Source organism: Diabrotica virgifera, chromosome 7, assembly GCF_917563875.1.
Source record: "Diabrotica virgifera virgifera chromosome 7, PGI_DIABVI_V3a".
Lineage (NCBI taxonomy): Eukaryota > Metazoa > Arthropoda > Insecta > Coleoptera > Chrysomelidae > Diabrotica > Diabrotica virgifera.
In genome coordinates this window covers 235,781,360-235,853,448 of record NC_065449.1, presented here as the reverse complement: position 1 = coordinate 235,853,448, position 72,089 = coordinate 235,781,360, and the positions used below count along the sequence as shown (strand labels likewise).

General features: G+C 33.1%; 2 protein-coding genes across 2 annotated transcripts; both read left to right on the top strand.

Moving 5' to 3' along the window:
* The first annotated feature begins 18,795 nt into the window (after window positions 1-18,795).
* Window positions 18,796-29,427, top strand: LOC114325725 (endocuticle structural glycoprotein ABD-4). Its single transcript, XM_028273855.2, has 3 exons — window positions 18,796-18,959; window positions 24,137-24,306; window positions 28,620-29,427. The coding sequence occupies exons 1-3, from the start codon at window positions 18,951-18,953 to the stop codon at window positions 28,924-28,926; spliced, it is 486 nt and encodes a 161-aa protein (XP_028129656.2). The 5' UTR covers window positions 18,796-18,950; the 3' UTR covers window positions 28,927-29,427.
* A 4,902-nt stretch (window positions 29,428-34,329) lies between these two features.
* Window positions 34,330-56,082, top strand: LOC126888724 (cuticle protein 3-like). The gene is made up of 4 exons (XM_050657111.1): window positions 34,330-34,335; window positions 35,518-35,666; window positions 39,181-39,424; window positions 55,822-56,082. Exons 1-4 carry the CDS (start codon window positions 34,330-34,332, stop codon window positions 56,080-56,082), a joined length of 660 nt encoding a protein of 219 aa, XP_050513068.1.
* Window positions 56,083-72,089: the final 16,007 nt, after the last annotated feature.

The window sequence follows — 72,089 nt, the reverse complement described above, 5'->3', positions numbered from 1 at the left end:
ATTTATATTTTTTAATGGAGAAGTTAAGAAGATTTCGAATATAAAATAAAATATAGGGTGTTTCATTTAAAAAAACATAATTTTGATCTGACACTATGTTATCGAACACCCTGTAACATTCTAACTCATTTTGTAATATGAAGTTTAAAGTTGGCTACAATTTTTGTTATTAACTTTTATCGCTATCCATTACTATAACGGATCTACGGTTTTACCCCACTAATCAATCACCCTGTATAATAGCAGTTAAATATTGCATTGTTAGCTAGTTCTAAGCTATGCTGAAAATTTCAGGTACCTAGGTAGCCTAGAACTATTTTTAAAATGGATTACAAAATTTGCGGAGACCGTGACAACAACCAAGCCAAGTATATAAAAACGTTTTAAAAATATTCAATACCTACGTGAATAAAAGTTAACCAACACTGGCAATCTAAGCGTATGAAAATATGTGTATATTTTAATTAATATGTTTGCTAGGGTTATAGTTATTTAACGTATAGACTAAGAGCCGCTATAGGTGAAATTTTTAATCATTTTAGGCACGACGGGACCCTATAACTTAAATAGTAGAACCTAAAAGAAAACGTTTGAGCACTGTGCCGTCACTTTTCAGTGGCACATGCGTCTACAATGGCGCGTCAAACTTTCCACTTATGGACGGGATACATAAATTAAAAAATACCCCCCCTTATTAACAGAATTTAATTTTTTTAATTTTTTTAAGTTCTATGTGATTAAGACATAATATTCATCGTAATTTTAACCCACCACCCCTTCTCCCTGCCCCCACCATCAAAAACTTTATTTTTCGATTTTATTTTTTTTTTGATGGGATGCAATCAATTTTAAAATTTCAAAAAATTCACAAGCATAGTTAAGGCTTTTATAAAAGACGTCTATTTTTTATAGACCTGTAGGTTGAGTTTACATAACCTCAAAAAAATTTTAAAATTTTTCTTTTGGAAAAAAGTATATAACTTTTTTTTGGGGATAGCTGCAGACCTAATTTTTTCTTAGTCTTGTGTATTTTATCAAGCACTATATTCATAATTTTTTTCAGATTTTTCTGTAACGCTGGCCACCTTTAAAAATCCAAAAAAACTGTTTTTTAAGGGGGTTTTGGGGGGTTTGAACGTGTTTTTCTGATTTTTAAATATTCTAAAGGACTCAGTTACTTCAAGTTACATATAGCCTATAAAAACAAAATTGATTTGATATATTATGAAGTCTATAAAATAAGGAAAATCCCCCAAAACCCCCCAAAAAACAGTTTTTCGCATTTTTGAAGGTGGGGAGCCTTAAAAAAAACCGAAAAAAGATTAAAAATATAGTGTTTGATAAAACACATAAGATTAAGAAAAAATTAGACCTGCAGCTATTCCTCAAAAAAAGTTATACGCTTTTATGAAAAAAAAAAAATTTCTTTTAATTTTTTGAGGTTATGTACACTCTACCTATGGGTCTATAAAAAATAGACATGTTTTATAAAAGCCTCAGCTATGCGTGTGAATTTTTTGAAATTTTAAAATTGATTGCATCCCACCAAAAAAAATAAAAACGAAAAATGAAGTTTTTGATGCTGGGGTTAGGGGGAAGGGGGTGGTGGGTTAAAATTACGCTGAATCCTATATGTTAATCACGTAGAACTTAAAAAAATAAAAAAATTTAATTCTGTTAGTAAGGCAGGGTAACTTTTAATTTATTTATCCCGTCCATAAGTGGAAAGTTTGATGCGCCACTGTCGACGCATGTGCCACTGAAAAGTGACGGCACAGTGTTCAAACGTTTTCTTTTAGGTTCTACTATTTAAGTTATAGGGTCCCATCGTGCCTAAAATGCTTAAGAAATTTCACCTATAGCGGCTCTTAGTCTAGTATATTAGAAAAAAATTATTACTTAGCTGCTAGCCTAGCTGAAGAGGTGTAAAAGATATGTTATTGATGATATTTTCTTGTGGTTATATTATTATAAACTCAGAAATAATCACATCTACAACATAAAATTGGCGGTAAAATATTTGGCGGTAAAAACATATTAATAAAAAGTTTGTCAACAAGTAATACCTATGTATTTACATCGTAATATTTGAACTTATCTTATGTATAAACAATGTAATAAATAAATACAATTTTTATAGTCTATTTTTTATAGTGTATTATATCCTGCATTGTTTTTACCTTGTTTGTACTTACTACTTCTGAAAATATGATCATAAATCTACCTAGTGGATCGACAACCCACAATACAGATTATTAATGAAAGTAAAAAAAATTTTGATAAATTTTTTTCCTACATTTTACGGTTAAAGTATACTTGCTCAGATTAAGTTGTGAAATGACAAAAAATTTAAAAAATTCAGAGATCTTCTGAGAAATATTGGCAATTGATTTATAGCAGATTTCACCAAAATATAATATTTTCTACTTTTTAACATATTGTTTTGAAACCAGTAGGCATAGCATAATAGAGTTAAATTTGTCTTATCTATGTCTTGGTAACTTATGTCTAGGTATATAATATTACTCTGTAGTACTGTAGTTTTTTATATTTGCATTTGAGAAGGGCTGGCTTAACCCTCCGTTACTCGCACACGGTGTATGAGACCGGGCCTCTAAATAACTGCCTGTAACTCTGATTGTAGTGCATATTTTCAATTGCTGCTGCGTATACCTCTTCAGTCATCAGTCAACTGTGTGTGAAGTCCACGTGCAGTGTAACAAAAGAGTATTGTACTTTTATTATTAGGCAAGACCTATTAATTACTCAGGTAATTAAAAGTAGTAACTTTTAATTAGTCAGATAATTTAAGGTTTTTTCTTATTTTTAATGTTGAAATATTTGTTTATTTATATTTAGATATGGATTACGAGAAGGAGAAGCAAAGATTATTAAAATTATTTGAGGAAGTATCGACTGACGGGGAATCGTATGAAGATGATGTTTAACAAAATTACTTTTTGTTAAAGTAATATAATGTTGACACAAACGCATATTTACAAAATGATATGATCATATATTCATTAAATAATATAATTGTACACAATTTTGCAAAAAAAAAAAATTTTTCAAATATTGCTGACCCATATTTTTTGACCCGGTCTTCTGCACCGTGCGCGAGTATTCGATCACAAAAAGTTGGCGAGAGTAACGAAAGGTTAATGGTGTTATATCTATCTAAAATAAAAACTCATTTACCGTGTTATGCATATAGGGATAATACAACGTCTGGTTAAAGCTGTAAAAATTCTTGCTAATCTACAGAAATATATCACATTGTTGTAGGAACCAAAAATTTTAATTGCACTTTTAAAATAAAGTATTCATTTAAAAATATATTCTAGTATTCAGTCTGAATTTATGATATACTTATGGGTAGGGGACACAGTATCTGATACGAACAAGTTGAAGTTTCAGTAACTTCTAATACCAAGGATTTTCACAGTTTTTACTCTATTTCGTTTTAAAAAGGGTTTCTGTCTTTTTCTATCTTGGTAGTCTTTGTGTTGTATATTCCTTATTTTCACTATCTCACCTACTTAACCTCTAAATGATTTTGAAATATTTGTATCTTTCTTCTATTCGACTACATTTTATATATTTATGCAGCATATAAAGTCATTTCTTCTAACATTGTCGTCTAAAATTTTCCCTTTATAATTATTTATATCGGAACGAATGACAAAAAGGTACAAAATAAATTAAGAATAAAAAAAATGAAAAAAATTTTTTTAAGAAACGCTTTTCTTTAGTTACTAGTGACTAAAATGAAAAATATTATAAAAAAATCAACCAAAAAGCAAAAAATAAAAAAAAATTGAAAAAATCTAACATATTTGTCAAAGAAATGCCTGGCGCGTCTTCATCGAATTAACGGTTTTCGCCCCACGCTTTTTTTAACGAATGTGTTAGATTTTTTCAATTTTTTTTTTATTTTTTGCTTTTTAGTTGATTTTTTTATAACGTTTTTCATTCTAGTCACTCGCAACTAAAGAAAAGCGTTTCTTAAATTTTTTTTTATATTTTTTATTTTATACTTTTTAGTCTTACACTTTTCAAACATTAAAATATATCGTCATATTTATTAAATTATGATGTACTAACATGAAAATAGTCGGAATCGGCAAGAAATTTGAAACTTTATTGTTTATTTATGAAGCATAACGTAAACAATTAACGTAAAAAGTGAAATTATGTATACCTAGTTCATATCATTAGCTACAATCCGTATAGCCTAATAAAATAAAAAAAAGTCAAAATGTAAATTCGTACAGGTTAAAACAAATTTTATATCAAAGTTTAGGTGGGTACAAAAGATATTTTCAAGAAAGTATCCAAATCATACAAGGGGATCATTGTTTAAATAATTAAAAAGGGGTCATTTTTGCAAAAAAATACTTTTTTAACTGCTGAGGTAATCCACTTATCGATAATGGTCTATGGGATTTTTTTCTGCAAAGTTGAAGAGAAAATCTTTCATAAAAGACTTACTAAATTAAATTTGACCCCCTGTTTATTTAAATAATTGTATATAAATCTTTATAAACAAATTTGCAAAAAGATATTTTTAGCGTTTTAAATAAGCACTATAAAATATCTTTTCTTATAGACTCAGTTGCGATATGTTAACAGTATTAAGCAAAAAAAATTGGTCCAAAAATATTTAATATTTTTTGAGATATTCAATTTGTTTATTAAATGTTACTATATTTTCAATTGCAAAAACGCGGTTGTTTCCAGAAAAATATTCACCTGCTTAAGATCTCATTATTTTTATTTTTATGTATGTTTTCGATAAATGTATTGATAAATTCAAATTTCAGTTAAACTCCCCCCTAAAATGGCATTTGAAAATTATTCAAATTTGTTTATAATTTGTTTTTTTAATAACGTCGCGGGGATTAAGTATTGTGAAATGCCGTTTCGATTAATGGGTTTCTGGGAATTTTTTACTAATTAACAAAATCTTTTTGTCGTCTTTTCTTCTTCTTTTTTTTTCTTGGAGTTATATCATTTCGGGCCCTTTTAGGGTTAAATTTTATTAAGAATGTCGAATCTCTGAGTTGTAGATTCTAGACCTAAAAATGTTAAGATTTAACTAAAATCTCTTAAATAAAATGTGGCTACTTACTGAGTTACAGGGTGTTTTTTTTATTTAAAAATTATTATTTTGAGATTTAAACTTTGATATAAAATTTGTTTCAACCTGTACGAATTTACATTTTGATTTACATGTAGTGTAATTTTATTTTACTAGACTAGTAAAAGTTTCAAGTTTTTACGTTGTAAAAAACAAGAGAATTTAAGCATTTTCCATTAAAATCGTTTTTTTATTTGAACAATTAATGAACATAAAATTTTTTTTTATTGAATATTCGTGTATTGTTTCCGCGAATGCATATGTCTGCAAATTTTCATTTATTTGCATTGGAGAAAAGGCAGTCAAATTAACGTCTAAAAATTTGACGCAAACTATATTGAACTAAATAAAAGCGTTTAAAAATTAGAACGATCTAGAAACAGATGGCTCAGTGAGGTTGATAATTACATAAGCGCGAAATTATCCGAGATATTTCTCGGAAAAATTCAAAATTGGAGAGCGAAGACCAAAGACGGAAGAGAATGGAAGAAAATTGTCAAGTTATTAACTTCTCTAAGGATAGCTCTATCTTTCAAAATAGGATACCCCTATCTTTCAAAAAGAAATTGTGCAATTCATTTCATAGAAAGTAGGGTCTTGGACATTAGAAAACGTGAATATCATCTGTCTTTTATCCTTAAGGGTATGTTGTCTTCGTTGAAATTACGATATTATGATATGTTTCATATTTGTAAACAGTTCATTAGGTAACATAACACAACGAAATAACGAAATTGATTTGATGAAAGATTAAGAAAAGAAAATAACAGAAAATAAATCTTAGCCAATCGTGCAAAAGAAAGCAAGCCATATAACCAACTCATTCTCAAAAAGAAAAACAGAAAGAATGTACATTCTTTCAAATGCGATATGTCTCTCGGAATGAGTCAACAAATAATAATGTAATATGGAGTGTATCAAATAGAGCATTCGCCAACAATAAAATTAAATATAGGAGTGACAGACACTATCAATACCGAAAGTAACACAGAATGTCAAAACCAGAAAACTGCGAAAAATTGTAAAATTAAATTAATAAGAAATAAGAAAATTATCCCCTGAGGGTGTAAACGACAATATGTTTCCGGGATGTCCAGCAACTCCAAAGGAAGAATGAGAACATATGCATACAACTATATACGCAGCAGACTATTTTAGCCAAGAAACGGTTGAATGCGCAGTAGTTCTCCAACTGCTGAATGAAGCTAGAAAGGATAGTGGATCTAAACCTTGGAAAATGGACATGCCACATTGTAACAAAATAACAAAATAACAAAGGACATAAAACGCCTTGCAAGACATCTTCTTTACGTGCTATCTACGCGACGAAGGTTGGAAATCATCATTGCTAATCTAACTGTTGACACTGTAGCCCGAAATAGTTCAGTTGAGCTGAATCCAAACAATTCTCTGAAGTTTATCAGCCAAGACATTTGTCTTCGCTGCGCGTCCCTTGAATCTTTCCCTGCATTATTCATTTTAGAAGTCCAAATCTGTCACTACGTGCTATACAGGGCGTCCCGAAAAGATTGGTCATAAATTATACCACAGATTCTGGGGTCAAAAATAGGTTGATTATACCTCACTTACCTATATACAATAGTGTACATAAAAAAAAGTTACAGCCCTTTGAAATTACAAAATGAAAATCAATTTTTATTCATATATCGAAAACTCTTAGAGATTTTTTGTCAAAAATGGACATGTGCATTCTTATGGCAGCAACATTTTAAATAAAAATTAAAGTGAAATTTGTGCACCCCATAAAAATTAAACAAATTCTCCGGAGCACAAAAAAACATGAAGCTACAATTATTATGGGAGACATCAACTCAAAAGTTGGTGCCGAAATCACACAAGATATAAACGGAAAGTATGGACTTGGAGAAAGGAACGAAAGAGGGCAAAGACTAATACAGTTCTGCCAAGAAGATAAATGCATTATAGCAAATACTTTGTTTCAGCAACCTAAAAGACGACTATATACCTGGAAATCTCCAGCTGATCAAGAGGGAAAGATAGTCAGAAATCAAATTGACTACATTATCATTAACAGAAGATTTAGAAACAGTATTACATCTGCAAAAACATACCCAAGTGCAGACGCAGCAACTAACCATAATCTGCTCTGTGCTGGATTCAAACTAAAACTAAAAAGAATAAAAGCCCCACAACGCAGAAGAAACCTAATACTCGACTCCTAAGAAATGCCGTAATAGCAGATGAGTTCGGAAATAAGATAAATCGTGAGATTAAAAAACAGTTAGAAAGATCTGAACAAGAAAATATCGGTCAAAATCTAGATATCATGAATTCCGCCATGGTCACCATAGCAAAAGAAGTTTTGAAACCAGAAAAAGACCCAATAAAGAAAAAGGATTGGATGACCGATAAAATACTAGACCTTATTCAACAAAGAAGAAATTGGAAAAACAAAGACGAGATTCGGTATAGAGAGATATATCGACAAATAATATACTAGGTTAAGCGAGCAAAAGAGGACTGGATGGAACAAAGATGTCGTGAAATGGAAGAACTACAAAGAAAACATGACGAGTTTAATATACATAAAAAGCTTAAATTACCTACACTCAGAGAAAAAGAACTCCTCACTTTATGAGAAACTCCAAAGGTAACATAATTCTCGACTTGGATGAAAAAAAGGAAGAATGGACTAACTATATAAAAGAGCTCTTCCTGGATACGAGGCCACCACTTAACACCACAAAGTATACGAATACTGGTCCTAGTATTTTAAAAGCACAAGTAGAGAAAGCCATCAAACAGAGCAAAAATGGGAAATCTCCAGGCCCTGATCAAATACCATCAGACTGGCTCAAACTTCTGGATGACGATAATGTCTCACAGTTAACAAACATTTATAACCATATATACGAGACTGGAATGATGCCACAGATATGGTTGGAGTCTACATTTATTCCACTCCCAAAAAAACCTAATACATCATCATGTAAAGACTTTAGACTAATTAGTCTCATGAGCCACTCTCTCAAGCTACTTATTAAGATAATTCTTAATAGAATCAAGCAGAAATGTGAAGAGACAATGGGAAACAAACAATTCAGTTTCAGAGAAGGATTGGGAACAAGGGAAGCTTTGTTCTCAATGTTAACATTACTTCAACGATCATGGGAAGTACAGAAACCAATTTACGTCTGCTTTATAGATTTTGAGAAGGCGTTTGATGGAGTTCAACATGATAGGTTGTTTGAATATCTAGAAATGATTGGAATAGATGATAAAGATCTGAGACTTTTACAACATCTATATTGGAATCAAGAAGCTTCTATTCTGGTAGACGGCAAAGAAACAGACAAAATTTGCATTCAAAGAGGTGTCAGACAGGGTTGTGTGTTATCCCCAACTTTGTTTAACGTATACTCAGAAATAATTTTTAGTGAAGCCTTGGAAGGACAATGTGGAGTTCGAATCGGGGGAGAAACTATTAACAACATCAGATATGCAGACGACACCGCGATCACGGCTGAAAATATCGAAGATCTTCAATTCCTTATTGATCGAGTCACTAGAGAATGCTCCAATAACGGACTTAACATAAATGCAACAAAGACAAAGTTACTTGTGGTTAGTAAACAAGACGTCGGCCCTATGCAACTACTTGTCAGTGATGAATCAATAACAAAAGTTAACCATTTTAAATATTTAGGATGTTGGATAAACGAGACACTAAATCCGGATGAAGAAATTAAAACTCGTATAGAAATTGCAAGAGGAGCATTTATGAAACTTAGATCTATTCTGAGCAACTCTCAGCTGAATTTACAACTAAGAATCAAGTTCCTAAAATGTTATGTGTATCCTGTATTACTATATGGATGTGAAACCTGGATCATGAAGGTTAACATGATGAACAAATTAGAAGCCTTTGAGATGTGGTCGTATCGTAGAATGCTCAGAATATCTTGGGTTCAACGCATTTCAAACAGAGAAGTCTTAAACAGAGTAGGTCAAGGCGAAGGTGACTTAATGAAGATGATAAAAAAGAGAAAACTTGAATATCTGGGGCATATAATGAGAGGTAGCAGATACAGGATGCTGCAGTTAATACTCAATGGAAAGATCGACGGAAAAAGAGGAATCGGTCGAAAGAAATATTCATGGCTCCGAAACCTTCGTCAATGGACTGGCTTATCAGCAGATCAATTGTTACATGCCGCACAAGATCGAGAACGATATCGGCAAATTGTTATGGAAGCTACCCACGCCTAAAAATTTGGGCACGGTACTTAAAGAAGAAGAAGATAAAAATTTTATGGGGTTTTGTTCTCTTAAACCCCCCCAAACTTTTGTGTACGTTCCAATTAAATTATTATTGTGGCACCATTAGTGAAACACAATGTTTTTAAAACTTTTTTGCCTCCTAGTACTTTTTCCATCTGGCCACTGTTTATCGAGATATTTTGAATAGTTTTCGAATCCACCACATATTTGTATATGGTTAAGTACGATTTATAGAGACCTGTTAATAATCTGAAAATTTATTTATGATTTACATTTTTAGGTATATTTTGAAAAAGAAGCCACATCTCGATAAAAGGTACTTATCAAAGAAAGACTAAGAGACAAAAAAGTTTTAAAAACACTGTGTTTAACTAATGGTACCGAAATAATAGTTAAATTGGAACGTACACAAACATTTGGGGGGTTTAAAGAACAAAACCCCCATAAAATTTTTTGTAAATATATAAAAAAAATAAGCCGCATCTCGATAAAAACTGGCTTATCGAAAAAATACTAGGAGCCAAAAAAGTTTTAAAAACGTTGTGATTAACTAATGGTACCACAATAATGAATTAATTGGAACGTATACAAAAGTTTGGGGGGTTTAAGGGAACAAAACCCCCATAAAATTTTTATGGTGTGGACAAATTCCACTATAATTTTGTTTTAAGATGTTCCTGCTATAAGAATGATACATGTCCATTTTCAATAAAAAATCTCTAACAGTTTTCGATATATTAAAAAAAATCGATTTTCATTTTGTAACTTCAAAGGGCTGTAACTATTTTTATGAGCACATTTGTACTAAGGTAAGTTAGGTTCAATCGAACTATTTTTGACCCCAGAATGTGTGGTATAATTTATGACCAATCTTTTCGGGACACCCTGTATATCCCAAATATTGTAGTTTACTTATTTTGATAGAATCCAGTATCTACCTGCTGTACTCTATTCTTCTTAGTACTTCTTCATGGGTTATTCTGTCTGTCAGCATTCTTCGATATGTTCACATTTCAAATGCTTCCAATCCTTGCAAGGTTACAGAAAACTAAATCGCTACTCAACTCCTTGTGAATAACTTAGAATTAGAATTAAATAATTAAGAACCGATAAAAAGACCCAAACACTAGAAGAAAACTTAATCAGGAAACAGAGCACTTAGGAACTATATTTACCATGAAACAAATGCTCTTCACGATGGCACGAATATGCTAAAAACGGGAAAGCTGCAGGGATGGAGGGTATAATGTAGTTAACACGTAAAGCATCTAGGCCTATTAGCAAAAAATCGATCTTGCAGCTGTGCTGTAAAGCCTGCAAAATTCCAAAACCATAAAGAGAATCCCGAAACATCCAACATATAATTAAAATCAACAACCGTACCTTTGAACAAGTCAAAGAATTCACATATCTTGGATCTCCAGTAAACGCAACAAACACGACAAGCGACGAAATAAAAAGACGCATCCCAATAACAAACAGAACTGTTGACTGTCTCCAGAAACATTTAAAAAATTAAAATATAAACGTGTCGTAAAGCTCAATATATTATACAAGACCTTAATAAGACCGGTTTTGATATATGAGGCTAAAAAGTGGACCTTACCACAAAGTGATGAAAGACTTCTTGGTATTTTTGAAAAAAAAAATTCTTAGAAAGATTTTTGTGGCCCTAAATGAAAATGTGATATGGCGTCGAAGATACAACTTTGAACTATATCAGTTATAAAACAGATCCAGATATTGTGAAATTCGTTATAATGCAGAGACTTAGATGGGTTGGATGGACACATTGCTACGATATCAGATCACGAATATACGAAACGATTAATATTTTCAAAACCAGAGGGCACAAAAACTAGAGGACGACCACCAAGAAGATTGATTGATGATGTGGAAGAAGACCTAACGATTCTAAGGGTCAGAAGATTGAGGGAAGTTGGCAGGAATCGACAGGAGTGGCGACTTCTTTGCGAACAGGTCAAGGTCCACAACGGCTTGTCGAGCCACTTATGATGATGATGGAGAAAATCTAAAACGATAGCCTAGATAACGCTAACTAGTTCTGTATTTCATTTATAATCGTTTCCTGAACATTTGTACCAATTTTTGTAATCTTATCCGTAGTTTTTGTACTAACTTGACGGCAATAGACGAAGCAATAAAGCACTAAAATCGGCCTTACCTCCGAAAAAAAAAGAGAAGACGGATCTTAATATCTTTTTGCATTCGATTCGTGAATGCTCCAGGAAACTTTGTGAACCGGAGCCATGATATAATATTGAAAAACTGCATACAAAAAATGCATTCTTAAAGTGCATCTCAAACAGACAATGAAAAAAATTCAGAACTCGTCAATTATCAGCGGAAATGGGTTCAATTTTGTTACTCGGGGGTTTTTGAGGTCGCTGAAAACGAATATGACGTCAAAAGTGATCTCCGGAGTACCTGTTGCCAAGGGTACCTACTGTTTACCTCGTCATTAAAATTCATTAAAAAATTAGTCAAAAATTATTACTCGGGGTTTTTTGGAGCTGCTAATGACGAATATGACATCGGAAGTGATTTTCGGAGTATTTGGTGCCCAGAGTACCTACTGTTTAGCTCCCTTGTATAGTTTTTGGCAAAAAGATTATTAAAATTAGTCAAAAATAATTACTCGGAAATTTTTTGGTTCGCTGACGACGAATATGACATCGGAAGTGATCTACGGAGTACCTGGTACACAGAGTACCTACTGTTTACTTCATCTCCTAAAGTTTTCGGCAAATTCATTGAAAAATTGGTTAAGCGTCATTAGTTACGAGATAAACAGTAGGTACCCTGGGCACCAGGTACACCGGAGATCACTTCCGATGTCATATTCGTCGTCAGAGACCCCAAAAACCACTAAGTATTGAATTTTAACTAATGTTTTAATAAATTTCACAAAAACTCCAGAAACGAGGTAAACAGTAGGTACCCTGGATACCAAGTACTCGGTAGAGCACTTCCGATGTCATAATCGTCGTCAGCGACCCAAAAAATAATGATTTTTGGCTAATGGTTTAAAGAATTTGACGAAAACTCCATAAGAAGTAGGTACCCTGAGCACCAGGTATTCCGGAGATCGTTTCCGATGTCATATTCGTCGTTAGCGACCACAAAAACACCCGAGTAATTATTTCTGACTAATTCTTTAATACATTTTTTGCCGAAAACTCCACAAGACGAGGTATACATTAGTATACAGTGCCCTGTGCACCAGGTACCGCGGAAATTACTTTCGATGTCATATTCGTCGCTAGCGGCCCCAAAAAACTCAGAATAATGATTTTTGACTAATTTTTAATGAATTTGCCGAAAACTCCATAAGACGAGGTACATAGTAGGTACCCTGGGCACCAGGTACTCCGGAGATCACTTGTGACGTCATATTCGTTTTCAGCGACCCCAAAACCTTCGAGTAACAACGTTGAAATCATTTTCGCCGATAATTGACGAGTTCTGAATTTTTTTTATTGTCTGTTTGAGATGCATTTTAAGAATGCATTTTTTGTGTGCACTTTTTCAATATTATATCATGGCTCTGATTCAAAAAGTTTCCTGGCGCATTCACGAATCGAATGCAAAAAGAATTATTAAGATCCGTCTTGTCGTTTTTTTTTTCGGAGGTTCAGTGGTTTACTGCTTCGACTATAACATTTTAACAACTTCTTTAGAAATTAAAATGTAATGACCAATACAATAGTTGTAATTTTACATTGGCGGTGAATTCCCGTTATAATATATTAGTTATAAAAATTGCAAATAAATCAACTTCATAAACAGTATTTATATGGGTTTATAAATAATATATTATTGGTCATATTTTCTCTTCCACCGTAGTTAACATCAACCAGGTCATTGTCAATATCATCTTTATACGTCGAATTATATTGTATAACTATAAAGACTGGATGCATTTTATTTATTTTCAGTTAAAGACGCTAATTACTAAGTAAACTTAAAAATCTTGAAAGTATGGGTGTTACAGTCGTGTAAATTACTGCCTCTGGGAATATGCAAAATTCAAATAAATCACAATCTCAGACATTTCACAATTTTTATGACTTATTATACAGGGTGATTCATTAAGAATATCCAATCTCAGAGTTGTAGATTCTAGAACTTAAATCACTTAAATAGAACAAATCACTTAAATAAAATGTGGCTCTTTACCTAGTTCATCATCCTCATCATTACAATTAATCAGCCCTGATTTGTTTATTGTTGAAAATCCTCCAGGTATAATAAGTATATTGCACTTATTTAACACAGTATACAATACTGGTATTATACCTCAAGAGTGGCTGTTGTCTACATTCGTTACACTGCCAAAGAAATCCAATGCAAAAGAATGTTCAGAACATCGAACAATATCTTTAATGAGCCATCTACTAAAGATATTTTTAAAAATAATCCACAACCGAGTTTATCAAAAGTTGGAGTCAGATATTAGTAATAAACAGATGGGGTTCAGAAAAGGACTAGGTACTCGAGAAGCTCTCTTCGGTTTGAATGTTTTTACACAAAGATGCCTAGACGTTAATCAAGAAGTACATGCATGTTCTATCGATTTTGAAAAATCTTTTGATAGAGTATGCCATGATAGGCTAAGAGACATTCTTGAAAGAAAAGACATAGATAATAAAGATCTGCGAATAATTCTCAACTTATATTGGAATCAGAAAGCTAACATCAAAATAGAAAATGAGATATCAAAAGCAATAGAAATTGTAGAAGAGTACGACAGGGATGCATTTTGTCACCACTGCTATTTAATGTATATAGTGAAATCATCTGCCAGGAAGCCGTTTTGCAAGCAAATGAAGGAATTGTAATCAATGGAGAGGTTGTAAATAATATTCGATACGCGGACGACACTGTACTAGTTGCAAAAACATTAGAAGAATTACAAAGATTAATTCAAATATAAATATTGCTTTCAACAATTATGGCATAAACATTTATATAAAAAAAACCAAGTATATGGTCTTCAGTAAAATCATGACACAACCAGCACATATTAGTATAAACGGCATTCAAATTGAAAAAGTATCAAGTTACAAATACTTGGGAATTTTAATAAACGAAACTGGAGACCAAAACAATGAAATAAAAAGAAGTATCGAGATTGCCAGGGCCACCTTCATAAAGATGAGAAAATTCTTCTGCAACAGAGATATATGCATCCCCCTACGATTAAGAATGCTAAGAGGCTACGTATTTAACACGCTATTATACGGTGTAGAGGCCTGGACTCTCAAACAAAACAATATAAAAAATATTGAAAGTTTCGAGATGTGGTGCTACCGTCGAATGCTGAAGATAAATTGGGTTGAAAGAATCACAAACCTTGAAGTAATACGAAGGATAGGAAGGGACCCAGAAATTTTGTTAACGATAAAACGAAGAAAACTCGAGTATTTGGGTCACGTGATGAGAAGTCATAAATACGCACTACTTCAAAATATAATGCAAGGAAAAATAGAAAGAAAACGGAATCCAGGCCGTAAAATATGTCAAAGTTGTGGAATTTGAGAGAGTGGTTTGGCTGCACCACTAATGAACTTTTTAGGTAAGCTGTAAACAAGGTCAGGATAGCCTTGATGATTTCCAATCTCCGATAGGAATGGCACAAGAAGAAGAAGAACATCCTCCTCTATCTCTTCTCATGTAGTGGCGTCATTTAATTGGTTTGACTATTTCTGTCCAATCATCTCTCTCCTGTGCATGCATTTTGCTTCGGGTAATGAGTAACCAGCAATGTTCTTTATTTGGTCCGACCATCATACTGGAGAACTTCCTCTGGATCATCTATGCTCCATGCTTCCTTGGTGGGGTTATTTCCTTAGAAATACCCCCACCAAGCATGGAAGAAATTACGCATGCAATAAAAACGCTTAAAAACGATAAATCCCCTGGTCTGGACAATACTGATACCTAGCTAATTAAAACAGGAGGTCATAAACTCTTAAGTAGAATCCATTAATTAATAGAAAAGGCCTGGCAACAAGAAATAATGCCGAAAGAATGGTGTGGTAGTATTATTGTACCGATACACAAGAAAGGAAAAAAGTAATCATGCATGAATTTCAGAGGAATCTCACTAATCAACACTACGTATAAAATATTGGTTTCGATGTTATTAAAAAGATTAGTACCATACGCCGAAGAAATAGTTGGTGACTACCAGTGTGGTTTCAGGCCTGGCAGATCGACTATTGATCAAATACTAACGATAAGACAAATGCTTTAAAAGTATTGGGAATATAATCAGGACGTTCATCAGATTTTTATAGACTTCAAACAGGCTTATGATTCAATTAATCGTGCAACATTATGGAAGGAAATTATGCAGCTCGGCGTACCCAAGAAACTAGCTGCGGTAACACAAATATGTGTAAGTAACTCCTTTGCACAAGTTAGAATAGGGGGAAAAATATCAAATCTTTTCTGCGTAAATACTGGACTGAGGCAGGGAGATCCGTTGTCCCCATTGTTGTTTAACCTGGCCTTAGAATATGTCAGAATTGATGGAACAAAAATTGGAAAATTTTTGGATTTTTTCCATCAATTAAAAAAACTGCATAAGCAAATAGAAGTATTTTTATATCATACATGGAATCCATCTCTCTTCATAGTGGTATTTTGAACCTTTTGACGTAAGTTAAACTTTTGAATTCTAAAATAAATTATTCATTAGAGATATTTTTATTGTAGCATAGCTCTGAAGATGGCTTTATAAGCCGAAAGCGCTCAGCTAGGAATTATTTAATTTACACTTCAAAAGTACACTTCTCCCTATTTACCTGTATTCATAAGTGTGTACTAAACTATTTCAGTCTTTACATTTATTTATGAAACAGTTCGTGAAGTATGCTTTTTGCAAACGCACGCGATGTTTAGAGCACGAGCGACAGCGGAGCGAGTGCTATACATCGCGTAAGTTCGCAAAAATTACTTCACGCAGAGTTTCATACAATATTTTATCTACGATAAACAAATAAAAAAACTGTAACTCTTCGTCACTGGAATTCATTTCTATTCTACAATTTTTAGAACTTTGACATTTAAAAATTCTAACTTCTTTCAAACCACAAAACTGTCAAATTTTTGTTGTAAGTTATTGCTCGTATGTCATCACCATGACAACGCGAAAGTTAAGGATATTTGATTATCTGAAAGTGGTCCAAAAACAGTGCGAAAAAGTAAATCCAATTTAAAAAACATTGTTACTTCACGCACACTTTAAATCCTTTACGCACTGCTATCTATAATGACAATTTTCACAAACTAAAACAGAGTATGAGATAGAGTAGATAAACATTTTTTATAACACCTCTACGGTGTTTGTATACTGCTATCTGGTCACAAATGACTAATTATCAGTTATTTTCTGACTTAACTTAGTAAACAACAAATGGTTAAATCTAAATTCGTACCCTATGATTTACTCTTATTTTATCTATCAACTAATGCACTACAACTAACGTGCAATAACAACACAGCACAATGTTCTACTTTTTACACTAAAATCTTACACATTTACACTAATTCAAATGGTTTTGTCTTTATGAGTCTTCTCTTTAGTTCAGTGTTGTCAAGAAGCTGGATTGCCTCGACATCCACATGACTATGCAGCCTCTGCTCGTGACTTGCTGCTGTTCTCTTCATTATTTCGGTCACAGTTTCCAGACCCACGTTCTCGTGGAGGATACTGTTACGGATATACCAAGGAGCAGCAACCATGTTCCTTATAGTAGGGGAGCAAAGTATGCCAAATGTGCAGTCACTCGAGCGCTTTGGGGACCTATTGGGTTGTGAAGAGTAGGTCCTAAAACCAAAAAAAGTTAAGTAAAGTTTTCCATTTTGGTGGGGACTTTCCATTTTTAATTTAATTTTCCATTTCCAACAATCGTTTTTTTAGGTTTTAGCGCCGTCTATCCATAATTCGAAACAATATCTCGAATAAAAGTTACTTATTTTTACGTAAGGAATCCAAATCTGCAATAAAAAATGGGGGCTCCCATTAAAGATTTTAAAGTAACCCCCCACCACTCTCCGTGGTGGGGGTCGTGATTGGTATCATTCGATAGATTTTTGAAAAATATTGAACACGTATTTTTTATTTTATCGATCTAACGTTCAGTTCGCGAATTATTCGCTTTTTTTTTGTGAAACTTTTTAACTCACCCATTTCCTTACGCCCCGCTCAAATCGTCAGATTTTTGAAGTATACACTCTTTTGCATGTACTTAACTTACCTTATTTTAATCTGACAATTTCGAGTATTTTTATCGATAGATTTTTTTTCGGGTCCCCTTAATTAACTCCCCTGTGTTAAGAGCCAATATATGGTAGAGGTACATCTGCGGGGCACTATGTTTCTCCCCATATGATAATTTGACGCGCTCGAGTAACTGCAAAAATCCCCGCTTGGGCTCCCCTACCATCAGTATGTTGTTTTGAAATCTCTGGATAATAATGTAGATTACTTACTAGCTTTGGTACATCCCCAGAGTTGGCACCCATATACCAATACTGGTCTCAGTACTTGCTTGTAAAAGGATAATTTATTACGAATGGATAATGTTTAATATTTTTGCAATCAGCCTATACAATTTATTATATTTATTATCAAGCTCCCCTATTTTCTTTTTGACATGGACTTCCAGCGTTTAGTTAACATGTGTTTTTCGATAGATATAACAAAATGGTTCTTTATACACATAACCACAATGTGTTTTTTTGTTAATAGTGATAAAAATTATATTTGCGTAATAAAGGCAAGCCGATGATTCAAAAACACAGACATACTTAATACGTTAATCAGAATAACTGTGCCGTTTCATTTTTAACTTGAAATATCTCGAAAAATAATGAGTTTATTATTTTTGACTTGAAAAATGATAACTATTTACGAGTAAAGAGTATATTGTTTACATAGAAAGTATTAGTGAATCGAAACATTGCGCTAAAACAGTAATTTAGCCAGTGGCGTAAAATTTGGGAAGGGTCAACTTTTCACTTTCCCCTGTAGTACGTCTATTAGTAGCCAGAAATATTTATTTTGTAGGTATAGAATACCTACACCTTGTCTAAGTATGACAAGGATATGTCTAATAGTTTTGAAGAACTGGATCCAAATAATATTTAAATTTTTAAATAGAGCACCCTGTAACCCAGTAAAGAGCTACGTTTTATTTGAGTGATTTTGGTTTAATTTTAATATTTTGAAGTCTAGAATCTACAACTCACAGATTGGACATTTTTTATAATCACCCTGTATATAATAAGTGTTAGACTGTAGTTTAGTTTGATTACGGTAGACAAATGCAATTTATAGACATTATGAAATTTTTGAGGACATCTCCAATGAAGACTTTCAGAAGAGCAAATAAGACATATTGATTGTCTTAATCAAGTGGGGTGTGGGTCCACAAAGTGCTGAGTATAAATACTCTTTCCGGTATTTGATAAGAGCACAGTCAGTTTTTACAACTCTTGTGAAAAAAAAATTAAAATGAAACTGGTAGGTTGAACAAATATATAATTAATATGATGTGACAATTAGTGATTTCTCCAAAGTGTTTTAAAGACTTTAGCGTTTGTTTTGTAAGAAGAAAAAATTTAAAATATTTTTGTGTATAATCTCATCATCATGGCATCTACACTCCTAGCAAAGTGATTTCTGCTCTATTTGCGCTCTTCCAATTCATTTGTCTCGGGTAATCAGTTCACATTAACATTTTGGTTTTAAGATTGGTGGTGTGGCTTGACATTTTCTAACATATTTCTCCATTCGTTTCTGTTTTTGTTCATGGTTACCCGTTTTCTAATTCTCATCTTCTTGAGTCCTCAACCATCTGGTTATTCCATCGCGTTTTAAGTCTTCCTCGTGGTCTGCCAGATACTGGTCTCCATTTGATGACTTTCTGGATATCTGCATCTGGATTTCTTTTTCTATATGTTTCATCTATCTAAGTCGGTCTGTGCCTTGATAAATCTGACGAAGTCTTCTCCTTACAGAAGTTCTCTTAGTTCGCAGTTTATCAGTTTTCTAAATTCATTATTACCTTCACTTCACTTCACTTCCAGTTTAGTGGGCCTGCTATTTATAGAATTATTTGTCTCTGTAAGATCCTTAATCTTTCTTCATCTTTCTGCGCACATTACTTCAGCTCCATATCTGATTATTGGTCTAATTGCTGCTCTATAAATTTTCAGTTTAATATTCCGAGCAAGCTTCTTATTTTTGAGGTTTTTTTTTGTATTTGCAGTAGGTTTTGTTTTCTGTCAGCATTCTTTCATGGTTTACTATGTTTCTAGCATTAGTTTCATTAACTGAAACCCCAAGAAATTGCTCTAACCGTTCAAACTCATATCCGCCAATATTTTACCTTATCACGTTGACATACTTACTTACTTAGTCCTAAGCCTTTCTACCTTTAGGTGTAAGGCTGGTGGAGTTGGGTTTGGCATTGTATGCTTTCCGATCTTGAGTTAGGTTTCTTGCACTTTCCAATGTTAATCCCTTCTTCTCGACTTCTTTCCTGATTTCATCTACCCACATAACTCTTGGTCTTCCCCTTTTGTTTTTCCCCTGCACTCTTGCTTCGAAAACTCGTTTTGTAAGCCTCTCGTTCGACATTCTACACACGTGCCCGAACCATCTAAGTTGCCCCTCCACTATTTACGTTGACATAATTGTATTTTTTCTTGGGAATATTAGGTATTTTGTTTTGATATTATTTATTGCCAAACCCATTTTGGATGCTTCCTTGTACAACCTCACAAACTCTTTCTTTAAACTTTAGGTTTCTGCTAATCAATGCAATGTCCTCCGCCTACGCCAAAGTTATAATTATTGTCGATGTTATGATTATTACTGTATCGTATATTTAGGTAGCTCTTATTGTTTCTATACCGACATTAAATATTGACGTTGATAGAGGGTCTCCCTGTGGTACTCCAGTTCGACTGGGCTCCCCTTTCTAATTCCCTGCTGATAGTATCCTATTTTAATTTCGATGTATTTTGAGAGTTTTTCTTAATTAATGATTTTAATTTTTGTAGCAGCCATTTAACAATGTGTAGTTGTTGCATTATGTGGTGTCACTTTTCTTTAGAATAGGAAAAACCACCCTGTTTTCCATTCTTTTTTATCGTTTTTATTAAGTTTTTACAACTCCTGTGAAAGAAAATTAAATAAAACTAGTAGTTTGAACAAATATAATATTACGAGTATATGTATAATATTAATATAATGTTGTGAAAATTGGTGATTTCTCCAAAAAGTGTTTTAAAGACATCTGCGTTTGTTTTATAAGAAGAAAAATTCTAAATTTGGTACTCTTTATGTATGTTAGAGTTTTGTATAAAAAGATCTCGATACTTCTTATTTGGAAGATTGGATCTCACAATTTTACACTAAATTTATTCAATAATAAGCAATATTGTCTACAGGATTGCTTTTTCTGAGCGTGCTGATACGTTTCTAAGGTCCGCAGTTATCGTAGCAATTTTTTATGTTAACACCTTTTATCCTCAGAAATCAGAGTGTCGGATATTTTCTTTTGCTGACATCTATTCGCTTTTTCCATTCTGTTTTTTCCTCGGTATCATTTTCATTTCTGTGTATCTCATCCCTCTAGCTTTACCTGCTTTATAATTTCATTTATCCAGCTTTTTTTTGGCACTCGGTTTTTTCGATTATTTACACTTTTAGTTTATATTTGGCCATCTTTCGTGACCCATCCTTGTACGTGACCAAACCGTTCCAATAATTGTTTTCTGGTTATTTTACTTATTTACTAGGTGTTTACATATTTGATCATTTCTGATTTAGTGGTTCCTAAGTGTTTAGTTGCGGGTTATTTTTAAATGTATATAAAATATTGGGAGAAACAAAAAATAGGTTTAACATTATGCAGTCTTGGAGTGAGATGTAGCATCATAAAAAAATAAGAATATTCTTCTCTGCTTTTTTATCTTTGTGACAAAGTGGTACCACGTCGTCATAATGTTTGCTGTCATCTATCCTTTTTTTTGTAGACTCGTTCAAGAGACCACTTCTCAATATGTGGCCTCTCAAAATATCGAGAAGAGTGCTTTTGCCTATAATAACTGGTTCTTCCTTTTCACCTTTTCCGTATTTGCACTGAAAAAAATTTTAATTCGTTGTTTTGAAGTTTTTCATCCAGCACACTTCTTGCTTTTTAATGCATATTGCGGTTGCGGTATAATTCTTTAAAACAGCAAACCGCATTTCTTTCTAAGATTTCAGGATTTCCTCATAAAAATCAGCGTATTCGCCACACAATATTTTAAAAGTTATACCGTCTCGACGACGATATTTTTTTAACCAACCATTTAGTGCCTTTAAGTCACTTAGTTCTAAGCACTGCGCAACTAGGAAGAGTTTGGCTTGAATTTTAGGTTCTAATCAGAATTCAGACTTTCAGAATAAATAAATCACAGCTTGAACTACAGCAAGTCCATTGGTGTTGAGAAATTTTCTTTTTTGGTAAGCCTAACCACTTTCTTGAAACAAATAGCTGACCTCATCTTTATTTTGTAGCAGTAGGGATAATCTAGAGGTGTTTCAACACCTTGGACCTTAATCTTTTTTTCTAAACGATTTCCGAAGTGGAAATAGAAACGTCAAATATTTTTTGGTAAAAGTATAATTGTCATTACAATCAACTGTGGCTAATCCCATAACAACACAAAATTTAATATAATAATACCATAACCGACTTTCCCTTACTAGAATTTTTTTTTATATGTTTAATGTTAAATATACCAACAACCTTAATAGTCCAGGAACCGAAGCTTTCCACCCCGCAATTTTTACAGAATGGATCGATTTGCTTGAAAATTTGAGAATAAGTAGTGGATGGTCCAAGGATCAAAATCTATATGATGCCGAAAGGCGCTTTTATTATGGGGGTGGTTGCTACCCCATCTCGGGGGTGGAAATTTTTTATTATATTTTGACAGCAAAAATTGATAAAAACATTCATTCTAAGCAAAAAATGTTGTATACATTTTTTGATAAAACTAATAGCTTTCGATTTATTCGCTATCGAAAGTGTTAGTTTTATATGGAAAAAATCAATGTTCTTCTATAATATACTCATTTACTATTCACTCAATTTTTGTCGTAGAAAAAAATTTTTCACGCTAAATTCTTAAGAATTAACTAACCTACAATTTCATATTTAAACATTTTTTCCTATCTTTAATGCTAATCTTTCTATTCTGAAGAAAATAGCATTTTTTACAAAACTACAAAAATTCTTTATCGCTTTTAACTTCAATTTTCTAAAAACTGATCATTTTAAGCCAGTCAAACTTCTAGAATCTATTAATAATACAAAAATAAAGAAGAATGAATAAGGCCAATGACTAAAAACACCGCTAACTTACATTATTATGCTTACAATGGGATTTCTCTTTTTTTTTTGTCTCAAAAAAATATATTGATTTTTTAACCGTAACTTTTTTATTTTGTATCTTAGAAAGTTTGCTATAAAAGAATTTTGTAGGTTTTTACACTATCTACACGGCTATTAATATTAAATCTTATTTAAATTCTTAGTCACAAAAAGAGGTGACTTTGAAAGTGTTGGTAAAGGTGGTTTTTGCATGCTATTACAAGTTTTAATTGTCAATAGCTCACTTAATTTTTGTTACAGAAAAAATTTTTTGATACCAGATTCTTGCGAATTAAATTAGCTACAATTTAATATTTAACCATTTTTTCACATCTCTGATGCTAATCTTTCTAGTCAGAAGAAAAAGCCATTTTTTCCAAACTACAAAAATTCGTTAATCGCTGTTAACTTCCCTTTTTTAAAAACGAACCATTCTAAGTCTGTCAAACTTCTCTAACCTATTAATAATTCATAAATAAATAAGATCAAATAAGGTCAATTACTAGTTTTATATAGGGTGGTGATTACGGGGTTGCTTCCGACCACTTTTGCGCTGAAAAAAATAGGGACTGACATTCTTTTCATTACAAGTCGCTTAATTTTTGAGCTAGAGACTTCTTTTTTATTTCTAGAAATAGATATTTTTAAATTCTTTAAATTAGCTTTAACAAGTTATTCTCGAAAAAAGCATATTTTTCCCGTCTTTTGACTTTGAAACTACAATATTTAGCATTTGACAAAGGAGAGCTAACATATAATAAAGTATATCTTAATTACTGTTGGTCTTAAAGAAAATTAAAAAACACGGTTTTGTTTATTTTTTCAAATAGTACAATTTTGTTAAGTAAGGTTGTTTTGATAAAATGAAAACTTTTGGAGTTATTAGCAGAAAACTGATTAAAAACATTGATTTTTCGATATAATACTAACACTTTCGAGAGCGAATAAATCGAAAACTATTAATTTTATCAAAAAAATGTATCGAACATTTTTTGCTTAGAACGAACGTTTTTACCAACTTTTGCGGTCAAAATATAATAAAAAATTTCCACCCCCAACAGGGGGTGGCAACCACCCCCATGGTAAAAGCGTCTTTCGGCATCATATAGATTTTGATCCTTGGACTATCCACTACTTATTCTGAAATTTTCAAGCAAATCGATCAATTCTGTAAAAATTGCGAGGTTTTGTCCTATTTCAAGCTTCATTACTTGGACTATAAATAGATTTTTTTTCAGTTTGATACAATAGAGTGTTTTATTTTATGTAGTTCATCGTCTGCTTGGCCATCTTGTCAGTCTGTTACGGACGTCCTGCTGACGCACCTGCTGCAAGTGCTGCACCTGCTGCAAGTGGTCCACCAGCTAACGCTCAACCACCCGTTGCTTTAATCAAATACGAGAATGAAGGCGTCAACGCTGATGGATCATATCAGTGGAGGTAAGTCTATTAGATTGCACCTATTGTACTAGAATACTTACTACAAGATTCGATATTATCTGATGAAAAATTAAGAGCAGATCTATGTCTAGCAGTGGACGAGCAAAGGTTAAATGATGATGATAATGTATCATGATATAGTACCGTTTTCGGGAAAACTTATGTGTTTTCCTTTGAAAGATTGAATGATGATTATAATGTACGATATGGTTCCATTTTCTGGAAAGTCATGTGTTTTCCTTTATCTTGAATTTTTAGCATAACGATGCCCATGTTGGCTGCATTCAAGTAGAGACACTGTTTATTAGTCTATTGGTTCACTTTTATGCATTACTCATTAACTTTAACAATGTTTTTTAAGATATCCGAAATATAACCGATGCGTTTGTCTCACTATTGAAATGTTTTAAAACTCTCTGGAGACTATCACTTTTCAATAGCACTTCTCCAACCCTCCAGTTTCACATCCAACATTTTTTTGCTCTCAGTCACTAACACATCATACTCAACTATTGCGACAATATATTTATCCCTTCCTATTCTGGAGCCTTCCAAACATCCAGATATCCCATCAGGACCTACTCTCATTCCATTCTTCACTCTATTTAATGCCTCGACAATCACATATTTCGTTATTTCTGGTATGACGTCCTCATTTAAGGTCCTGCATCCTCTTTCACTCCATAGGTGTTCTTAATTTAATAACTTGCTGAAGTACTCATACCATTTGCTTTATTTCAACATCGGATCTTTACACTTTTCCATCTGCACTCATAATCTGGCGCCTGTGTGTCAAGACTTTTGAAAACTTGTTCCTTGTTTTAGCAATGTTGTATAATATTTTTATCTCCCAGGTATTTCCAATTCTTCTTAGAGCTTTGCGGATTATCTTTCCTAAGCACTAGCTACGAGGCGATTTAATTCCCTCTTTGTTATATCCTGTGTATCCTTCCTTTTTTAGAATTCCCATGCCTCTTTAAATCCCTATCTTCTTCTTAACCATCTATTGCATTTCATCGTTCCACCAAACCATATTTTCCTGAGTGCTTTATAATATAACTGAAGTACATAATACTGGAAATGTCTAACAATGTATATTATGTATAATTTTGATTACACAGTGTGTCTGCGTAACTTGGAACCATATTAGTCCAGAAAGCCACTGCGCATCCGCTAGGAAAAATATTCTAATTCGGATTTTTTGCACAATCTTACTCAAAAAAGACCCCTTTTAACAAATTTGCTTGTTGCCAGGACCAAAAGTTGGTAAAAAATTTTTTAAATGTTTTTTTTTGTTTTTTTCCTAAAATTATTTTTTTTGCATGGAACAAAATTTTTTTCGGTTTTTTGGATCATTCCAAACAGAAAAGGTCTTTAGTGACTTTTCTCTAAAGTTGATAGTTTTTGACATATAAGCAATTAAAAATTGAAAAATTGCGAAATCGGCCATTTTTAACCTTCAAAAACTATGTGAAAAACTGAAAATTTGAATGTTGCCAAGGTAGGTAGATATTCTTGAAACATTGATTGATGAAATCCCGAAGAGTTTCTTGCAATACAGTTATCAAAACTCCTTTGTTTTTTAATTTCTAATCAAGCGTGCGCGACACTATTTTCCACCGTTGCATGTGTATGCAGTATGGTGCAAATGAAAGGAATAAATTCGTTATTTCGTAAACCGGCCACTTTAAGAAAAAATCCCGAAACAGGTCGATTTTTATTTTTAAGTGATGATATTATGACATATATGGTATACTAGTAACGTCATCCATCTGGGCGTGATGACGTAATCGATGAGTTTTTTAAATGAGAATAGGGGTCGTGTGCTAGCTCATTTGAAAGGTCCTTCAATTCTCTATTCAGTAATATAAACATTTGCATAATTATTTATACACGATGTCCAAAAAATTTTTATTAAATTAAATCATATGACAAATTAAAAAAAAATTAAATTATTGGACACCCTGTAGAAATAATTATGCAAATGTTTATATTACTGAATAGAGAATTGAAGGACCTTTCAAATGAGCTGGCACACGACCCCTATTCTCATTTAAAAAAATCATCGATTACGTCATCACGCCCAGATGGATGACGTCACTAGTATACCATATATGTCATAATATCATAACTTAGAAATAAAAATCGTCTTGTTTCGGGATTTTTCCTTAAAGTCACCGGTTTACGAAATAACGAATTTATTCCTTTCCTTTGCACCATACTGCATACACATGCAAAGGTGGAAAATAGTGTCGCGCACGCTTGATTATCAATTTAAAAACAAAGGAGTTTTGAATATTATATCGCATAAAACTCTTCGGGATTTCATCAACCGATGTTTAAAGAATATCTACCTACCTTGGCAACATTCAAATTTTCAGTTTTTCACATAGTTTTTGAAGGTTAAAAATGGCCGATTTCGCAATTTTTCAATTTTTAATCGCTTATGTGTCAAAAACTATCAACTTAAGAGAAAAGTCACTAAAGACCTTTTCGGTTTGGAATGATCGAAAAAACCGAAAAAAATTTTGTTCCATGCAAAAAAAATAATTTTAGGAAAAAAACAAAAAAAAAAAACGTTTAAAAAATTTTTGACCAACTTTTGGTCCTGGCAACATGCAAATTTGTTAAAAGGAGTCCTTTTTGAGTAAGGTTGTGCAAAAAATCCGAATTAGAATATTTTTCCTAGCGGATGCGCAGTGGCTTTCTGGACTATATGGGAAACATTGTTAATGTCAATTTTACGAAAAAAAATTGTTCTTTATAAAGTGCTCTGCATAGTCTAAAACCTAAGCCGCAATCAGTGTGTAAATAAAATTTTATCAACAGTATACGAGGTATGTCAAAAAATATGAATTTCGCTCAAGAGTAAAGTGCCTTTATACTTCACAATATCGAAACTTGTCATTGAGAAAAATTATTTGTAACTAAAAATTATGTTATGCTTTTTCTCATGAGGATCTTTCAGTGAGTCACAGTTTTTCGATTTCTTTCTAACGCATTAAATTGTATGTGACAGAAAAAAACGCACATCGGTGATTACATTTCGTCGGTGACATTTATAACATTTATTCTAGTTGTGAATAGATGGCGCTATAATTGAAAAAAAAATTATTTACTAATTATATAATATATCTACGAATATAATCTGTAAAATTTATAAGACTATACAAATCAAAGAAAATACCATTTTAAAAATGCAATAAACACAATTGATTTGTCTTCATGCCAAATTGCAAATATAATGTGACAACTGTCAGATTTAACTAAAATGTCATGTTAGAATAAATGCCATAAATGTGTATTATCACGGACATACCTTTTTTTCTATCATTTGTGACGCACTGAAAAATGCTCATGAAAGGAAGCATATAATCTGCGTTTACACTTTTCTAATTGAAAAAAATTTTTTTTTGAAAATTTTCCTCACATCACGGACACCCAATGATAGCTCAGTTATCATTAATTTTACAAAGAAAAATTATTCGTTATAAAACGTTCTGCATAGTCTAGCAACTAAAATAAAATTCTAAGATATTAAATTTTGTCAATTTTATACGAGGTATGTCAAAAAATATGAATTTCGCTGTAGAGTCAAGTATCTTTATTTTTCACAATATTGAAATTGTTCAGAATTAAAAACTATGTTTCAATATGCAATTGCATCCTTTTAGTTGAAATATTGTAAACTATAAAGGTATTTTACTCTTGAGCGAAATTCATATTTTTTGACATGCCTCGTATAAAATTGAAAAACATTTATATCTTATGATTGCATTTTAGTTTTTTGACTATTTAGACATTTTTATAAAGAATAGCTTTTTTTCGCAAAATTATTAATAACGGAGTTATCTTAAATAAGAATGATGTTGGGTATCCGTAATTTGAGGAAAATTTTCAATTTTTTTTTTAATTATAAGAGAGGTAATGCATATTACAACATAATTTTTAATTACAAACAACTTTTCTTAATAACAATTTTTGATATTGTGAAATATAAAGGCACTTTACTATTGAGTGAAATTCATATTTTTGGACATACCTCGTATATTATTGATAAAATTTGATATTCGATGATTGCATCTTAGGTCTATCTTAGGTTTTAGACTAGGAAGGGCACTTTATGAAGAATAACTTTTTTTCGTAAAATTGGTATTAAAAAAGTTTCCCATATGGTTCCAAGTTACGCAGACATACTGTACATTTAGTTTTCAAAACGTTAAGTTGGTATCCATATTGATCACCATATTTTTATATTTTTTCTTCTTCTTGAATATTAACTAGCTAAAATGTAAATTTTTTATTTCTTTTAGTTTTGAAGCGGCCAACGGCATTAAACAAGAAGAAAAGGGATCCTTCAAACCAGGTGCTAGTGAAGGCGAAAGTATTGCAGAAGTCTCAGGCCAGGTCGAGTATACAGCCGATGACGGTACCCCCATTCATTTATCATACATAGCCAACGAAAACGGCTTCCAACCTCAAGGAGACCACTTGCCCACTCCTCCACCAATTCCTGAAGCAATTCAAAAGTCTTTGGACTTTAATGCAGCACATCCACAGGCTGAGGATGCTGGAGCTGGAGCAGGGTCACCTCCTGGAGCAGCTGCACCCCAAGAATAAGGATATTTTTTATCTTGTATAATTTAACTAAATCTGCATTAATGCTACGAAGACAGAAAAACTTTTGTAAAATACTCTCTAGCTTAATTTTATATTATCAGTACCTACCATTTCTTTACATGTATTAAATAGATACTATTGTATTTATTTTTGAACTGATATGGAAGCCAAAAAAAAATGCAAAAAATACTTGATCCTTGTTAGCTTGATCTAGTTTTCTATAATTTCTTAGGTTTATAAGTAAATTTTAATGAACAATTCGTGGTATTCCACGGTATTCCGAGCCCCTTCAAAAGAGTATTTAAAAAAATATGCCTTTTTAAGAGATTGTGCCATATCAATATTTTTTAGTACTTTACAAAAGTTTTTGTCTGCAAAAATTCTGTTTTGGAATATGCAGCAATGTGAGCTGCTGATATTCATGGTTTGGAATCTAGTCTTGAATGGGATTATTATTTAATTCTTTTATACTTTATTATTGCAAAATAAAAATTGACTGTATTTGCTGGTTTTTATTTGTCAAGTTCATTTATTGTTAGACGTGATCTAGCAGAACTAAACATGATACCTCTACTTAAAATAACACCTTAAGGTCTATCCCAAAGGAAATTATACTGGAATCTATTGAATTACAAACGACGATTTAATTAGACACATTAGGTGTACTAAGGAATATAATAGCTATCTTCTACTTCTTCCTTAGCTTTTCCTTTTTCAGGGGTGCCTAGTCTTTTTTCTTCTACGCCACTCATTTGTGTCCACCTGGTCTTCTACATTTAATCCATTTTCTTTTAAGTCCTCTGCCACACAGTATTTCTATCTTCTCCTCGATTTTTCTCTACTTCTCTTTCCCTCAATTTCTAAGAGCTCTATCCTTCATTCAAGAGCATCCCCACATATGTCTAACGTAACCAAACCATCGCAGTCTTTGTTCTTGCTTTTTTTCGATTGAAGTCACCCTGGCTCTTTCTCTAATCAAGTCTTTCCTAATACGGTTCCTAGTGGATCAGTGGATCAGTATAGTCGATCTACCATTGTCCATTATGTAAGATCCAAGGTATATCAATTTTCTTACTCGTCCTAGATTTTCTTCAATTAGATGTACCCAACCATTTTTTTCCTCCAAACCTCATATACTTTGTTTTCAACCTGCTAACCCTATCCTCCCTCTTCAATAGATTTTCTCTCACCCCTTAACTCCTCCTCCAACATTTGTTTGCTCTCCTCTGCTACCACGATATCATCAGCAAAGAGCAATAACCAAGAAATCTTCTTCCTCATCTTCTCTTTCAGTACATCCATCAAAAGATTTATCAGGTAAGGACTCAGTCAAGAGCTTTGATACAAACCAATCGTCATTGGAAGGCTTTCGGTCAATTCGACACAGGTCCTTACTTTGGTGTACGATCCCTCACAAATATCCCACAAAGGCTCACGCCATACAAGTAAGGCTTACAAGGCTTAGAGCAATATTAATCAGTGAAGAACGCATAGGATGTAAACTGGAAGCGGATAGAGTTAGCATTTAAAAAGTAATGGAAATAAAGTACCTCTGGATTAAATAAAGGGTGTAAATGCGTAGATAATTAAAGAGATAAAATAATTTAACAATTACATCAGTAAAGCATTGGGACACAAAAGCCGTTAATGGTAAGGAACAAATTACTAGGTGGTAGAAGAAGCATCGGCAGATCTTACAAGAGATCAATATTCCTTAGGGACAATAACCCGTCAATGAACAACTAAAAAATTGCTTATATAAAGGAAGAAGAATACAAAAATTAATTTGGATCCTGGGGTAGACTCTACATGTAGATTCTATCTGTCTCCACTTTTATAACAAAGAAAATAATACTAGTATTAAAATATTAGCATAATATATGACTAAGAAAACAACTACACTTTATACCAGTCTACTGTTTTACACCTATCTAAACGATAGAAGCCGTTTTTAATCTATATCTAAAATTAAGAATCTTATATTCATTTATCTGTGGTTTATCAATTTTAGAGAGTACTTTTGAGTTTCATTTTCTTTAACATCTCAGCAGTTTCTATTTGTGTATGTGAAACTAAAAGTTGATTAATCAAATCACAAAAAGGATAAAGCGGACAATGAGTCTACTGAAGTATAATTGAGATGAAAATCTATAGGGGAGATCGGGTAGTGTTTTACATTTACTTAAAAATTTTTAAGTATAAAACATAATATTATACAGAAATGGGTGCGCTAATATCCAACAAAATAACGCAAAAGACGGAAAACATAACACGTTGTGAAATAAAAACAGATGATACAAGTAGAGGTGGGAAATAATCAATAAAATCCTATAAATTTAAATTATATTATTAGTTTCCCACCTTCATATTATATCTTTGTATTTGGGTAAATATTTTACCTATACTCATTGAGTCTGTCTTGTTGATATTAATTTTCAAACACAAACGCTTCACTTCACAGAGTCAGATCATTTAAAAGATACTGAAGGTCTTCGATGTTATCTGCCACTCTCGCTGTGTTATCGCCATACCTAATGTTATTTATAAATATGTCGTTTTTACTAAAGTCTGCCACTGTTTGTGCGAATACTTTTTGTCGTATAAGTTAACAACATTGTGAAATTATACAACCTTGCCATACTCCCTTTTTTATTGAAAAGTATTCCGTTTCGTTGAAATGTTGAAGGCATACTCTTGCTGTCTGCTAAGTATACAGATTAGCGATAACTCTTATAGCCTTGGTATCCAATCCCAGCTCTTGCAGAAACTGTATGATTTGTTCGTGTTTAACGTTGTCAAGTGCTTTTCCATAATCGATGAAACAGCGAAGAAACATCCTGTCTTTGATCTAAACAATGTTGCATTAATATTTGCATATCACAGGTGCCTCTCTTGGATGTATATTTTTATGAAAAGTTATGAAACTGGTTTCAGAGACTTATTAGCCGGTGGTTCTTACTAGTCAATCTGTTTGAATCTGGCCCATATCGTAGATATCATTAAACAGCTTCACAATAGTGTTTAGATTTTCCTTGTTAAGCAACTTAATCTGGTCCTGGAAATTTGATACATAGTTTGGAAACGTTTACAACCTCAGCTTTCAAAATACATGATCCATCTAAATAGTCCGTAATAATAGTAATTGTGGAGGCTTTTTTGTTCTGTGATCCTTGAACAAATTAGCTGTATTTTCAAATTTTATTATATAATATAATATTTTTTAAAATTTACAAATTTTCAGATATTGACGAACTGTATCTCAGGGGTCCATTATTAGTTGATCTTGGTCATTATGTATACCATTGACTTGTTTTTTGTTAAAGATTCCAGCTATCTCCTTAATTATCTTGTACAGATTAAAGCTGTTGCTAAGCTAGGTTTTCAGATTGGGTGTAAAATGTAGTCTTCCAAATTTCCTTCACCGCTGTATTTTCTTGACGAATTTTGCTGCCTATATTTATGTACCCTATTTGGTCCTCTCTGATCTTACACTTCCAGCGTCGTTACATTATCTCTAATATGCTTCTGTTTATACTTCTGTTAGTCATCTGTTTATACTTCTTCTATACCGTTGTTTTTAGTTTTCTAGTACTTAGAATAAGCTAGAATAAACTTTAGTAATAGCTTCTTATAATAATAATAATAATAGTCTCCCATTTTATACCGCTGACGCGGCTTTGGGATTTTGGTAGAGTAGTCTGCTTTATCTAGGGCCTATGGTATACATGGAAGGTAACAGGGCCAGTGCTACGCTTAAACCGCCTATTATTACCCCTGCTCCACCCAAGGTACTCATTTTATTCAGTCTGAGTCGACCTGGGGCCTAAAGACATTTTAAAAATGTCTATTTGTTCTCTTGTCGGCGGCTATTTGAACCCCGGCCTACCAGCACGTGAGCCAAGCGTACTACCACCTTAGCTACGCCAGCTTCATAGCTTCTTATACCTTCTGTAATTTTTCCAATATTGGTTAAATAACCTTAATAGGGATCTGATAATGGGCCGGAAATAGTAGAGCCTAGCTAGACCAGCTAAACTGGCCTTACAAGGTACAATAAAATCAATTATTACCTACTGTCTTTCCTTTTCTTCCCTTACTTATTTAAAAAAATAGTTTGTTTATTTTTTAATACTTGTATATTAAAACGACCCCCGACCTAAAATAAATCAAAAGAAATGTCATAGGAAATGCTCGTAACAGACCACAAGGAGCAGCAATTACTCTGTCAATATTGACAGTTTTTTTACTTAGAAACCTAACAAAATTCTACTAAATTCCACAAACATATGTGAGGAAATTTATTGGTTTCTTATTTTTTTAAGCATTGAATTTTTCTACAATGATTAATGAATCTTAAATTATTTTTGGCATTGTTGTTGTTATTGAATTATTAAATTATTTAATGCAATCAGTCAAGTAAAAATATCTACATTAAAAAACCATATCTCCCCCAAAATCTTATTCCTAAACGACATATGGTTCATTGAGTTTTTTAATGTGAAATCCTTACGTTCCTAAGAGGGTAATGTATAAATCCGATGGATGGTCAAAGGAAAATGCTAGTAAAGAAATTTCTCTACATCATGAAGACTCTTATTATACAGGTGTGTTATTATTAGGAATGAAAGTGTTTCTGAAGCAAGTGTAGTGTTTGTGATTATTTTAACATTTAAAATACTTGTACTTGTACTTCACTTGTGTTAAGGATAGTTGCAAATTGTATCATAGTGTAGACCACGGACGTAAATTCATATTTTTTTTAAGTTCTCCTGATTCTCTTCTTATTTTATTATATACATCTTCACACATGAATATTAGTTATAAACATTGATGCTTTTGCAGGATTCTTACTGCTATTTACAGTATATAATTTTGTCATCTACCTCTCTTTACCTCCAGTTTTTCCACAATCATTAATCTTATCATCAAGGAAGTATCCATAGTTCTTCTTAGAGTTGAGTACCTGGTTATCATGAATCTTAATTAGCATACCAATACTCTCCAATTCAAAAGTATATGCTTATGGGGTCGTTTTTCTTGTTTCTTGGACACGTATCAACTAAATGGTCCCTTCCTATTCAGACATTGAGTGAACGAATAATTTGTAGGTTTAAATGTACAGTTATACTCGTACCAAACTTTCACAAATGGAAAGGTCTTTGTGATTGTTTCTTTTATTCTTTCTTTGTCTCAGTTTATCACATATATTATAATTTGTCTACAGTCTACATAGTGACTCTATCCTGTGATAGGTGACCATTTTTGATATTGTAAACAAAGAGAAATTCAAATATAATTTATAGGGCAACAGTTGTTAGAGTTCTATACGCTATCACTTCGACTTGCTATCACTTTTAGTATCGTTATCTATGTTGGGTGCCTTCTTTAGATGCAAATCCAATAATGGATGTTAGTGATCACATTCTTCATTAATTCTCTGTTTCTTGCAATGTGTATCAGAGATTGAATGTCGTTAAGCTCTGTCCATGCCTTACGTTTCGGAACCAGGAGATTTTCTTGAATCCTATTCCTCTCTTGCCTTTACCTTTACCCTCGATTATAAGTTTACGGAACTGCTATTTTTCGTTTCGCATGATGTGACCCAAATACGCCGTTTTCCTTTTCTTAGTAGATTCGAAAAGTTGACGATCTTGGTTGATTCTTTTAAGGACATCTACATTGGTGACTTTCACCGTCCATGGTATCTTTAGGATACGACGACAAGGCTTCGAAGGCTTCTAATCTATTTATATCCCTTGTTTTCGGTGTCCAGTCTTCTACGCCATATAGCAGCACCGACCGTACGTAGAACTTAGTAAACCTTAGTCTCAGTTGAAGATCGAATTCTAAATAGATCAGTACCTTCCTGAATTTTACGAAAGCTTGTCGAGCTTGCACAATGCGACATTTTACTTCCCTGCCCGATGCCCAGCCTTCCAAAAGCCACGTTCCCAGGTATTTAAATTTGCCCACCTGGTTGAGTGCCTACTAGTTTGGATGTACAGGGTGTCCCAAATTCGTATATTTTGCACGGTACACCGAAAACCAGAGGAAATAGACAAAAATAGGAAGGGATATTATCACATAAAAAATGCTGTATTTATTTTATGAAATAAATTATATTTGATAGACACATGTTGTTGTATAGACATAAAAATCGCCACTAATATCGGTCCTTTTTCACGTGTGTCGTTAGGACCAACAAGTTTAATTTCGAACCAGATATTAGATATTTTTTGCTTATTAGAATTTCAAAATAATATGTCGCTTAACTTATAAATATCTATCTTATAATTAATTGACTTTTTGCTTTTTTTGATATGGTACATTTCGAGAAATAGTCTTTTTTATAGTTATTTTCTATATCCAAGGTCTTGGCATCTGATAAATTAAATCAATGGTCTGCTGTGTTAGAATCGTCTGCTTCTACACAATAAATTTCACTACCTTTGCAATAATTTTTATGCTAAAGTATTTTATGTTTTAACCACGGTGATGTTTGCCCTATATAGTGCCAATGACATTTGAGACCAGAATTCACTTACCAACCTTCTTATATTTAATTAATAAACAACTTAAATATTATTTCAGATATTTACAATAATTTATTTAGTTAACGGAATATATGGTTACGAGATACCACAGTACCACACAGTCGAACAACTAGAACACCAAAAAAAACCTGTAATACCCATTCTAAAATATACTTCCGAACGAGACGAACATGGATGGAAATACAGGTAAACTATTCTTCTAAATCATTACGGAAAAAACACTTTTTTTCCCTGTTATCTCTAACGGAGGATGCTATACTTCCCGCATACTAATTTCCAGCGTTTTCTGTCGAAGAAATTTCCAGATATTTAATATCTAGAGGTCATTTTGATCTCTAACATCTCTTTTCTATGATATTCTTGGTCTACCTAGTTTTCTTCTATTGGGCAGAGTTTTTTTTTTCATTTTTGGTCATCTATTTTTAGTTATTCCCTGATTTTCTCCATGCGAGTCCAGTATTTTGGTTGCAGTTGTGTCTATTATGTCTCTAGATTGACAGCCATTTCTCTCCGAATATCTTCCGTTCCTCAAGCTATCAAGTCTAGTCAGGCGGCAACATTATTTCCGATAGGTCATTTCCATGGCCTTAATTTTTTATTGGTTTCTTTTATCAATTTCTCAGAGTTCGGCGCCATACAACTCAATATTTTCTGTTCTTGTTTCATAAATTCTTCTATATTTTCTTTTACTATAATATTCTACAATAATCTGTGCAACTTTCTTGTGGCTGATCTTTCTTGGCCAATCTTGGAATGTATGTTTTGTCACTCTCTGCTCTTTATGTTATTAATATTAAACTCCCAAATTTTTAAAAAATGGGGGAGTGCATGTAGATTTTCACTTCTGAAAAAATCAAACAAGATAAAACTTTTTGTAATTTCATTAAGAAATGTTTAATAAACAACATATCAAAAAGTTCTTCTCGAGAAGTGGGTGCTTCATCTTTTATTAAACAAATGAACAGCGAAATTAGATGTTTTTTTAAATAACTCCGAAAATATAATTTTTAGAAAAAAACTGACTTGACCATTGAAAAATTCAGAAAATTTTACAAAAAATACCTTATATAAAGATTTTTCTAAAATTAAATCTCTAGCTTCTGTAATTTTTTATTTATAACGCTAAAGTCACCCTTCTCACACACATTGGCGCACTGTAAACTAGCGGTGGAAGAAGTGCACGGTTGAGTTTTTTTAATGTAGTTCTTGAACTAATGAATCAAAAGAAATTTTACAAACTGGACATGAAAGAAGATGAAATAAGCTATCTTATAGTTGTAATAAAAAGAAATAAAATTTATGGACATAAGTATGGTGTGGGCGGAAAATGAGCCTTACACGAATTTTGTTTAAAAATGATTTAAACATGTGTAACTAATACAATTTTACTTACAAAACTCTCAAATTTGCACAACTTAACTCTCAATTATCTTGATAAACGATGTTTTATTAAAAAAAATGTCAAAAATTTAATTCAAATAATACGATGTCTCAAAAAATGTAATTTTTGAAAACTTCGTAGTTTTACAGAATTCCCACCATTTTAAGACAGTATTACTCAAGTTTAAATAAATCTAATACAATTTTTTTGCTCTTTTTTTTAAAGCTTGGGATGAAATCTTTAAAAAACACTAAATTATTTTAGTTTAAAAATGAAATAAACAATTTATTTTTGAGAAAACTAAGAAAGATAACAAAAATGTAATACAAAAACCGAAAATTACCAGCTGAAAAAATGTATATACAGAGTGATCAAAACTTTTTTCTGTAAAACTTACCTAAAATACATTTAATAATAAGCTTCAACAATAATAAATGTTGAACAAAAAAAATTTTTTTTAGCTCTTATAGTATGTCTGCGTAACATGGAACCTACTGATAACTTTTTTAATATCAGTTTTACGAAAAAAAAGTTATTCTTTATAAAATACTCTGCATCATATTTATATAACATAAGATGCAACCATCAAATATCAAATTTTGTTAATTTTGTACGAGGTATGTCAAAAAATATGAATTTAACTCAAGAGTAAAGTACCTTTATATTTCACAATATCGAAAATTTTTATAAAGAACAGTTGTTTGGAATTAAAAACTATGTTCCAATATGTAATTATATCCTTCTAATCGAAAATTTCTTTTTTTTTGAATATTCTTTCTAATACATTGTAATTTTTAATAGTATTGTGAAAATTATTTGTTTATCTTTTTTTTAAGAATGAAATTCCATATTTGTTTGATTGGATTCTACTTGTTTTTCATTTAAATACCCGCCATTTTGGATCCGCCATTTTGAAATTTAAATTTTTAATCTTTAATTCAAATTCAACAACCTGTTAAAAATAAAGACAATAAATGTTTTAGAAAAATTTTCTTTTTCATGTTCTTTTTAGAAAATCCGCATTTTGGATCCGCCATTTTATAGTTTATAATGTTAACATTTAAGTTAGGTTTATCAAAGCACTCAAAAATAAATATATGTAGAAATAAATACATTTTGTAAAGAAATTATGATTTTACAACTATTTTTTAAGTTATCCGCCATTTTGGATCTGCCGTTTTATAACTTAAATTATCAAAATTTGATTCCGGTTCAGCAACCTCTCAAAAATATAAACATATATGCAAACAAACACGTTTTATAAAAAAAAATTCGGATTTTACAACTACTTTTTAAGGTTTTTTAGGAAAAAATCCGCCATTTTGAATTTGCAAATTGTAATGTCAGATTCGGGTTCAGCATAATCAAAACTAAAATAAAAACATTTTTTATCAAAATAAAATGTTGAATTCACCCATATTCTTAACATTATTTATACAAAAACATTGTTATTGTTTAAGCAATTAATAAACAATTAGCGGCGAAATTTGTGAGTAGAACTTTTTAGTTTAACATGTTTATAAACTAACAAAAAAAGTTTTAGAAAAATATAACCTTGTTTGATTTTTCCGAAACATTGTATCTTTTCGTTCTAATTGCACTCCCCTAAAAGGTTTTAGTTGATTTTATAGTTCCCATTTAAATTTGCAGACGTTGTGGTTGTTCTCCTGCAAATAAGTACTTGCTTTTTTATACATTAATTTAGAGACCACACTTGGTGTACTACTTTTCTCTTGAATGCTTTTCTAAGCTCTATATTTATTATTATTTGAAAAACTAATTGCCTAAAAAATAGTCATAAAAAGCCATACTATATCTTTTTAAAAAATAGTTGAAAGACTGATAAGTTTGTACACACTTGAATGAATAGATGAAATAAAAAATGTAGTATATCAAAGTGTGTAAATAATTTATTTCTTTAGCTGAGCGCTTTCGACATAAATGTCATCATCGGAGCTAATGCTAAAATAAAAAAAGAGATCTTGTAAGAAAAAGAAGTACAAAACTCTTTTTTTACTTACGTCAATTGTTAAAAAAAGTACCGCTACAAAATTGAAGTGTTAACATTTGCATCTTGTGAAAATAAATTTATTTTCACAAGATGCAAATGTTAACACTTCAATTTTGTAGCGGTACTTTTTTTAACAATTGACGTAAGTAAAAAAAGAGTTTTGTACTTCTTTTTCTTACAAGATTTTTTTTTTATTTTAGCATTAGCTCCGATGATGACGTTTATGTCGAAAGCGCTCAGCTAAAGAAACAAATTATTTACACACTTTGATATACTACATTTTTTATTTCCTCTATATATCTTTTTAGTTATGAAACTGGCAACGGTATCCAGGCAGAGGAAGCTGGTTATATTAAAAATTTAGGAGATGAAAAACATGAATCTGTAGTCCAACAAGGTTCAGTGACATATCACGATGAGCACGGCCATCCAGTAATTTTAACATACATAGCTGATGAACATGGTTTTAGAGCACAGGGCGATCATCTACCTACACCGCCGCCTATTCCAGAAGCCATTCAGAAATCTTTAGAGGAAGAAAATCATGGAGAGGTAAACTATACCATCACTTTTTTACTTTTATTTAGGCTTTGTCTGTATAGTGTAGGAAACAAAGGTTGAACCTTGCAAAATGGACACAAGTCCGGTTTTATTTTTTTTCTGGTATATCAAGGGGTGCTTATTATAAGACTAACTTTTTCTGAAAAAATTTCGCCCCGGAACCTCCCTTTTTCTCCCCTTTAAAGGGGGTAATTTGTGGTTTTTGAGGAACGTAGCCCTTCCTGTACTTTTTACAAAAAAAATTTTTTTGTAGAAATATGAAGAGGACTATTATTTTATACGATTTATTTCCGACAGCATCTCTCTATCGTCCACCGTTTAGCGGGGGTGGCGCCCTAAAATTGACAAGTTTTTAAAAAAGATGTTTTAAAAAAAATTAATTTTATACAAGGTTAAAGAACACTATTTACTCTAAAAATTGGGTCCTATTAATTTTTTTCGTATAAGCAACCGTTACGGCACAGTGGCGCCGTAAATCTCATATATGCTTTGGCGGGCTCCAGTTTTTGTTTTTTTTTCGTCATCTGTTCATTTTATTGATAAAGTACTTATGTAAAATAAAACAACACAGTGTAACCTACAAATTACGACTTATGGACATTTTACATTCTTTGCTCCCCAAAGCCACAGTGGTGGCCCAAAATAAATTTTTGCATATTTTCGCCACCTACACGCATTTTATTGCATTAATGCTACTTTAATAGCACAATATTTACCCTTAGGTGGTCGCTAAGCAGTGGCGGATCCAGGGAGGGGTGATGGGGGTGATCACCTCCCCCCTCTCAAACCAAGTGATATTATATTCATAGATTATAAAAATATTCATTTATTTTTATAGAAATTTAACCAATTGGCACCCCCCTCTTAACGATGCTGGATCCGTCACTGTCGCTAAAGCATAAAAAGTCATTCTTATAAAAATAATATTAATATAATATAAGTATTTCTATGAAAATAAATGAATATTTTTATAATCTTCAAATATAATATCACTTGGTTTGAGAGGGGTGGGGGTGATCGCCCCCATCACCCCTCCTTGGATCCGCCACTGCTTAGCGACCACTTAGGGGTGAATATTGTGTTATTAAGGTAGCATTAACACAATAAAATGCGTGTAGGTGGCGAAAATAATAAAAAATTTATTTTGGGCCACCACTGTGGCTTAGGGGACCAAAGAATGTAAAATGTGCATAGGTCATAATTTGTAGGTTACACTGTGTTGTTATATTTTACATAAGTACTTTATCAATAAAACGAACAGATGACGAAAAAAGAAACAAAAACTGGAGCCCGCCAAAGCAACTATGAGGTTTACGGCGCCACTGTGCCGTAACGGTTGCTTAAACGAATAAAAAGAATAGGACCTAATTTTTAGAGTAAATAGTGGTCTTTAACCTTGTATGTATAAGTTTTGTTTAAAAAAAATGAATAGGTAATGAGAAAATCGTAAAAACATGCTCGACAAGGTATAAAGGTAGTTTCTGCTTTTAATTTTCAAGGATAGGGGTGGTTTCCGCAGGGATGTTGCAATAACCATATATATTTTTGAAAAGCACTATTGATGAAGCATATGCCCATATGGATCAAAAAGCAAAAAACAAAAAAAAATTTCAACCCCCCATTTTATTTATTTTTTTTTTAGCTACAGGGGTTGCACTAGGAAATCGCTTTTGGTGTCCATGCATGGGTAATAATAACGTGCACAAAATGATATATAAAGCATAATAATAAAGGGCATTGTGTGTAAAGGATTCCAAGAAAACCACTTTATTTATTAATTCTTTTTTTTTTTGGGTGGTTCCGGGGAAAAAATGGGGGTGCATTATACAAATTTGTAAATAACACCAGTACATGGGTAATCGCTGAAAGTCTTTTTACTCTAGCATAAACGGTTCAGATGGTATAAAAAGGGTTTTTTTTTAAATGTAACACTCTGTAATTAAAAAAAGGGCAATTATCCTTAAGTGAAACCTATACCAAAAAATGAATCATCTATTTATGAATAATCTAAGCAGAATTTCTTTTTAATTTCCGTTACAGTTAGGGAAAAATATATATTTTTTAAAAACATCTTATTTAAAAACTTGTCAACTTTGGGGCGCCACCCTTGCTAAACGGTGGATGATAGAGAGATGCTGTCGGGAGATAAATCGTAGAAAATATAGTCCTCTTCATATTTCTATAAAAGAAATTTTTTGTAAAAGGTACAGGAAGGGCTACGTTCCGCAAAAACCACAAATTACCCCCTTTAAAGGGGTGAAAAGGGGGGTTCGGGGGCGAAATTTTTTCAGAAAAAGTTAGTCTTATAATAAGCACCCCTTGATATGCCAGAAAAAAAAAATAAAACCGGACTTGTGTCAATTTTTCAAGGTTCAACCTCTGTTTCCTACACTAGTAGTATAATAATTCAAAATTTGGTTATGACACTTGCATTTATGTATTACGACAATTTAAATTTGTTTATAACATTTTGAAATAAGTATTATAATAACTAATATTCTTTTAACACGAATATAATTTTCTGTGAAGGTTATCTACAATTGGCCCTTGTGTCAGAAAACACTAATAATATCTTTCATTAAATAATCCTCAAAGTTAACCATGAGGAAAACTGTGACTTGCAGGTATACTTCAGCATTATTTTCACTTAACCTTCTAGTAATCAGATCTATTTTTGCTGACAAAGGCTATAGCGGGATAAGATGGTCAAAAATGCCCCCGCACCGATCAGCGCCGCTACTTATGTTTTCGATAAAGGATATAAAATTATGCCCTTATACAAATTTTTAGCTTCCCAAAGGTCCTAAAACGTCTTAAATCGAGAAAAGAAGAATTTTTAGGTTTTATTTTTTTGTGAGCGCAATTTTACTTTAAAAAATCTGAAAAATTCAACAGGTTGTATCTTTTGAATACAAAACAACCTAATTTTTTTCAGATTTTTGTAATAAAAAATGAGCCCAGGAAAAATGAAATTTTCAAAAAGTTTTTAGGTTATGATAATATGATTTGGCCAACTTTTAAATAGTATTTCTTTGTGTACTTTTTGCCGTTCTTTTAAATGGCAGAGGCAGAATTTTTAATATCTGAGCGGAAAGAACGAAAAAATCGAAAAAACCGTTTTTGGCTGTCTCGAGATGCATCTCGGGACAGCCAATTTTAGGATTTAGGATCCTAACTACAACTGAAAAAAACTAAAATTGTGAATTTTGTCATAAAATTTGGTATGTGGGTTTATAATAATATTTGGATCAACTCTTCCAAATAACATCGATATCTGTAACGCGAAACAAATCGAATCGCATATCGAAATTTCACCCTGTTTGTAGTAGGCCGCGTTTAAAATTTAAAGTTCAGTTGACTATTTTAAAAATTGTGAACCATTACTGTATGACTGTGCAAAATTTCAAATCTGTATATATATTTTTATAGCCGAAACATAGGGGTGTCTTCATCTTAAATGCGACACACTGTATCTTATCAATTTGATAATAATTTATTGCAACTAATATAGTCGTATTTTTATAGATTCAAAATATACAATCAAAGTACTGACTAATTCACTAATTTTATCATAAAAAGTTCGAATTGATTGCATCGAAGTATTGAACCAATTATTAATGTGTAATAATAATTAATGTGTATTAATAATTAATGTGTATTAATAAATAATGTTTATATAATTAAGGGCCGGTTGTTCGAACGCTAATCAACAATGATCATTATCAAATAATTAATTACTGTCAATGTCAACTTTGTTTGGGTTGTCAAAACATAATTAATTACAATTCTGAGACTATAATCAATTAATATAACAATAATTATTAACACAATTAATAATAAATCTCATAATTGTAATTAATTATGTTTTCAGCAACCCAAACAAAGTTGACATTGACAGTTTTGGTGACAGTAATTAAATATTTAATAATGATCATTGTTGATTAGCATTCGAACAACCGGCCCTAAGTGTAATAATATAATATAATATAGAGTGAGTTTTATGTATGGAAACCCTCAATTATCGCGGAAATGGCTTGCACGATTTTTATGGATTTTGGTGGATTGGGGTTTTCTAATGTGGCCGATATTATAGTAATACTTACATTGTTGTCAGATCTTCTGTTTTTCTGAAAATCTAATAAACTTTCTTATTTCAAATGGAACACCTTGTATATTTTTTGCGTTTTGAAGTCCTTAAGAAATAAAGGCCATAATTTAGAAAAGGCCATAAATAAAGAAATAAATACTTAAGGCCATAATTTCGGAGTTATGGCTACATTTATTTAAAAAAAAAAACTTTTTAAACAAATTATAAAAATCAATTTTTTCGGCCTGTGTAAACATTATTTTACGTTCTTTGGACCATTGGGAACAAAAAAGTTCTCTTATATTTTTTCTCTAAAGTTAATAGTTCTCGAGTTATAAATAAATTAAAACTGAAAAGAACTCGAATAATTACGATTTTCAAGGTTAAAAAACACAAATCAAAAATATTATTTTTGAAACTGCCAAGTATACAAATTCAAGCTAAAGCCTTATTTTATCATTTACCAATAAGTAATTTGAGCTAGTTTCATTCTAAAATGTTGTTTTTTAGTTGTTAATGCAGCCCGATCGCCCGTCCTCTCATATGCGCTTCATTAACATTTTTATTAAAAAGCAACGTTTTAGAATAAAACGTGCCAAAAAATTTTATAGCGAGCCCCTGGAAGAAGGGTTTTGGGTACTCCGCAGTTTCAAAAATAATGTTTTTTATTTTTGTTTATGAACCTTGAAAATCGTCAATATTCGATTTTTTTCAGTTTTAAATTGTTGATAACTCGAAAACGATTAACTTTAGAGAAAAATTACAAAAGACCTTTTTTTGTTCCCAATGATTCAAAGAACGTAAAATAATTTCTACACGGGCCAAAAAAATTGATTTTTATAATTTCTTTTTGAGTTGGGTGTTCTATTTGAAATAAGAAAATTCATTAGATTTCCAGAAAAACGGAAAATCTGACAACAATGTAATTATCACTGTAATATCGGCTGCATTAGAAAAGCCCTACCCACCAAAACCTATGAAAAACGTGCAAGTCGTTTCCGAGATACTTGAGGGTTTTTATACATAAAACTCACTCTATTATAAATACATATTATAATAATTATAATAATACTATATTAATACGCATTAATTGGTTCAATATTTCAATACAATCAATTTGAACTTTTTATGATAAAATTAGTGAATTAGTCAGTATTTTCTTTGTATATTTTGAATCTATAAAAATACGACTATATTAGTTGCAATAAATTACCGAATTGATAAGGTACAGTGTGTCGCATTTAAGATGAAGACACCCCTGTTTCGGCTATAAAAATATATACAATTTGAAATTTTTCACAGTCATACAGGTTAATGGTTCACAATTTTTAAAATAGTCAACTGAACTTTAAATTTTAAACGCGGCCTACTGCGAATTCACAAGCAGGCTGAATTTTCGATATGCGATTCGATTTGCTTCGCGTTACAGATATCGATAAAAGTTATTTGGAAAAGTTGTTCCAATTATTATAACCCCACATACCAAATTTTATGACAAAATTCACAATTTATTTTTTTTTCAGTTGTTGTAGTCAGGATCCTAAATCCTAAAATTGGCTATCCCGAGATGCATCTCGAGACAGCCAAAAACGGTTTTCTCGATTTTTTCGTTCTTTCCGCCCAGATATTAAAAATTCCGCCTTTGCTATTTAAAATAACGGCAAAAAGTACACAAAAAATACTATTTAAAAGTTGGCCAAATCATATTATCATAACCTAAAATTTTTTTGAAAATTTCAAAAAACTTTCCTGGGCTCATTTTTCATTACAAAAATCTGAAAAAAATTAGGTTGTTTTCTATCCAAAAGATACAACCTCTTGAATTTTTTCAGATTTTTTAAAGTAAAATGGCGCTCACAAAAAAATAAAACCTAAAAATTCTTCTTTTCTCGATTTAAGACGTTTTAGGACCTCTGGGAAGCTAAGAATTTGCATGAGGGCATAAATTTATATCCTTTATCGAAAACATAAGTAGCGGGACTGATCGGTGCGGGGGCATTTTTGACCATCTTATCCCGCTATAGCATTTAACAAATATCGCAGGAATATGATATTAACGTCTACAGCATATTCAGTGGATCCAAAAAATTACTGTGGAGACTACGCGTAGACAAAAGAAACACACGTAGACGACTCACACGATGGACTAATGACGTCAAAAGTATCTATCCCTGGGAGTTAGCTACAGGAATCTCAAGATAGACAGAACTGGAAGAAATTAGAGCAGAGCTATGTTCACCTTTGGACGCAGAATACTACCTAAATAACCATGACTATGACACTCTACTAAACTGGGTTTACTAGAGATAAACTCTTTAATAAATAATTCTTCCAATCTTTTTCCCAGGGTTGGAAAAATATCGATATCATCAGCATAAGCAAATACTGATTTTTTATATACCTACTGAGAATTTAGTACGGGAGAAAAGTATGCTAAATTTGCAGTAACTCGAGCGTTATGGGGACCTATTGGGTTGTGAAAATTAGGCCCTAAATCCAGAAAATTTTAAGTATAGTTTTCCATTTTAGTGGGGACTTACCATTTTTGAATTTAACTTTCTATTCTCAACAATCGTTTTTTCCGATTATAGGAAAATATCTATCCATAATTCGAAAAAATGTCTCGAATAAAAGTTACTTATTTTTACGTAAGGAATCCAAATCTGCAATAAAAAAATGAGGGCTCTATTTAAGATTTTAAAGTTACCCCCACCTCCGCGGGTGGAAGTGTTTGATGTCATTAGATAGATTTTAAGAAAATATTAAACACGTATTTCTACGTTTTTTTATCTGATATTCATTTCGCGAAATATCGCCGGGTTTTTATTTAAAATTTTAAAGTTACCCCCTACCCATTCCGTAAGAGTTGTGTTTGGTATCATTCGATAGATTTTTGATAAATATTGCACACGTATTTTTCAGTTTTTTGATCTGACGTTCATTCGCTTTTTTGTGAAACTTTGTGACTCGCCCATTTCCTTATAGTCCATTCTTTCACGGTTTTTGCTCTAAATTTTAAAGAACCGCTTGGATTGACATGAAATTTGGCATACGCATAGCTAACATGTCAAACAAAAAAGTGATATTGTGCCGATGTGTGCTTTTGCTCTGGGGGTGACTTTCACCCCCTGTTGGGGGTGACAAAATATAAGTCCAAAGTAAGTCCGGAAATGGATAAACTGACTAATTTTAAGTAACTTTTGTTCGATAGAGCTTTTTAGCCAAGTCAACACTTTTCGAGTTATTTGCGAGTGAATATGTTTATTTTTCAACAAAATATATACATTTTTAGAGGGGTTTTCGCAAATAACTCAAAAAGTAAATATTTTGTCGAAAAAAACGTTCTCAGAAAAAATATAGCCTGTAAAAAAATTTTAAAAATGGTGGACACGTTAAGTCTCTGGACCTCGTACAACCAGAGTTATAGCCAATGAAAAATAGATTCATATTCACCAAATTTCTAATAGAATACTTCGAAGTGAAATATCCAAAAAATTAAGCACTTTTTGGGGAAAACCCATTATAACTTTTTTAAAGTGTTTAAAAAATCTTTATTTCTGTTTTTATAAAAAGTTTCTAGCATTAAATTTAAGCAAGTTACGCTCAAAATAAAGTCGGTCCCTTTTGTTTTGGCAAAAAAAAATCGGGAAGACCACCCCCTAGGTAGCAACTTAAATGAAATTAATTGTTACCGCTCCACAAATTATTTTACTTATGTTGTGTTTATATGATCTGTAAGTTTCATCGATTTGAAGTGCTTATTTTGGAAGAAATTTGGTTTTAATTTAAAATTTTTAAAAATTTTAATTTTGAAAAATATGCTTTTTTTCAAAATAACTTAAAAATTGTTAGGGATACCAAAAATTTCGAAAAATAAAAAAAGTCAGCGTTGCTTTTCTGCGTATCATGTATTTTTTTTTTTTTTTTCTGTGAGACAAAAATTGATTAAGGTTTGGTGTTTCTAAATTTGCATACATTCGTGTTCAGTGACTCGTTCAACTCCTTTTAACTACGGCCCTTTCAAAAATAAGACTTTGAACCGATGAAACTTACAGATCATATAAACAATACATACACGAATCAAGAAACTTGTGAAGTTGTAACGAATAAGTTCATTTGAGATACTAATTAGGGGGTGATTTTCCCGATTTTTTTTACCAAAAAAAAAGGGACTAACTTTATTTTGAGCGTAACTTGTTTACTTTTGATGCTAGAAATTTTTTTTATAAAACAAAAATGAAGCTTTTTTTAAAGACTATAAATAAGTTGTAATGAGTTTTCCACGAAATGTGCTTCATTTTTGGTTAGTTCACGTTAAAGTATTCCATTTGGAATTTGACGAATATGAACCTATTTTTAATTAGCTATAACTCTGCTTCTGCTAGGTATAGAAACATAATGTGTATACCAATTTTTTAAGTTTTTTACAGACTATATTTTTGTTATAAATGTTTTTTCGACAGAATACTTACTATTTGAGTTATTTGCAAAAAACCGTCTAAAAGCGTGGTTATTTTGTTGAAAAAATGAATATATTCACTGGCAAATAACTCGAAAAGTATTGACTTAATGAAAAAACTCTATAGAACAAAAGTTACTTAAAATTAGTCAGTTTATCAATTTCCGGACTTACTTTGGACGAATACTTTTTCACCCCCAAGTGGGGGTGAAAACCACCCCCGGGGCAAAAGCACATATCGGCACAATATCACTTTTTCTCTTTGACTTGTTAGTTATGTGTATGCCAAATTTCATGTCAATCCAAGCGGTTCTTTAAAATTTAGAGGTTTTGCAATATTTTACCGTTAAAGAACGTACTATTACGCCGCGCTAAAATCGTCAGATTTTTGAAATATACACTGTTCTGCATGTACTTACTTAACTTAACTTATCTTAATCTAATTTCGAGATTTTCGAAGGATAGATTTTTTTTCGGACCCCCCTTAACGAAATCCCCTCTATTAAGATCCAATATATGGTAGGGGTACATATACAGGGTACATATAGGCGCCCATACACACGGGCAGGGGGGGGGCCGTGGCCCCCTAGCTTTTCGGGAAAGAAAAAAATTAAATTTATATTACATAAACGTATTTTTGTCAAAACAATATTGGATAATTTTGAGAGATAAATTGGAAACAACATATTTATTAATAAAAAAATTCACATATTGGGTAGTTATTAATAGTTTAACAGAAAATCTTTGTGTCTGCGACAGTGGTCTGTATGGAATGTGCATAATACACATTTCCCACAATCACGGTATGCTACTAACGAAAACATTGAAAGATATTAGAGGCGTGGGAAACATATACACTGTAATTGACACCCAAAATTACAAATTAAATGAATCATTTATAATACTGCAAAAAAAAACCATATCAGCAAGAAATCCGATCTCTGATCGATAATCACTAATGAGCCATTTGTCTTTAACAACTGGTATAAAATAGTAATTATATTTTATATTTTGAAAAAATTCATACTGAAAAATAATTTTTAAAATTTATTGAGCATAGTCAAATTTTAGTTTGCAAAAGTATTTTTTTAGTAAGTAGATTATTTTTAAAGTGTTCATTATGATGAACAGAACAATTTTATTTAAATGAAAAACAGGCGATCTTTCATGATGAATGAGTGTTATATACAGGGTGTCCCAAAAGTAGCGGAAAGGCCGAATAATTCGCGAAATGAACATCGGATCGAAAAACTGAAAAATACATGTTCAATAATTTTCAAAAATCTATGCGATGACACTAAACAAGTCCACCACTTCAACCCCTGGGTGTGGAGCGGGGGGTAACTTTAAAATCTTAAATGGAACCCCTAATTTTTGTTGCAGATTTGGATTTTCCTTGTAAAATTAAGCAAATTTTATTCGAGCCATTTTGCGAATTGTGGATAGATAGCGCTATAATCGGAAAAAACGGTATATCGTGATACCACAGCAAAATTATAGAAACGGTCTAATATCTCGAGAAATATACTTCCAAATAAAAACTAAAACACACGTGTTTAATATTTTTCAAAAGTCTGTAGAATGACACCAAACAGGATTTTTCATTCCACACTCCGGAGGTGGGGTGAAAGTTAACTTTAAAATCTTAAATAGGAACCCCCGTTTTTTCTTTCAGATTGAGTTTCCTCCTCAAAAAATAAGTAACATTTATTCGAACTTTTTTAGAATTGTTGACTTGACGGATGGCGCTATATTCGAAAAATGCGATTTATTTGCGCCATCTATCAACAATTCTAAAAATGTTTGGAATATGTGTGCCTTATTTTTCATAAGGATTCTATATCTGCAAAAATAAAAGGGGCTCCTTTTTAAGATTTTAAAGTAAAAACTTGGTTCGACACATACTCATGGTTAGTCTGCTCGCCAAAGTTGAAGGGAAGGCTTTGCAAGCATTGTATTCTTTTCAAACGGGTTTTAAAGAGAGGCCCAACTTTTGTGGTACCTACCCATGACATTTCCATTTAAAAACTTGGTCTAGTGTTTAAATGTATGAATAATTCCTCCCAACAGGGTTCAAACTAGGTTTTTTAGGTGGTTTAAACTACAGTAGACTCCCTCTATAACGAGAACTGAAATGGTGAATTAATTATCTCGTTATAAGCGGATCTCGTTATATCAAACAATAATAATAATGAAATTTTTTGATGCCTCTTACGTAGTTTATTATGTGTCGATGGTCAACCTGAACAGTGAACAATGAAGGCCGCGTCCCACGATCAAATAATTTGATCAAACTGGTTTGAGCAAACTGAAAGTGACAGTTAGTGACGTCACATCCTGAGTGTTCATTGTGGATAATAATGAAAAATTTTAATTTTAAATAAATTACAAACAAGTTAGACAACTCAATAAAAAAAATTTGATCAAACTAGACTGATAGTGAGAGCACAGATTTTTAGTATTTCAAAAAAACTGCAATTGTGACGTCACTTTGACGTACTTCCTCAAGTACGTCAAGTTTGCTCAAACTGTTTGATCAAATTATTTGATGGTGAGACGCGGCCTTGAGACTTCGCCGCCATAGATTGTAAATTTCCTATAGTATTCAATATCGGTCGATAAACAGGCAGATGTTTATTACAGGTGGCCGAGTTTATTATAGCACTGGCCTCGATAATAAGACAGACGTTGGGCATTTCTATGTACAGGTAGTTGGGGTATTTATTTATTTATGACCATTAAAACGCTAAAAACAGGTAAAGACAAGTATTCTTCGATTTAAATTTTCCTCGTTATAACCAAATATGCCTCGTTATAGAGCGTTATAGTTCAATAGGGATTTCATGGGACACCTAATGTACCTCGTTATAAGCGAAACCTCGTTATATCCGTGTTCGTTATAGAGAGAGTCTACTGTATATATTGTCATCCGAAATATACAAAATGTAATGTGCAACATCTTCGTTTGCCCCCCCTAAAAATTTTTATATGGGCGCCCTTGGGTACAAAGCTTCTCCCCACGTGATTTTCGGCCGCGGTCAAGTAACTGAAAAAATCCCCGCTTGGGCTCCCCTGTCAATGGGTGCGTTCGGACGACCACAGCGGCTGGACAGCTGAGCCAGCAGTAGCTGTCAGACGTCACCGCTGGAAGCCAGCCGCTGAGAGATTTACTAAGCTTTCCCTATCACGGCTGGATACAACCACTCAGCCGATTTCTGCTGACAGCCAGCCGCTATGGTCGTCCGAACGCACCCAATATGTTAGGTAAGGCTTTCCCTAGGACCGAATTCTGAAATGACCTTTAAGTGTAAAACTTACGGTATATTCTGTTACGTAGGTAGAATTAAAAAGGAAAGTAATAGCGGATAGATAAATGAACTAAGAGATATAAGAACTGGTTTCCCTTTTTTACTTAAATACGATCAATTTTAGCTAATCAGATAAGCTTTGTGTCATTTTGGGTGTTTGATTCTGAACCTGGAGCAGGAGAAAATTGCAAGGTACAATGAATATGTATAGGTAATGGATTTTGACAAGAGCTATGACCTTGAAAATTTCACGTAAACTTGTGTACTAAATCGGCATGATTCATAGCTCTTGTCAAAATCCATTACCTTTATATCTATAAATAAAACTAACGAATACAGCACGAAACGAAGAAAATATTAAGGAACGGATAGTAAAGTAAAAACAGGTGATAGGAGCCCTGAATTCGGTACTATGATGAAAAAATATAAGTACTAAAACCAGTTTATCGCGTGGAGGTGAAACCTAGCAATTGATCAAGAAGTACGACGCTAAATTACTAGCCACTGAGATGGTCAACAAGAAGATTTAGACTAGAACACATAAGAAACGGCGACATTAGACAACAAATGGAAAAAGAAAGAACAATTATAAATCACATCGAAATACAACATCTAGTATGGTACGAGCTGGTAATACGAATCGAGGAAAGTAGAATCCCCGAAAAGTGTTAGAATGGACCCCCACTGAAAAACGAAAACCACATGGATGAAGGCGATGGAAAAAAATCTAGGAGATGAAGCCTATCATAAAGAAAGAAATGGTGATTAGGAAGAGAAAGGCGAATAACGCTATAAAACTGGCTTAACACGTTAACGGACAGAACGTCTATAGACGTCTAATTTCCATTGATATAATATGATACAACGTCTATAGACGTTGCATTTTTCCCTACTCTACTTTGCAAAACACACAGGGCCGTCTTAACCATACACGGCGCTGGGGTGCAAGACTCATCTTTGCGCCCCCTTTTGTCAGAAGATTATAATATAGGTTATAGGTACGCTAAAATTAAAACTAATTATGTTTGCTTTCTTTATTTATACAGGGTGGGCCAAAGAAAACAGTGTACCTCGATATTTGGCAGTAGTTATTAGATTTTAAGGAAATGCCGAAACAGCTCAATTTTTATTTTGAAAATACAATTTTTTTATATACATTTCATACTAGTGACGTCATCCATCTGGGCGTGATGACGTAATCGATGATTTTTTTAAATGGGAATAAGGGTCGTGTGTGGTAGCTCATTTGAAAGGATGTTCAATTCTCTATTCAGCAATATGAACATTAATATCTTTATTTATACAGGGTTGGACAGAAAAATAAGTTTTAAATTGAATTAATTGGCAGAAAAAGAAGAATCTATGTAATTTATCTAACTTAAAATACATTATATTGGTGCCAGAAAATAGAAAATCATATTTATTTGGCAAAATAAACATTGCTTTTCGCTTAAATTAGATGTTCAAATTGCCAAGAGGTAGGTGGGAAAGCGAAACGAAATGTTTATTTGTGAAATAAGCATTTTTTTTCTATTTTCTGACAGCAGTACAATGTATTTTGAGTTAAATAAATTACATATTATATTCTTCTTTTTGCGTCAATTAATTTAATTCAAAAATTATTTTTTTGGCTACCCTGTATAAATAATGATATTAATGTTTATATTGCTGAATAGGGAATTAAACACCCTTTCAAATGATCTACGCACGACCCCTATTCCCATTTAAAAAATGATCGATTACGTCATCACGCTCAGATGGATGACGTCACCAGTATGAAGTATATGCCAAAAAATTGCAATATAAAAATAAAAATCGAAATGTTTCTGAATTTCCTTAAAATCTAATAGCTACTGCCAAATATCGAGGTGGACTCTTTTCTTTGGCCCACCTTGTATATTAAAAAACATGGTTTCAGTATTCAAAAAAGATCAATCTTATACTATTATGCCGAATTATTGGGCCGATTAGACGCAGAATTGAAGAAAAAAGGACCCTATTTGGCAAAGAAAACAGTGCTCTTCCACCATGACAATGCACCGGCTCACACCTCGGCCGTCGCCAAGGTAAAATTGGTCGAATTCGGCTACGAACTGTTGCCCCATCCACCGTATTCTCCAGATTTGGCCCCGTGCGACTAGGATTTGTTTCCAAACTTGAAAAAGACACTCGCTGGGCAGAAATTTAAGTTGAATGAGGAGGTCATCGCCGCCACGAAGGCCTATTTTGCAGACCTCGAGAAAAGGTATTTTTTAGACGGGTTAAAGAAGTTGGAGCATCGCTGGGTCAAGTGTATCGAGCTAAAAGGAGACTGTGTAGAGAAATAAATTACCACTTTTCCAAAATTTTCCTTTTTCTTTTGTATGCTAAGTACTTATCGGACTGCCACGTATATCAGATCTACTCCCAAGCGCTAGTTTTTTTTTGTAAATTTAAACATTGTGTTGTTTTTAAATTTTCTTCGGAGTTTCTCCAAACAATATACTTTCCATAAAAGAAAAATTATAATTATGTTCCCTCAACATTTCAAATCTTACAAGACGGTGATTCATTGTCACTCGACATTCAATATTGGTCGAAATTGTGTACGCATCACCTTTTTGAAATTTTTGTCAGAATAGTCTACATGGGTTTCATATTTCATTTCCATATCGTAGGTGTAGTAAGCATTAATAGCCTTTGTAAAAAATATCGAAAGTGCACTTGTATGTTTTTGTTATTTCGACGCTGTCAAGCCAAAACGGCATAAACGACATTAACTTGATTTTTCAGAAAACACAAAAAACTGATTATTTTTATTTTTACCAATTCTGCTTATCTGCACAGTGATTCAAAAAAATTGGTGATTTTTTTTCAAATTTTAATATATTGTGAACATTAATGTGGCTGAAAATACTGTCTGAAATAAATTAAAAACTATAAAATGGCGCTTATGTCCAATCAAGATATAACATTGGTGAATATGCCAAACTTACCTCTTTCCCGTTTGTGTCAATCGCATCGTTGTAAGGTTAGTCAATATGGCGCTTAAAAGGGATATATGCCATTAATGAAAAAAGAAACGAAAATAAAAAATTGTCGTTTATGCCAACAAGAAAAATGATGAAATTACGAAGATTTTTGATAGGGTTTATTTTTTATTAATCAAAAATACATTCTAAGTTAAAAACAAAACCTTAAATTCTTTAAACATGTTTTGGTGCTAGAATGAAATACTTAAAAGTAAATATGAAATACTTAAAAGTGGATATCTAATAATAAGTAATGGACTCTAATTCATAATCACTGTCAATATTTGGTTCAACATGCGTATTGATTTGATTGCTTGTATTTTCCTTATTTTGATCACTACTTATACCGTCATCCAAACCATTATCTGCTGCTAAGTTGAAACATGATGTGAGATCGTGACTAAATATTTCTTCTTCTACTGCAACGTCTGGTGGTTCCTCAAAGATGATAATGTCATTGCAATGTTGGCATTATAAATGTCATAAACCTCTAAGGGAAATATAGGGGGATTATTGTCAGTCAGTATATCATTTTGTACTGATTCGGTATATGTTTTATTTTCATTTAGTAAGGCCATTATTTTTTTACTTCTGCTATTCATGTGCAACAAAAAAATGGCATAAACGCCAAAAATCGATCGCCATTTTTAGCTATATAAAATTGATTTGAACTCTATGCTGTAATACAAAATGAATTGTTCATCACACTAGTACAAAGTTACAATAGAATATTTTAAAATAAACTTTTTATTTGCGCAATTTTTAAATAAGAAACCTGCATAAGAATACCATTGAGGAATGGCACTTGTGTCAACCACTATATAAATATGTGGTTTAGGCATAAACGCCTCATAGTTTTTAAATAAATTCAGTGTGTTTACGCTTCAAAAATCAATACAAATTGAAAATATTGCAAAGGTAGATAATACCATGTTACTTATCCATAAAAATTGTAAAAATACATACCTTTACTATTATTACTGGACCGAAATGTACACAATGATAATCTTACGGGCACTGGCGATTATGTCAATCGGTGTTCACGTCGGTGTTCACGTGCGTGACTAGACTGGCGTTTATAAAAATTTTAAACCTATATTACACCTATTTCACTTTTTCTGCGGTTATTCCGCGTTGACTGTCTGGTGCGGAAATTAAAATCCTATTTTTTAGTGCAGCTAACTAAAAAGTGGTCATTTTGGCGTTTATGCCGTTTTGGCTTGGCAGCGTCGATTTGTAGTTTTTTTAAGGACAAAAAGCGCAAGTTTGAGCCTAGCAAGTTTTCACCTTGCGCCCCTTGGACTTGGCGCCCGGGTGCCTCGCACCCCTTGCACCCCCGGGTTAAGACGGCCCTGCATAAAACACATACCTATAGTGTCACAACACTTGCTTATACTTTTGATGCACTGTCCATCAAACTTACAATGGTTTATGAATAAATAATAAATGTAAAGCTTAATATTACATTTACATGACATTATTGCCTTTAAAAAATATTAAATTTAAAAATAATGTTGTTTTAGGAAGGGGCACAAATTCAGGAACATGTCGAAGACTACGAAGAAAAAGCTGATTACGGACAAGAATCCAGGAATTACGGCCAAGCGCAGTCTTATGTTGAGTCCCAGTCGCACGGTTTGAAACAGTCCTACTATCCCACACAACCTAAAGCTGAAACGCCCTTTCAGAACAAAGGATACGGACAAGCGACAACTCAGCAGAAATCCAACTACAAGTATCCACACTCTCAGGGTCTCAATAAACGGCAACGATATTCATCATAAATTAAATACATTTTACTCTCTTTAGGTCATATTTTAAGTATCTAAGTTTAGTACGTATCTTAAGTACATACTATTAACCTATTTTATTTGCTAGTTATATCAAATGTCTTCCTGCTCCTCTATCTTTTCTGTTTCTTTATCTCTCTCCTGTGCGTGTTGTTTTGCTTCGGAGAATGAGTAACCAGTCATGTCTTTTATTTGGTCCGACCATCGTAATGGAGATCTCCCTCTGGATCTTCTGCCCTCTACGTTGCCTTCAACTATCATTCGTTCCATGCCCTTTCTTCTTCTAGTTATATGTCCAAAATATCTCAGAATATTTTGGTTGAGAGTTTCTCCCGAGTGTTTTTGTTTTAAAATTTAGGATTTTTCTATTTAAGGTTTTGTTGTTCCAATATTTTATGAACTACACATTTCCGCGTGAATTTATACCACTTACTCTGAAATTTCTTTTAACCCAGTATTGGTCGCTATATGAGATTTTCTCTCATGGTTTCAGAATATTGCACACAACTTTTTCCCCGGTAAATTACACATACTGTAGTTCCTTCTAGTCTCCTAATTATCCTTCCTCTACGGTCGAGTAGACTCGTCTGCTCAAATGGCGGTTCAGGTGACTTAGTATGGCCAGATTGTTAAGTCAGTGCGCTTCACGTGAGATATTCTCTCATCGCGCGACCACCGTGTATAATATTATTTAGTATTATTTTATAGCATTATTCTGTATTGTAGTATTATTTAATTTTGTATTTGCAATATGAATCGTGCAAAGATAATTTTCAAACTTGCCCTCTTGCACAAAAATAAAATAAAGGTACTAGTATAAATTTGAAATTTACATAATATTGAAATGTCATAATTAATATTATTTCTACATTTTTAGATTAAAATGTAGGTACAAGCTCATCAACAGTCACATTGTGCAAAGCTAATAATAACGTTATTAAGTTTAAAACTATTTTGAAAAACTTATTTCGTAAAAAAAGGCTAAACTTGGATGTGTGAGACAAAATCTCACGCGCGATCAGTCACGTAAAAGCCAACCTAAGGCAAGCCGCACACCAAAGAAACATGAAACGAAAAACATGAAACATGAAACGTAAAACATGTTTCATGAAAATAAAACACTGTTAAACAAATCTCTAAGTCCACCTACCAATGAAACCAGTGTGATTCATGCTCATAAATGAGTTTCATAAATGGCGGGACGTATATTTGTTTAGCAGTGTTTTATTTCCATGAAACGTAATTATTTACGTTTCATGTTTCTTTGATGTGCGGCCTGCCTAGCGACCAATGCCGGGTTAAAGATGTTGTGACTTCATACACCATAAACATCTCATGATGACAGCAAATACTGAAGTGACATTTTTAACAATGCAATTAGTGTTTATCCACTTAACAAACGTATGTGTGATTGTAGTAAGATATGTATTATATTTTAGGTCAAAATCTTAAACAAGACAGAATTCATTCGGTATACTTATTTATTAGTCTTTGTAGTCTATTCTATAGCTGCTTTATTTCATGGTTATATTAGGTACATGTTAAAATTGTTGATCCCTAAAATAATAATGATAAATGTTAATATTTTTAACCTTTTTGTTTCTAATTGTTGATTTTGATGTTATAGTATTTGTTAATAATTATTAGTATTTTTGTTGTTACAATGTTTGAAATAACTGGATAAATAAATTAAATTGTTTATTGTGTTTCTTTAAATCATTCTACAATTTTTAGATACTAAACAAACTGTCTATGTAATGAATAGAAACCATTCCTATATTTGTGTGAACTGTAGAATATCTATAAGCATAAGTTTGATGGAAAATATATTAACACTATAATCAAGCGAAACCATCTACAGAGATAGGACATGTAGTCTAGACTCGGGAATTAAACATGGTAAAAATGAGATTTTAACAGCGCAATTGGTGGTAATAAGAAGATGAGGTAGGCTAAAGAGTGGCGAAAAGTCCAATAGATTTCAAAAGATCCAAACAAAAGATGGTATCCTAGGGATACGTTGAGAGAGATAACAACTATACTTGCGGTGTTTTCCAATTAATAAGACACCTACTGCAGTATTATCTCCTAAAATGTGAGTAAGAATGCTACAATATAGACTTAATGGAAACAAACCATGCAACATTAGCTGATGCCAACCACTGGTTAGACGAAATATGAAAATTTTATTATTTTAATACATTTTTATATCAAATGCATGAATATAACAGCAAATCCAGCAATAGAGCTGGAGGGACAAATTCTGATAATAGAAGAAGCTATGGAGTTTAAATCTCTAGGCATCACTCTACGGACATACAGCTCGAAACATAAATGGAAGAATAAGTTAATAAAGCAAATAGAGCTAGAGGTTGCCAGAATGAAACAATATGGAGAAATAAAAACATCGGAAAAGAAATAAAAGGCAGAATTTACAAAACAGTCATCAGACCAATAATTCACAGCAGAAACACTACCTGATACAGAGAGGACAAAAAGAATCATAGAAACAGCAGAGATGAAAACCCTTCGAAAAATCAATGGTAAGAAACAACTATGGGATCGAGCTAGAAGTGCAGATATACGACGAAGATGCAAGATGGACAAAACATTAATAACTGGGTAAGAAACAGAAGGGTAGAATGAAACGACCACATAAGCCGAATGACAACAAATAGGGTAGTCAGGACAGCGAGAGACGGTTCCCCAATAGGAAGACGGTCAGTGGGAAGACCACGAAACCGTTCGAACGACAACTTACTGGAGGAAAATTGAAAAGCAGACAGAGTCATGTCGACATAAAAAGAAGTATTGTAATTTTTTTTTTTTTTTTTTTTTTTTTTTATTTAAATTTACGTGTCTCGACAACTATGGTCATTGACACGGGAACAAAACAGTTACAATAATTGGTTACAATAGTTGGTTACAATAATTGGTTACAATATTTGCTTAAGCTGCAAGTTTTAGGTACTTTTACAAAATTTATAAATATTTTATATTAAATTATACAATTTAGAGTCCCTCAGAAAAGCAATCAGAGAGTTCATTGAACTAGGTGAACTAAGTATATCACTAAGGGTACCAATAATATTATGCCGTCGTCGGGTGGAGCTGAAAATTGTAATTTTTTAATTTGTTTTAACTTAACTTTAAGATTTGTGTGCAGTGTACTTTGTACAAGAAACAAATAAATATACCATAGCGGTCATATTCATAGCTATAAAAAATATAAAAAATGGTATTATTGAGATACTTTTCTTCTTATTAAAAAATGATGTATGAGTTTAGCAAAACGAATAGGATGGTGTTAAAATTTAATGCGATAAATGAGCCATTTTACGATCATAACGATAAAAACGTACTACGTTTAAGATTCTAATCAGAAATGTAAATTTTTTCAGGCACCTTTGTGTCTACCTACACAATTGCCAAACAATAGGTAAGTATCCAATGTAATCTGAGGCGGTCATGCTCTTTGGATTTTAGGGTTTTCGGACCACAGGAAATGCAAAAAATATTTTGCGTTTCAGATTATTGGCGTAAGATTCGAATTTTGATAAAAATATTTCTGATATGTAGATATAAATGTAAATAAAGTAGATAAAAGCAAAATATTTAAATTTTGTTTAATATTATCTTTTTTTATTTGCCTTCTTGCCGAAAAGTTTTTTGACATTATTAAAAGAAATAGCTCCTTGAGATTTTATTACAGTTCTCCTTTTTTTAGTAATATGTTGAATCTAAACAGAAATCTGATTTTGCACTATCTGCGCCTATTCATAGTGTGAGATTCGCCGTTGTTCTCACTTGTTATTCTGTATGTAGGGATCCCACACATAAGCCAAGTAGGTATAACAAAAGAGGAAACGCATGTAGTATAATATGTATATGTTACAGTTCAAGTTGATTCTCAGTTAGAGTCGACTCCAACTAGTTGGAGTCAACTCCAACTGAAACGAGCAGTAAAAGTTGATTTTAAAAATTTAAATCAACTTGTACTAGTTGGAGTTGACTCCTCCTGGATCGATTCAGTAAATGTTGATTATACGAGAATCTCAAGTGCATTTTTGATGAGTGTGCGTTTCTTTGTCTTGACCGTTTTAACTACTTATTAGTAGAGTCTGTAACGTCGTCCCCGTTAGGTTAATTATTCTGATTCGATTTTTTGCACAAACTTACTCAAAGAAATACATCCGTATAACAATCCTTATAACAAATACACAGGGTGTCACGCGGTACCGCGGTCGACAAATTGTTTAACCAATTTTTGTTAAATTTAAAAAAATAATTTTTATCTACTTTATCTCATATTATGTAAGTAAAGGTTTTATTGTGTGAAAATTGTAAATATAGATAGCAGTACATGAAGGGCTTAAAGTGTGTCTGAAGTAACAATGTATTTTAAATGGCTTTTAATTTTTCGCATTGTTTTTTAGCACACTTTCATATAATTAAACATCCTTAACTTTCGCCTTCGGGAGGAAATCCGACTCGCCCTTGCAACGGCAACTGAAATGCTCACAAAACAGCAACCACGGAAGCAAAGATGGATGACAGAGGAAATATTGGATTTAATGGATAAAAGAAGAAAATTCAAACAGCACAAAGCAATGTACAAAGCATTAAATAGAACCATTAAACAAAAAATAAAAATTGCAAAAAAAATGGATAACAGAACAATGTGAAGAAATCGAAAACTTATATAAAAAACATGATGACTTCCATCTGTATAAGAAACTCAAGAATTCACAGGCACGACATATTTACAAGGACTAAATAATCTAATCAAGGCAAACTGATTTCAAGCCCTGAAGAACAAATAAACATGTGGGAAGACTATATAAAGGAACTCTTCTATCACATCAGAGAACCTCCTACATTAAATACCGAAAACGATGAAGGTCTTCCAATACTGAAGTCCGAACTGAAATATGTTTTACGTCAACTAAAAAACAACAAATCTGTAGGATGAAAAACCAGCTGAGCTGTTGAAGTTAATCAACGAGAAAACTTAGACCTTCTTCTTGGACTATTTAATAATGTTTACAATACAGGAACTATCCCTAAAACATGGCTTGAATCAGTCTTCATACCACTACCTAAAAAGAATAATGCCAAATTATGCCAGGACTTCCGCCTTATAAGTCTATTAAATAACATTCTAAAGCTTTTCTTGCGGATCATACAGAACAGAATATACAGTAGAGTCTCGGTTATCCGCCCTTCATTTATCCGCCGTTCCGTTTTATCCGCCGCTCCATTTAAGTAATAATTTTTTTTTTCAAATTTATATAACTTTGAAAATATTAAGCGAGCGGCCGTGGAGTAACGGCATAATCGCTGGCCTCATACGCCAGTGCACGTGGGTTCGAGCCCTGCCAAAGACAAACCATTTTCATTTCCAATAATGACACGAGCCCACTCACCGTGCCTCGGAGAGCACGTTAAGCCGTCGGGCCCCCTGGGCTAGTGTACATCGACATTAGTTACTTGAAACAGGGTTAAATATGTAATTGGCGCCGGAACTGTCCGAAAAGCAAAAAGTTATACGATATTATACAGTGAGCACGTAAAGGTTGGAATAAATTCATTTTCTCGAGAATTGATGATTTTGGAAAAAAAATCCCGAAACAGGTCCATTTTTATTTTTATATTGCGCCTTTTTGGCATATATATCATACTAGTGACGTCACCCGTCTGGGCGTGATGACGTCATCTACGTTTTTTTAAATGAGAATAGGGGTCACGTGATAGCTCATTTAAAAGGTAATTCAATTTTCTATTCAGTAATATAAACATTAACATTATTATTTATACAGGGTGTCCAAAAAATATTTTTTTTGAATTAAATTTTTTGACAAAAAGAAGAATGTGTGTAATTTATTTCACTCATAATACTTTTTACTCCTATCAGAAAACAGGAAATAATGTGTATTTGACAAATAAAAATATTGTTTTTTGCTTAAATTCAGTATTAAAGCAGCCACCCACCTTCCTCTTGACAGTTTGAACATTTAATTTAAGCGAAAAGCAATGATTATTTTCCAAATAAACATTTTATTCTGTTTTATAAGAGCAGTAAAATGTATTTTGAATTAAATAAATTACTTGCATTCTTCTTTTTATGTCAGTAAATTTAATCAAAAAATTAAAAAAAATTGGGCACCTGTATAAAAAATTATGTTATTAGGTATATTATTGAATAGAGAATTGAATTACCTTTCAAATGAGCTATCACAAGACCCCTATTCCCATTTAAAAAAATCATCGATGACGTCATCACGCCCAGATGGGTGACGTCACTAGTATGGTATATATGCCAAAAAGTCGTAATTTAAAAATAAAAATTGACCTGTTTCGGGATTTCTTTCTAAAATCGTCCATTCGCGAGAAAATGAATTTATTCCAACCTTTACGTGCTCACTGTATATTATGAAAGTCAGAAACTAAAAAAAATCAAAGATTAAAGCTACCTCTATAAGATCCTGAAGAAATTTTTGTCATTATTTCATTAATGAGATATTATTTCTAATTATCAACAATGAGCGCTAAGCGCGTATTGAGGCGGCCGTCAATGTGAGTGCGAGTGAGATTCACCATTGGACGGCCCAAATGGTGCATCTCTTTAGCACTCACCATTGTCGGCCGCCTAATACGCACTTAGCGCTCATTGTTAATAATTAAAGATAAAGCTTAGTAATAAAATAGTGACAAAAATTTCTGCTGGATCTTGTATAGGGGGCTATAAACTTTGATTTGGTCAATTTCTGACTTTCATAATAATGGATTTTAACCGAGTTATTAAGCCTTGAAAATGGCTATTTTTGCATTTTTCAAATTTTAAATCGCGTATAACTCGACAACAATCAATTTTAGAGAAAAATCACAAAATACCTTTTTTTGCTCAGAATAACTCAAATGATCTAAAAAAAATTGTTCGAAGTGAAAAAATTATTTTTGTAAATTTGTCTAAAAAAATTATTTAAACAATTTATCGATCAAGGTACTGACTGGCACCCAGTAGATTTGTTATAAGGACCTCTTTTTGAGTAAGTTTGTGCAAAAAATTCGAATCGGAGTAATTTCACTAACGGGGACGACGACACAGTCTAGACTAATTTGAACATATTCAGTAACATTAATTTAATTTCTAGAATCGGCTGTTTGTGTGAATCAGAATCAACTTTTACTAAATGGCATTGGGAAGAGTATACTTTTCCTAGTTGGAGTCTACTTTTACTAGTAAATGTTGAATATAAATCTTCATTTTATATTTATAATCAACTTTTACTGAAACCAGCCGTTAGAGTCGACTCCAACTAGTTGGAGTCAACTCCAACTGGATAATCAACTTGAACTGTAACATATACAAAATAGAATAACGGTTAAAGTTCTGACGAGATACCAGCAGAAATAATTAAACTGATCATAGAAAATAAAATAGGAAATTATTAAAACACATTTACATCATATTATGACAGAGGTGTCGTTCTAAAAGAATGGCTTAAGGCCGTTCCTCGCGATTCTATGCACAGCTAAATTCCAATGTGAAAGTTTAAACAATATGACGCAAGAACTGTGGCAGATATTGAGATAATTCTTTTTTTATATGAAAGATCCTAAAACATTCTGGTGAACTATTTGTTTATGAATTATAAAATTGTTTAAAAAAAATATTTTTTGAATTTTTTTTTAAATTAACATAAAAAATAGTAAATTAAATACGGCGCTGTAGAATTTTTCCCACTTTCCAATCTGTTTTTATTTTTAAGATAAAGTGCACCACAAAATAGCTATTTTGTTTAAACTTTTTAAAAAATCTCAAAGTTGTGGTAAAAGTTTCTCTGTCAATCCGGCACAGCCTGTCCTTGTCGAAATATTTTGAAAAGGCTTATTCAGACTTTTGACAAACCAGTGTGTTCATAGTTTTTACAATGGGTAGTTCTCGAAGACGTTTATGTGCGCTACGCAAAAGTCGACGTCGATTGAGGAAATTTTGTGCAAGCCATCAGTAATCCGAAAAAAGCTGAAGCTAGAGAATGCAGTGACCATCATACCACCAGATTAATGATTCACACTATAAATAAATTCCTGAAATTGAGAATATATTTTTGATTTTTAGAACACTTAGGTATGGATTGTATTTTATGTTCCATCTTCTACTATCAAAGGATGATTGGTGGCTTCGGATTATGGATGACAGTAAGTATTTTCTCCATCTCTATTGGTTTCTCTATAACCCCAGGCTATTACAAATTCATACCGATATCACAAAGCCATAATTCGAGTAGACCAACAACAATCTAAATAGAATACAATATAAGAGGAGTACGACAAGGATATGTGATAACACTCTACTTTTTCTCTAAAGTAAAGTAAAAACTAAGAAAGGATAAAAAATGGGAGAAAAATAACTTAAAATAATCTGCTACACGGACGATGCAATACTAATCTCTCAAAGTGTAGACGATTTACAACGTATGCTGCACCAATTCAACATAATGGCTAGAAAATTGAACATGTTAATTTCCTCACAAAAGACAAAATGCATGGTTATAACAGCAGATCCAATAAGATGTTAATTGGAGCTGGAATAGAACAAGCGATGGAGTTTAAATACCTAGGCATCACACTATCTAGTTACTGGAAGATCAAATGAATAGAGCAAACAGAGCCGCCGGCTGCCTGAATGACACAATATGGAGAAATAAAAATTATCATAAAATAAGTAAAAGGCAGAATTTACAAAACAGTCATCAGACCAATCAAATGAGACCAAACACCACCCAACACAGAGAGGACAAAAATATTGCTTAAAACAGCGGAGATGAAAACACTTCGAAAAATCGATGGTAAGACTCTATGGGACAGAGCTAGAAGTACAGATATACGACGGAGATGCAAGGTGTATAACATTAACCTTTAACTACAAGCGCTGGCGTATTTTGTACGCCAGATATAAGAATTCTACTGGAAATAGATTTAAAAATTTAATTTTTGACCATATTTATCTATCTAACGTATCACTGGAATGTGCTTTACAATTGGTTTTAGTTTTGTTATAATCGGCGTTCTGGGAAGATCGTAATTTACAGTTAATTATTTGTTGTTTTCGGTGGTGGACAATATACGTCACGATTAATTTAATATAAGTAGTAATATAAGTACATATTTCGATTGTATTTTAGTCAATATGGCACAAAATATATTTTTCTTTACAAACAATACTATTTCTCATTTAAAAAATCACATTTCAGAAAATTTTTTATTAGTAATTTTATTTATCATGGAATCAGATTCCAGTTATAAATCCCAATTGGCTTACTGAGAAGAAACTCCAAGTATTCGCTGATGTCGAATAAGGTTTATAACAAACAACTAAGTGTATTTTTTCAAAAAAAAAAGAAATCCGCTGTTAAGTATCTTTTCTTGTGGCGTATAAAGTACGCCACGCGTGTAGTTATGTTATAACTTGATGCGCGGGTAGTTAAAGGGTAATAACTGGATAAGAAACAGAAGAATATAATGGAATGACCACATAAGCCGAATGACAACAAATGGGATAGTCAGGACAGCGAGAGACGGTTCCCCAATAGGAAGACGATCAGTGGGAAGACCACGAAATCGATGGAACGACAACTTACTAGAGGCACATTGAAAAACAGACAGATTCATGTCTATACAAAAAGAAGAAGACTCTACTTTTTAATATGTGGTCAGAAAAAATGTTTAAAGAGGCACTAGAAGACAACAATGCAATCATATAATTAACGGAAGACTAGTGATTAATCTCAGATATGCAGACGGTACAATACTTGGAGGATACAACATGCGGAGAGCATATAGAAATGCTGCAAATTTTTATTTGATCGCACTACGCAATACTGTGAGAAGTATGGAATGGCTTTGAACAAAAAAAAATCATGATTGTCAGTAAGAACACAGATACAATCATTTGGGCTGTAAACTAAATGAACAATGAGACCGCAAGATCAAAATAAAACGACACATTAAAGTAGCCAGAAGCTCTTCCGATAAGGTAAAGACAGTATTATGCAATGAAAATTAGAACTAGAATATTAGGATGGTACGTATTCTCTGTCCTTTTCTATGGAGTTGATGACTGGACAATTACGAACGCAACTGAAAAAAGACTTGCCTGCTCTGAGATGCGGTGTTATCGAAAAATGGCGAAAATATCATAGACACAACACGTTACAAACACGAATATTATAATAAAAAGGTGAAATATGAAAAATTCTCAACAAGTGCTTCAAATTTGCCATTGCAATATCGAAACAGCCAAAATTGTTTCCAAAATTACATTACCTATTATAAATTACCTAAACTAACAAAAATAAAAACGAAATTATATAAGAAACCTCTCGTATATCAAAAAGGAAGAAAATCTATAGTCTAATATTAAATTCATGTGCTAAATTATTAGAGAGAAAAAAAGATAGATATCTTGAAGTAATAAATCATAATTGATACATTTGGCAAACTCAACATCGTAAAAGGTCGTCAGATGATTGAAATTGAATAGCAAAAATTGTCTACTATTCATTACATTTGAGAGCAACTAGTTATTGAACTGTCACATTACAGACATCTTGTGTACTCTGCATAATTTTGCCGTGTTGAATATGTAAATATAACAACTTAATTTACGCAGTAAAATGCAGATATATTACCGCATATTATGCTAAAGGTTCTTTGAAAGAAATGAATGTTTCTCAATCTAGCTTCAAATTCACAATTTTATAAAAAAGGACTATACTGTATGAGAAATTTTGTTTAGTTTTAGTCATAAAAGACTGGTTCAACTGGAAATAGGGTAGCTTAAATCATAATTTTTAAACTCTTCGTGGGATATTTGATGGTTGGACCGAGTAGCCCAGTGATTATCACTATCAGTCATTAGCCCGGATAAAGTAGAAGGGTTAAATGGTAAGATCAGAAATATGCTCCTCGAAAAAGACTTCATTACTCATAAAACTGGTAAATAATGGCAAACATGGAAAAAACGAGCCGAGAAACAAAGTATGGAAAAAATATGGTTGAAAAGCTTTTTTTTCGTCCTTATAGAGGGGGATCTAAAATTTTCAAAAAATATCTCAGTAAGACGCCGCCTCACTGACTTTAGTGCAGGATTAATTCTTGGTAGTCCCCGAGCTCGATAGTTCCCGAGGAACTTTACAATACCGGGGTGTAATGCTAGTTCGCCTCCATGTGGTACACCCTGGGTAACGCTAAATGAACTAGCAAAAATTTGGCGGCAGACGAACGAAAAACAACAATATCCTGCCAACATCACAGATCACAAACAGAAATCTTATTTATACGTAAACATACGATGGGAACAAATAAAGGTTCTTCTCAGAACCAACTGACTAGAGATCTCGAACCGTGTATCCGAGTCTGTCACCTTAACATCGAGGGCATAAGCCAGGCAAAATGCCAAGTGTTGCAAAAAATCCTACACGATAACGACATTGACCTGGTTGCCATACAAGAGACCCATACTGAAGACAAAGTCCAGCTTGATTTAAGGGGAAAGATACCTGGCTACGATTTACTGGGAGCCACCTATGATAAAAATTACGGCGTCGCAACCTACATTCGCTGCAATATAGAAAATGGTTTCCTACTTTCTGCTTCCAATGACAATAATATACATGAAGTAGTCACCACGATTGGAGATATTACCGTAGTTAACATATACAAACCTCCAGCCACTACATGGAACCCAGAAGTGCTAAAGACTCATCCACATCCTACTATATACATCGGCGACTTCAATAGCCACCACGAAATGTGGAAGTACACCACGAATGATGAAAATGGGGAGGCACTAGTAGAATGGTCCGAAGAGCAAAACACATAATATCTAGTTTTTGATGCCAAAGACAGAGGAACATTTAAATCAGCTGCCTGGAGAAAAGAATATAACCCAGACCTATGTTTTGTCTCAAAAGATACCAATGACAGACCACTAACAACTGCGAGAAGTGTCCTTGCAGACTTCCCACATACTCAACATCGTCCGGTGCTTATCACCATCGGAATATCAATTCCAATAATTAGATCATATCCTCGACCCAGGTGGAATCTTAGAAAAGCAAACTGGAAGAAGTTCTCTGAACAACTAGACCGGACCTTGAGCTGGGTCCCTCCAACCAGCAAACATTATGAGAGGTTTGTGGGCGCAGTAATAAGCACTGCCAAGAAAACCATCCCTAGGGGGTATCGCAAAGAATATGTGCCTGGATGGACTGAAACATGTGAAGACTTATACACGAAGTTTCTCGAAAGTGGTGACCGAGAAATAGCCGATGAGCTTTTACACAACATCGATACAGCTAGACGCCAAAAATGAATAAAGACTGTCGAAAACTTTGACTTCAAAAAATCAAGCCGGCAGACATGGTCCTTGTTGCGGAAAATTGGAGGAGCTAACCAGCTGGAATCCAGAGAGTCTAAAATGTCTCCTAACAAGGTTGCCTCCCATATAGTATCTCTATCCAGAGCTCCACGAGAGCGAACACATACTACCAACGTGAAAAGAGACTTAAGGGCATTAAAACAAATGGACAGAACGAACTCCGAATATTCAGCAAGAATACTTATTTCTGAAATCACACATGCGCTGAAAGAAATGAAATCAGGTAAAGCACCTGGCTTTGATGGTATCCATCCAGAGTTCTTGATACACAGTGGTGCATACACGAAACAGTGGCTTGCAATGTTCTTTAATGATATACTTCAGTCAGGTAACATTCCTTTCTCACTTAAGCGAACAAAGATAATTGCAATTCCGAAACCGGGCAAATCAAACGATAAGCCAGAAAACTACCGCCCCATAGCTCTACTCAGCATGGTATATAAACTATTAGAAAAGCTTCTCCTCAACAGAATTAGTCACAGGATACTAGAAAATGTCCCCATTGAACAAGCTGGCTTCCGCCCTCATCGAAGCTGTACGGACCAAGTGCTGTCATTAACAACTTTCATAGAAGCTAGCTTTCGAAAGAAGCAAAAGACAGCAACAGTATTTATAGATCTAACAGCAGCATATGATACTGTTTGGAGATAGGGATTAATATATAAACTGGCCCGCATTATCCCCTGCAGAAAGATAATTAACCTCATTGACAACATGCTGACCAACAGAGCCTCCCAGGTTATAATGGGAAAGGAGACGAGTAGACAGATGAAACTTAACAATGGTCTTCCACAAGGTTCTGTCCTTGCCCCTTTACTTTTCAGCCTCTATATTGCTGACATGCCTGAAACCGAATCTCGGAAGTTTGGATATGCTGACGACTGGACCCTTGCAACAAGCCACCAATCTTTAGAAACTAAAGAAATCACTCTCACGAATGACTTATCCATCCTCAGCGAATACCTTAAGAAATGGAGACTACAGCCAAGTACTACAAAAACTGAAGTATCTGCTTTTCATCTAAACAACAAGTTGGCAAACAGAGAATTGCGAGTGTATTTTAATAACAAGCTGTTAAAACACAATAAATACCCGAAATACCTTGGGGTTACTCTAGACAGAACGCTCACATTCAGAGAACACCTGACAAAAACAGCAGCAAAATTGAAAACACGCAACAATATAATACAGAAACTCTGCGGCACTACATGGGGGTCCACAGCATCAACATTAAGATCCTCTGCTCTTGGCCTGATATATCCGGTGGCAGAATACTGTGCTCCAGTGTGGCTAAATAGCAGGCATACCCACCTGGTCGACACCCAACTAAACCGTACTATGCATATGATAACAGGCACAATTAAGCCCACCCCTACAATGTGGCTACCTACCCTTAGTAATATAGCACCACCCAACCTACGCCGCGAACATGCATTGGTTAAAGAATATAACAAAATAATGGACAGTCGCCAGCTTCTAGTCCACAACGATATCCCCGATATTCTTGGAAACCGTCTCCGATCCAGGTTACCCCCTCTACAATCTGCTCAAGCGCTGCAGCAATCCAACTTTGACTTAAATACCCGATGGAGAGAAGATTGGGAAAGTAGGACAGATCCGCATTACCATAGTCTACCGGACATCATAGGGAAACCTGGCGAATTTGAACGTCCCCGTAAGATTTGGGCAGCCCTTAATCGAATTCGAACAAACTGTGGAAGATGCGCCGACTCCCTCCACAGATGGGGTAAACTCCCCTCGTCTTCTTGTGACTGCGGCGCTGCAAGACAGACGATCAGTCACATTGTTCAGGACTGCCCACGCAGAGCATACACAGGCGACCCTATAGACTTTGTAATGGCAACCGAAGGGTCAATCGAATATATAAAAAAAAATTGGACATCTGTTTGTGATGCATTGTATAATGCATAAATCTAAATATATTCTGTGATATACTTAAGCCATACGCTAAATAATTTTACAATACCCTCTCGTCGCCAAGTTTACGCTGAATGCTTATCTGCTAAAATAACCATCCTCTGTTATCCATCGCTCCAAAAGCGGAATGGCGGCTATAAGGAGTAATACTTCACCGACTACCACCTTCACGAACTACCACCTTCATATATCCACCGACTATCAACAAGAAGGCTCCCTGTGCATTGTCCCTATTACTTTCTTTGTTGGTCCCTTTTTTGAAGGAACCCAGTTATCGCATGGAAAACTCTCATCGCTCATCTCCATTATCCATCTGTTGCACGCCGATGTTGCATTTGTTGTAATTTTCGGGGTGTCTGCATTATAGGCATTCATCCGTGTCAGCCTTTCCGAGCCTAGAGAGGTAGGCTCTAAAATACCCGTGTCCTGTGAGCACCTGCGTCAGGAAATAATCCAGTCGCCAGTGACCACAAACCACCAAATTCCCAAGGTTCGAGATCAGCATATTTGTGTACTGTGCCACATCCTCTGTTTTGCTCCTTACTTCTTGCCATTTTTCAATTGAACTTTCCTTTTCTTATTTTCTCTCGGCCGTGGTAAGGTATAAGTCTCTTCTCTAATATAGATCTTTTCTTTCCACTGCAAATACATGCACAACAACACATCTAGTGATGACTTACAAGGCTGCCGCAGACAGTCTTATAGACGCAGGTCAATTCTTCTTCTTTAAGTTCCATCTTCTATCGAAGGTTGGAAATCATCATGGCAATGCGGACCCTGTTGACTGCCGCTCTAAATATCTCTGCACTACTGCATTCGAACCATTCCCGTAAGTTCTTAAGCCAGGATGTTCTTCGTCTTCCCACATTTCGCTTTCCTCGGATTTTGCCTTGCATAATAAGTTGTAATAATGAGTATTTTTGCCCTCTCATCACATGTCCCAAGTACTCAAGTTTTCGTCTTTTGATAGTTAGTATTATTTCCGGTTGATTTCCTATCCTTCTAGTTACTTCCACGTTCGACATTCTTTGAATCCATGATATTCGTAGGATTCTTCTGTAACACCAAAATTCAAAGGCGGCCAACTTATTCAAATGGACTTGTTTCAACGTCCACGCTTCCAAGCCATAAAGAGGAGTAGAGAACACGTAACATCGAAGCATCCTTAGGCGTAGTTCTAACCTTATATCCCGACAACAAAGAAACTTTTTAAGTTTAATGAATGATGCACGTGCTATTTCAATACGTGTCTTAATTTCTTTGGTTTAGTCTACATTTGATGTTATCCATGTTCCTAAGTATTTGTAGTTATCCACACTCTCAATCACAGTATCTTCAATAGTTAATTGGATGTTTACGTGTGCCGATTTAGTTATGATCATGCATTTAGTTTTCTTTAAATTCATCTTCAGTCCGTACTCATGACAGCGTTCATTAAGGCGTTGCATTACGTTCTGTAAATCATTGTTGTTATCTGTTATTATTACTGTATCGTCTGCAAAACGTAAGTTGTTCAAAACTTCTCCATTGATAGATATACCTTCTATTGAATCTGAGAGCGCTTCTTAAACTACCGCTTTACTGTAGACATTGAAAAGTAGTGGAGACAGCACGCAAC

Excerpts from the sequence above, each read along its gene's own strand:
- LOC114325725 (XM_028273855.2), top strand. Across the intron at positions 24,307-28,619 it reads GATGGATCATATCAGTGGAG|TTTTGAAGCGGCCAACGGCA; the intron begins GTAAGTCTATTA and ends TATTTCTTTTAG.
- LOC126888724 (XM_050657111.1), top strand. Across the intron at positions 35,667-39,180 it reads GAACATGGATGGAAATACAG|TTATGAAACTGGCAACGGTA; the intron begins GTAAACTATTCT and ends ATATCTTTTTAG. Across the intron at positions 39,425-55,821 it reads AGGAAGAAAATCATGGAGAG|GAAGGGGCACAAATTCAGGA; the intron begins GTAAACTATACC and ends ATGTTGTTTTAG.